At 35.3% G+C, this 72,089-nt stretch overlaps 1 protein-coding gene and 1 pseudogene across 1 annotated transcript; both read left to right on the top strand.

Moving 5' to 3' along the window:
- The first annotated feature begins 37,789 nt into the window (after window positions 1-37,789).
- LOC139875135 (uncharacterized mitochondrial protein AtMg00810-like) lies at window positions 37,790-39,075 on the top strand. Its single transcript, XM_071862499.1, has 3 exons — window positions 37,790-37,831; window positions 37,891-37,992; window positions 38,245-39,075. The coding sequence occupies exons 1-3, from the start codon at window positions 37,790-37,792 to the stop codon at window positions 39,073-39,075; spliced, it is 975 nt and encodes a 324-aa protein (XP_071718600.1).
- Window positions 39,076-50,111: 11,036 nt separating this feature from the next.
- LOC139875134 (disease resistance protein RML1A-like) lies at window positions 50,112-57,161 on the top strand (annotated as a pseudogene).
- Window positions 57,162-72,089: the final 14,928 nt, after the last annotated feature.

The following is a 72,089-nucleotide window of genomic DNA, read 5'->3' as shown; positions in this document are numbered from 1 at the left end:
ATGATATAAATTTCGAAGTACTAAAGCATCCGGTACTTTGGATGGGGTTTGTTAGGCCCAATAGATCTATCTTTAGGATTCGCGTCAATTAGGGTGTCTGTTCCCTAATTCTTAGATTACCAGACTTAATAAAAAGGGGCATATTCGATTTCGATAATTCAACCATAGAATGTAGTTTCACGTACTTATGTCTATTTTGTAAATCATTTATAAAACCTGCATGTATTCTCATCCCAAAAATATTAGATTTTAAAAGTGGGACTATAACTCACTTTCACAGATTTTTACTTCGTCGGGAAGTAAGACTTGGCCACTGGTTGATTCACGAACCTATAACAATATATACATATATATCTAAGTATGTTTAAAATATATTTACAACACTTTTAATATATTTTGATGTTTTAAGTTTATTAAGTCAGCTGTCCTCGTTAGTAACCTACAACTAGTTGTCCACAGTTAGATGTACAGAAATAAATCGATAAATATTATCTTGAATCAATCCACAACCCAGTGTATACGTATCTCAGTATTGATCACAACTCAAACTATATATATTTTGGAATCAACCTCAACCCTGTATAGCTAACTCCAACATTCACATATAGAGTGTCTATGGTTGTTCCGAAATATATATAGATGTGTCGACATGATAGGTCGAAAAATTGTATACGTGTCTATGGTATCTCAAGATTATATAATATACAATACAAGTTGATTAAGTTATGGTTGGAATAGATTTGTTACCAATTTTCACGTAGCTAAAATGAGAAAAATTATCCAATCTTGTTTTACCCATAACTTCTTCATTTTAAATCCGTTTTGAGTGAATCAAATTGCTATGGTTTCATATTGAACTCTATTTTATGAATCTAAACAGAAAAAGTATAGGTTTATAGTCAGAAAAATAAGTTACAAGTCGTTTTTGTAAAGGTAGTCATTTCAGTCGAAAGAACGACGTCTAGAAGACCATTTTAGAAAACATACTTCAACTTTGAGTTTAACCATAATTTTTGGATATAGTTTCATGTTCATAATAAAAATAATTTTCTCAGAATAACAACTTTTAAATCAAAGTTTATCATAGTTTTTAATTAACTAACCCAAAACAGCCCGCGGTGTTACTACGACGGCGTAAATCCGGTTTTACGGTGTTTTTCGTGTTTCCAGGTTTTAAATCATTAAGTTAGCATATCATATAGATATAGAACATGTGTTTAGTTGATTTTAAAAGTCAAGTTAGAAGGATTAACTTTTGTTTGCGAACAAGTTTAGAATTAACTAAACTATGTTCTAGTGATTACAAGTTTAAACCTTCGAATAAGATAGCTTTATATATATGAATCGAATGATGTTATGAGCATCATTACTACCTTAAGTTCCTTGGATAAACCTACTGGAAAAGAGAAAAATGGATCTAGCTTCAACGGATCCTTGGATGGCTCGAAGTTCTTGAAGCAGAATCATGACACGAAAACAAGTTCAAGTAAGATCATCACTTGAAATAAGATTGTTATAGTTATAGAAATTGAATCAAAGTTTGAATATGATTATTACCTTGTATTAGAATGATAACCTACTGTAAGAAACCAAGATTTCTTGAGGTTGGATGATCACCTTACAAGATTGGAAGTGAGCTAGCAAACTTGAAAGTATTCTTGATTTTATGTAACTAGAACTTGTAGAATATATGAAGAACACTTAGAACTTGAAGATAGAACTTGAGAGAGATCAATTAGATGAAGAAAATTGAAGAATGAAAGTGTTTGTAGGTGTTTTTGGTCGTTGGTGTATGGATTAGATATAAAGGATATGTAATTTTGTTTTCATGTAAATAAGTCATGAATGATTACTCATATTTTTGTAATTTTATGAGATATTTCATGCTAGTTGCCAAATGATGGTTCCCACATGTGTTAGGTGACTCACATGGGCTGCTAAGAGCTGATCATTGGAGTGTATATACCAATAGTACATACATCTAAAAGCTGTGTATTGTACGAGTACGAATACGGGTGCATACGAGTAGAATTATTGATGAAACTGAACGAGGATGTAATTGTAAGCATTTTTGTTAAGTGGAAGTATTTTGATAAGTGTATTGAAGTCTTTCAAAAGTATATAAATACATATTAAAATACTACATGTATATACATTTTAACTGAGTCGTTAAGTCATCGTTAGTCGTTACATGTAAATGTTGTTTTGAAACCTTTAGGTTAACGATCTTGTTGAATATTGTTAACCCATTGTTTATTATAACAATTGAGATGTTAAATTGTTATATTATTATGATATTATAATATATAATATATCTTAGTATGATATATATACAGTTAAATGTCGTTACAATGATAATCGTTACATATATGTCTCGTTTCGAAATCATTAAGTTAGTAGTCTTATTTTTACATATGTATTTCATTGTTAATGCACTTAATAATATATTTACTTATCATTTAACATAATTAACCAAGTGTATCAATATCTTAATATGATTCATATGTACCTAGTAAGACGTTGTTATAACGATAATCGTTATATATATCGTTTTCGAGTTTCTTAAATTAATAGTCTCATTTTTATGTATATAACTCATTGTTAAAATACCTAATGAGATACATACTTATAATAAAATCATGTTAACTATATATATAACCATATATATGTCATCGTATAGTTTTTACAAGTTTTAACGTTCGTGAATCACCTGTCAACTTGGGTGGTCAATTGTCTATATGAAACATATTTCAATTAATCAAGTCTTAACAAGTTTGATTTCTTAACATGTTGGAAACATTTAATCATGTAAATATCAATCTCAATTAATATATATAAACATGGAAAAGTTCGGGTCACTACAGTACCTACCCGTTAAATAAATTTCGTCCCGAAATTTTAAGCTGTTGAAGGTGTTGACGAATCTTTTGGAAATAGATGCGGGTATTTCTTCTTCATTTGATCTTCACGCTCCCAGGTGAACTCGGGTCCTCTACGAGCATTCCATCGAACCTTAACAATTGGTATCTTGTTTTGCTTAAGTCTTTTAACCTCACGATCCATTATTTCGACGGGTTCTTCGATGAATTGAAGTTTTTCGTTGATTTGGATTTCATCTAACGGAATAGTGAGATCTTCTTTAGCAAAACATTTCTTTAAATTCGAGACGTGGAAAGTGTTATGTACAGCCGCGAGTTGTTGAGGTAACTCAAGTCGGTAAGCTACTGGTCTGACACGATCAATAATCTTTAATGGTCCAATATACCTTGGATTTAATTTTCCTCATTTACCAAATCGAACAACGCCTTTCCAAGGTGCAACTTTAAGCATGACCATCTCTCCAATTTCAAATTCTATATCTTTTCTTTTAATGTCAGCGTAGCTCTTTTGTCGACTTTGGCCGATTTTCAACCGTTGTTGAATTTGGATGATCTTCTCGGTAGTTTCTTGTATAATCTCCGGACCCGTAATCTGTCTATCCCCCACTTCACTCCAACAAATCGGAGACCTGCACTTTCTACCATAAAGTGCTTCAAACAGCGCCATCTCAATGCTTGAATGGTAGCTGTTGTTGTAGGAAAATTCTGCTAACGGTAGATGTCGATCCCAACTGTTTCCGAAATCAATAACACATGCTCGTAGCATATCTTCAAGCGTTTGTATCGTCCTTTCGCTCTGCCCATCAGTTTGTGGATGATAGGCAGTACTCATGTCTAGACGAGTTCCTAATGCTTGCTGTAATGTCTGCCAGAATCTTGAAATATATCTGCCATTCCTATCAGAGATAACAGAGATTGGTATTCCATGTCTGGAGACGACTTCCTTCAAATACAGTCGTGCTAACTTCTCCATCTTGTCATCTTCTCTTATTGGCAGGAAGTGTGCTGATTTGGTGAGACGATCAACTATTACCCAAATAGTATCAAAACCACTTGCAGTCCTTGGCAATTTAGTGATGAAATCTATGGTAATGTTTTCCCATTTCCATTCCGGGATTTCGGGTTGTTGAAGTAGACCTGATGGTTTCTGATGCTCAGCTTTGACCTTAGAACACGTCAAACATTCTCCTACGTATTTAGCAACATCGGCTTTCATATCCGGCCACCAAAAATGTTTCTTGAGATCCTTGTACATCTTCCCCGTTCCAGGATGTATTGAGTATCTGGTTTTATGAGCTTCTCTAAGTACCATTTCTCTCATATCTCCAAATTTTGGTACCCAAATCCTTTCAGCCCTATACCGGGTTCCGTCTTCCCGAATATTAAGATGTTTCTCCGATCCTTTGGGTATTTCATCCTTTAAATTTCCCTCTTTTAAAACTCCTTGTTGCGCCTCCTTTATTTGAGTAGTAAGGTTATTATGAATCATTATATTCATAGATTTTACTCGAATGGGTTCTCTGTCCTTCCTGCTCAAGGCATCGGCTACCACATTTGCCTTCCCCGGGTGGTAACGAATCTCAAAGTCGTAATCATTCAATAATTCAATCCACCTACGCTGCCTCATATTCAGTTGTTTCTGATTAAATATGTGTTGAAGACTTTTGTGGTCGGTATATATAATACTTTTGACCCCATATAAGTAGTGCCTCCAAGTCTTTAATGCAAAAACAACCGCGCCTAATTCCAAATCATGCGTCGTATAATTTTGCTCGTGAATCTTCAATTGTCTAGACGCATAAGCAATCACCTTCGTTCGTTGCATTAATACACAACCGAGACCTTGCCTTGATGCGTCACAATAAATCACAAAATCATCATTCCCTTCAGGCAATGACAATATAGGTGCCGTAGTTAGCTTTTTCTTCAATAACTGAAACGCTTTCTCTTGTTCATCCTTCCATTCAAATTTCTTCCCTTTATGCGTTAATGCAGTCAAGGGTTTTGCTATTCTGGAAAAGTCTTGGATGAACCTTCTGTAGTAACCAGCTAGTCCTAAAAACTGGCGTATGTGTTTCGGAGTTTTCGGGGTTTCCCACTTTTCAACAGTTTCTATCTTTGCCGGCTCCACCTTAATACCTTTTTTGTTCACTATGTGACCGAGGAATTGAACTTCTTCCAACCAAAATGCACACTTTAAAAATTTAGCGTACAATTCTTCCTTCCTCAATACTTCTAACACCTTTCTCAAATGTTCACCGTGTTCTTGGTCATTCTTTGAGTAAATAAGTATGTCATCAATGAAAACAATGACAAACTTGTCAAGGTATGGTCCACACACTCGGTTCATAAGGTCCATGAACACAGCTGGTGCATTAGTTAAACCAAATGGCATGACCATAAACTCGTAATGACCGTAACGTGTTCTGAAAGCAGTCTTTGGAATATCATCTTCTTTCACCCGCATTTGATGATACCCGGAACGTAAGTCAATCTTTGAATAAACAGACGAGCCTTGTAGTTGATCAAATAAGTCGTCAATTCTCGGTAGTGGGTAGCGGTTCTTGATGGTAAGTTTGTTCAACTCTCGGTAGTCGATACACAACCTGAATGTACCATCTTTCTTCTTGACAAACAAAACAGGAGCTCCCCACGGTGATGTGCTTGGTCGAATAAAACCACGCTCTAAAAGTTCTTGTAATTGGCTTTGCAGTTCTTTCATCTCGCTGGGTGCGAGTCTGTAAGGAGCACGAGCTATTGGTGCAGCTCCTGGTACACGATCTATTTGAAATTCAACGGATCGATGTGGGGGTAATCCCGGTAATTCTTTCGGAAATACATCGGGAAATTCTTTTGCAATGGGAACATCATTGATGCTCTTTTCTTTAGTTTGTACTTTCTCAACGTGTGCTAGAACAGCATAGCAACCTTTTCTTATTAGTTTTTGTGCCTTCAAATTACTAATAAGATGTAGCTTCGTGTTGCCCTTTTCTCCGTACACCATTAAGGGTTTTCCTTTTTCTCGTATAATGCGAATTGCATTTTTGTAACAAACGATCTCTGCTTTCACTTCTTTCAACCAGTCCATACCGATTATCACATCAAAACTCCCTAACTCTACTGGTATCAAATCAATCTTAAATGTTTCGCTAACCAGTTTAATTTCTCGATTCCGACATATATTATCTGCTGAAATTAATTTACCATTTGCTAATTCGAGTAAAAATTTACTATCCAAAGGCGTCAATGGACAACTTAATTTAGCACAAAAATCTCTACTCATATAGCTTCTATCCGCACCCGAATCAAATAAAACGTAAGCAGATTTATTGTCAATAAGAAACGTACTCATAACAAGCTCCGGGTCTTCCTGTGCCTCTGCCGCATTAATATTGAAAACTCTTCCGCGGCCTTGTCCATTCGTGTTCTCCTGGTTCGGGCAATTTCTAATAATGTGGCCCGGTTTTCCACATTTATAACAAACTACATTGGCATAACTTGCTCCGACACTACTTGCTCCGCCATTACTCGTTCCGACACCATTTGTTCCTTTCGTTCTATTAACCCCTGGTCCGTAAACCTCACACTTCGCCGCACTATGACCATTTCTTTTACACTTGTTGCAAAATTTGGTGCAGAACCCCGAGTGATACTTTTCACACCTTTGGCATAACTGCTTCTGATTGTTGTTGTTGTTGCTGCGGTTATTATTGTTGTTGGGATGATTGTTGTAGTTGCTGTTGTTGTTGTTGTTGTTGTTGTTGGGCCGTTTGTTGTAGTTGCGATTGATGTTGCGATTGTTGGGATAATTGTTGCGATTATTGTTGTAATTGCTATTGTTGTTGTATTGGTGATTCTTATCACCGTTTTCCTCCCACTTTCTTTTGACTTGCTTCACATTGGCCTCTTCAGCCGTCTGTTCTTTAATTCTTTCCTCAATCTGGTTCACTAGTTTGTGAGCCATTCTACATGCCTGTTGTATGGAGGCGGGCTCGTGTGAACTTATATCTTCTTGGATTCTTTCCGGTAATCCTTTCACAAACGCGTCGATCTTCTCTTCCTCATCTTCGAACGCTCCCGGACACAATAGGCACAATTCTGTGAATCGTCTTTCGTACGTGGTAATATCAAATCCTTGGGTTCGTAACCCTCTAAGTTCTGTCTTGAGCTTATTGACCTCGGTTCTGGGACGGTACTTCTCGTTCATCAAGTGCTTGAATGCTGACCACGGTAGTGCGTACGCATCGTCTTGTCCCACTTGCTCTAGATAGGTATTCCACCATGTTAACGCAGAACCTGTGAAGGTATGCGTAGCGTACTTCACTTTGTCCTCTTCAGTACACTTACTTATGGCAAACACCGATTCGACCTTCTCGGTCCACCGTTTCAATCCGATCGGTCCTTCGGTTCCATCAAATTCCAAAGGTTTGCAGGCAGTGAATTCTTTGTAGGTGCATCCTACACGATTTCCTTTACTGCTAGATCCAAGGTTATTGTTGGTATGTAGTACAGCCTGTACTGCGGCTATGTTTGAAGCTAGAAAAGTATGGAATTCCTCTTCATTCATATTCACGGTGTGTCGAGTAGTCGGTGCCATTTCCTTCAAAATAGTCAAATGGAACAAGTTAATCATACAGAATATTAAGAGTAGTTAATAGTATTTCGTAGCATAATATGAACTCATTTATAAAAGCTTTTTCTTCATATTAGCGTTTTATAAGTTTAAATTCGGGTAGTACCTACCCGTTAAGTTCATACTTAGTAGCTAATATACAATTCAACTACTACAATTCTATATGAAAAACTGATTATAATAATATTTCGCGTTCAAACTTTTATACAATATTTTACAAACTTACAATACCGCTTATTTTACATAAAGCATGAAATATAGCACACAATAACTTTGATATAAGATAGTTGTGAAGATAATTCTAGCTAGTACACAAGTCGTTCAGCAAAGGCAATAAAGACACGTAATTCATACGTCCAGAAACAAGTCATGCATTCTGGTTTTACTAGGACTACTTCCCATCCTTGGTCTTGTGGAACATAACCGTTATGGCCGTTGATAAGACAGCGTGTTGTAACGTCGTCAAAGGGACGAGGGTTACGTAATGTCCAACAGTCCCGTAACAATCTAAAAACCTCATTTCTTACCCCAATTACCGACTCCGTCACTTGTGGGAACGTTTTGTTTAATAGTTGTAGGCCGATGTTCTTGTTCTCACTTTGGTGAGAAGCGAACATTACTAATCCGTAAGCATAACATGCTTCTTTATGTTGCATGTTAGCCGCTTTTTCTAAATCACGAAGTCCAATATTCGGATATATTGAGTCAAAATAATTTCTTAACCCATTGCGTAAAATAGCATTTGGGTTCCCCGCAATATATGCGTCAAAGTAAACACATCGTAACTTATGGATTTCCCAATGTGATATCCCCCATCTTTCGAACGAAAGCCTTTTATAAACCAAGGCATTCTTGAAACGTTCTTCGAATGTCTTACAAACTGATCTCGCCTTAAATAGTTGTGCCGAAGAATTCTGACCGACTCTAGACAAGATTTCATCAATCATGTCTCCGGGTAGGTCTCTTAAAATATTGGGTTGTCTATCCATTTTGTGTTTTTATACTGTAAAATAGACAAGAGTTAGATTCATAAAAAAAATACTTATTAATACAAGCAATTTTTACATATATCATAAAGCATAAGCACACTATATTACTTATATTACACCACACGAATACAACTATCTTATTCCGACTCGCTTGTTTCTTCTTCTTCGGTTTTGGTTCGTTTTGCCAAGTTTCTAGGGATATATGATGTTCCCCTAATACGAGCCGTCGTTTTCCACATTGGTTTAGAAAAACCTGGTGGTTTAGAGGTTCCCGGGTCATTGTTACAACTTAAGGACTTCGGGGGTTGATGATACATATAAAGTTCATCGGGGTTGGAATTAGATTTCTCTATTTTTATGCCCTTTCCCTTATTATTTTCTTTTGCCTTTTTAAATTCAGTTGGGGTAATTTCTATAACATCATCGGAATTCTCGTCGGAATCCGATTCATCGAAGAATTGGTAATCCTCCCAATATTTTGCTTCCTTGGCGGAAACACCATTGACCATAATTAACCTTGGTCGGTTGGTTGAGGATTTTCTTTTACTTAACCGTTTTATTATTTCCCCCACCGGTTCTATTTCTTCATCCGGTTCCGATTCTTCTTCCGGTTCCGATTCTTCTTCCGGTTCCAACTCTTCTTCCGGTTCCTCTTCGGGAACTTGTGAATCAGTCCACGAATCATTCCAATTTACATTTGACTCTTCATTATTATTAGGTGAGTCAATGAGACTTGTTCTAGAGGTAGACATCTATCACATAATATCAAACGCGTTAAGAGATTAATATATCACATAATATTCACATGTTAAAAATATATAGTTTCCAACAAAATTTGTTAAGCAATCATTTTTCAAGTAAACACGGTCGAAGTCCAGACTCACTAATGCATCCTAACAAACTCGATAAGACACACTAATGCAAAATTCTGGTTCTCTAAGACCAACACTCGGTGATGTTATGCGAGGTGTATATAAAATAGTTATTAATTTTAGCAGGAAATACTATTAAATACGATACAATTTTACACAAGATATTTATTTATTTATAGAATGGATATACTTAAACCTTGCTACAACACTTATAGGCAGTGTACCTAATCGTACAGTAGTGTAGTTTTTAGTAAGTCCGGTTCGTTCCACAGGGAAATCTTTAAACAAAGCTCAACGCTATATTAGTTTACTTTTATTAAAAATACAAATATATATATATAAGTAATATTATTATTATAAAGGGGGGTTTTTACCGTTTAATGACCGGTTTGTCGATTTTAAGACTTTAGTCGCAGTTAAAACCTAATGTAAAATATAAAATAAATACAAGACTTAAAGTAAAGCGTAAAGTAAATAACGATAATGAAATTGTGAATAATAAAAGTGCGATAAAATAAACTTACGATAATTAAAAAGTACGATAATTAAAAGTGCGATTAAATAACAATAAATAAAAGTGCGATAATTAGAAGTGCAATTAAATATAAAATAAAGGAAATTAAATATGAAATAAAAGAATTATGCTTATTTAAACTTCCGTAATCATGATGTTTGACGTGTTGATTTTAGTTTTATGCCCATGGGTTAATTGTCCTTTGTCCTGGATTATTTAATATGTCCGTCTGGTTTTTGTCCATAACAGTCCATCAGTCATAAATATAAAGTGCGAGTGTCCTCATCAAATTATTCTTATACCCGAAGTTAAATATTCCAACTAATTGGGGATTCGAATTGTAACAAGGTTTTAATACTTTGTTTAATGAATACACCAGGTTATCGACTGCGTGTAAACCAAGGTTTTACTACTTTGTTAACAATTACACCAATTACCCTTGAATGTAATTTCACCCCTGTTTTAATTATTCTAGGGGCTATTAATCCATTCCCGTATCCGGTTAAATGAACGATTATTCGTACATATAAATACCCCGCCCATCGTGTCCGATCGAGTGTATATGGTAATTTATAGGGACGCCCAATTGTAAATCTTTATATTAACATTAACAAACTATCATTTAGTTAAACAAATATAAAGCCCATTAATAGCCCATAGTCTAATTTCCACAAGTGTCGTTCTTTTGTCCAAACCCCAATTATGGTACAAAGCCCAATTACCCAATTTTAGTAATTAGCCCAACATCATGATTACTTCGTTTTAAATAAGCATAATAATAACTTAGCTATGAGACATTAATGTAAAAAGGTTGAACATAACTTACAATGATTAAAAATAGCGTAGCGTTACACGGACAGAATTTCGACTTACACCCTTACAATATTCGCTAACATACCCTTATTATTAGAATTATAATTAAAATTAAAATATAAATTATAAATATAAATATAAATTTTACGTATGAATGAGGAAGAAAATGATGATGATTTTGATCAGAATTCGGTTGGCTTTATAGGCAGTTTTCAATTTTGGGGCTCCGCGACTCGCGGTGAATTTTGCCTTCAAACTCCATAAGTCGCGGAGTTTGAAATTCCAGCTCATATCTTGGAGTCTTTCTCTGCCGACGGTTTTTATTTATAAATATAATATATATATATATAATTAATATAATTAATTATATATTATATTATATTTATATACCTAGTTAACTTGTAATTTTTAGTCCGTTGCGTCGAGCGTTAAGAGTTGACTCTGGTCCCGGTTCCGGATTTTCGAACGTCCTTGCGTACAATTTTATATTTTGTACTTTGCGTTTTGAATCTTGTACTCTTGTAATTTCGAGACGTTTCTTATCAATAATTGGAACCTTTTTGATTGTCTTTTGTACTTTTGAGCTTTTTGGTCGTTTGCGTCTTCAATTCGTCGAATCTGTCTTTTGTCTTCACCTTTTATTATTTAAACGAATATCACTTGTAAATAGAACAATTGCAACTAAAAGCTTGTCTTTCTTGAGGAATAATGCTATGAAATATATGTTCGTTTTTAGCATTATCAAATATTCCCACACTTGAGCGTTGCTTGTCCTCAAGCAATATTGTCTTGAAATACAAGAATCACTTCTTTATTCTTCACACTTTGTACATCAGTGATTTCTATACGGTGGTATAAACAATGGTAGTAACGATATGGTTTACAGTCCCACATGACTATAAAAATTTAGATCCATTAAGGAAATTGGATCTTTATGAAAACATTTGATCTTTTGAAATCTAGTTTTTACCCTAGATAAGTTTTCCGGAATAACCCTTTACCGGTGTTTGCAAAATATTTTTGTGGGTTTGGTGGGTTTCAGATTTGAAAATTTTAGCTCAAACTTGCGGTTTTGTGTCACCCACTTGCTAACCTTGTATTTGGAAAGCAACACATCCAGTTTACTTGTCCCGTATATTACCTTTCGGTAAACTACCGTCCGGTTGTAAAGGAAAGCGTTGAACAAGCAACTGTTAAGGCAATGTCCCGTGACATGCTTTTGATTATGGTCTATAACGTGTCGGACGCAATTACTATCCTTGGTAGGAGCCATAGTAAAGCTCACCCTTATAATTTTTCGGTATGGCACAAGGTCCTGTCTTTGACCACTATGCAACCACCGTTCTTACTGTTGACACCCGATTTAGTTCAGGTGACCTAATGAATTCCAGGTGAATTCCTAGGATTTTACGTTCAATGGTAATGAACGCATTAAAAATAGGGTTTTCAGAAAACAAATCGGTTTATAATTTTGATCAAAATATTTTCTCGTTCAAGCTCGAGTTTAGATATCATTGAATTCCATGAGTTTGAATTCTCAATCTTTAAGGTTAATCTCTAGGATTGAGTGATATCAGTCTTAAAAGCTGATTTTTAATCTTTAAGGAGATTATCCTTTCTGGGGATCTGATTCATTAGTCTTATCAAGCTAATTTGCACGGTGCCCCCCCATTGTACGAGATAAATCCTTTTCATGGTTAGGATAAATCTGACCACTTGGCGACCCTGTTTAATGCTGAGGTCCGTGGATTTCCTGCTGATTTTAGTGATGACTTTTCTAGATTTTTCGTCAACCTACAGCTGGTCTGGACGACAACTTCATGACCTAAATCAAGAAGCGCGTGTCTTTTTCGGAAGACTTTACTTCCTTTTAATGATGGAATTGATTCATCGTGTAGATCCATCTCTTCTTTTCTTTCATCGGGTAAAACAGTTTAGTTTAGTCCAAAGCAAAAGTATTTTCAGTTATTTGTTACAGATATATGTGACATATGTTTAAGATAACTTGGTAAATTTTCCCACACTTGGCTTTTATTTTCCTTTTTATCGTCCTCTATTCCATTTTAAATGAATTTTAACATTTTAGTTTGTTTCTCAATTTATGTCCTTTCCGAGGTAACAATAATTTCGGTGTTAAAACCTAGTTTTATCGTTCATAAATATGTATAACATGATTTTGAGTTCATTTAATTGAAATTTTTTTTTTAAAAAAATTTTACTAGAATTGGGTAGTTAGTATATAAGACTAGGGCTGTTCTTTATTATCAGAGAGCACTAGATTCTAATACAACTACTGCTTTACTAGTTTTTTTAATGGTAACCAAGTGTTTAAGATAAAAATTTTAAAATCCGAAAGAATTTAACCCCTTCCCACACTTAAGATCTTGCAATGCCCTCATTTGCAAGAAATCAGTAACAATTTAAATTATTGAGGGTGATTAGTGTGAAAATGATTAAATTTTACCAAAGTTTTCAAATATATTGGCGTTTGTTTGCTGAATGATAAATGGTGCACATCATTTGTTCATTCCGTCTTGTTGTTATTTCACATATATTTTGCATCTTGTCGTCAAAATTAGTTGCTTTTGCTGAACTTAATGCCAGTCTTTGAAAATGCGTTGTTTTACCCTGTTGTGTACATAAGATAAACTGCAAACATATATACATATTTTTGAAGTTTGGTATATTACCCCACATTCAAAAATTATTAAAATCTAAGAATAAAAGTTAGATAATTATAAAAATGATTACAATATTAACAAAAGTATTAAACGTATCAATAATTACAAATTACAAAAAAAAAAAAAAAAAATAATAAGTAAACTAAGGATGATATTGGTACCAATAGGGGTTCCAGGCATAACCATAAGTGCTATAGAATGCTTCGGCAGGGTCATACGTAGGATACGGTGGCTGCATCTCTATAGACCAAGGAGGGAAGATGGGTTTCGGTGTAGGAATATAGTTTCTACCTATATGTTGGCAATGAGCTATGATCTGGTTCTGATGAACTTGCCAATCTTCAAATGCTCTCTGTCTAGCATTTTCGTATTCCTGAGAAGCTATAAACCTATGCATTTCTTGCATATCATTCCCCCCTCCTACATTACCTTGCTGCTGGTTTCTCTCCACCTGTGGATGTCTACCATGGTATCGTACTGCGGCGTTATTTCGCCTCTTCAAAACTTTCGCACCATGGTATACATTTAAACCTATAGTATCGCGGGGTTCCGGCTCTTCTAGTAATAATCCCCCCCGACTTATATCCACACCGAGATATTCACCAATCAAAGTAATAAAAATACCACCTCCTATTATGCTATGTGGTCGCATCCCCCGAACCATAGCTGATAAATAATAACCCACACAATATGGTATACTTACAGCGCTTTGTGGGTCTCGAATACACATATGGTAAAACAAATCCTGTTCATTTACTTTTTCTTTGTTCTTACCCCTTTGTGTAATTGAATTAGCTAAAAACCTATGTATCACTCTTAATTCGGCTCTATCTATATCCAAATAAGAGTAATTTCCCCCTTTGAAACGGTGATGGCTTGTCATTTGACTCCACACACCGTGTGTATCAAAATTTTCATCTATCTTTCTACCGTTTAGTATCAATCCTCTACAATCGGCAGACGCTAACTCCTCAGGCGTATATATACGTAAAGCCTGAGCCATGTCCAGTAAAGACATGTGGCGCATCGAACCGCCTAACAAAAATCTAATAAAAGAACGATCGGTTAAACTAGCTACCCGATCATTCAACTCTATACTACATAACAATTCTTCACACCATACTTTATATACAGGTCTACGTATGGTGAATAAATGTACCCAGTCATTAAAAGAAGAATTACCATACCTCTGTACAAGTAATTCCCTAATTGGCCCGGCCAATTCTACAGCTTCTAAGGGCCCCCATTCTATGACCCTCGGTACCTCAACAACCTTAGAATGAAGAGTATGCAAACCCCGTTGATATTTTGGATAATCTATCCAAAGTCTGTCAAATCTCAGGTTCGGGTGCAACTCTTCCAAGTGCATATCAGAAAAGGTCATGACTGGATGAGGTATATCCTGCTTGTAGTAGTTATCCACCTCCTGTTGTTCCAAATTCTCAACAGGAGCATTGCGGGCTTGGGATGAAGATTCACCCCTTTCATTCTGCAAAACACATCAAACACAATTTTTGTGCATCCAAATATGCATTAGTGTCAGCAAAATCATCAATCAAAATAATTACAATGACATTATCAATTTATATCAAACTTAAGCTCATTTTCACATTTTTATCAAATCTACACTTTTTCATATAAGCATATACGAAAATGTTCGCCAAGTTCATAAGCATTCAACTCAAATAACATGTCAAAATAATCATTACTAGCAATCAAACAAGTCTCAAATGGCATTATCTTTCAAAAATCAAGTTCATGAATTTTAGACTTGAAAAAGTCCACTTTAATTCTCAAAATCATGTTTAGGCTCAAAGTTTGGATCATTTAACTACCTAGACATGTTACACTACTCAATTTAGCAACAATTCATGACAAAAATCGGCCATAACCTGTTTATATCAAAAAGCCCCAAATTGCTCAAGAACACAAACCCTAGATTATTCAAAATTTGAAGTTTAAGGCTTCTAATCATGTTAAACAGCATCAATCTAGGTTATACAAGCATAATACATAAACAATTTAAGTCTAATTACACTAAAAGCATCAAAATCAAATTGGGGAAAAATTTGCTCAAGAACACCAAATTTCGGATTAAATGGTGTTTAGGTGTAGAAATTTACCATTTTTCTTGAGTAATTCTTAGATAGCATCCTTCTCAACATGATTTTAGCAAAAGATTTGGTGATTAACGGTTAAAAATTGGGATTTTGGGGTGTATTTTTCGGGTTTTTGGGGTTTTTGTTCGCTGTTCTTCGCAGTGTTTTTGGGTGGGGGAGTGAATTGCTCTGTTTTTTACGTTTTATTTTTTTTTCTGGGAATTGGTCCCTCCGCGAGTCGCGGTGAAATACCCTTTAAACTCCGCGACTCGCGGAGTTTTTTTTTTTTTTTTTTTTTTTTTTTTATAATCATTAACTTTTGAAACAATTAAGTACTTAATTTTAAAATTTTGTTTCCCTTGTTATTTAGGACGAGGTCGTTTCGGATCGATGTCCTAGTCCGTCCTTCGACAAAATTTTAAAATTTGTCTTTTTGTAGCGATTGTTTTAAAAGCTAAGATTTTTGGGTTTTTTCAATGTTTTTGGCATACTCTAATTCAATAAGATTAAAAATAATGATAATAAAAGTTCTCGTCCCTCCCTCGGGTAAAGCAATTTCGGTTCAAAGACCTAGTCTTCAACTTACGACGAATTTAAAAATCATATTCTTACTTAATGAGATAAAGTAAATTTTTGTTTTTAAATTCACACAACTTAAATATAAAATTCAAAATTATTATTAAAAATTCACACCAAACTTAAAATTTGAAATGCATAAAATTAAAAATTAATATTTTAAAAATTAAAAATTTACACCAAACTTAATTTAAAAATTTATAAATTCATACTAAACTTATATTAATTTTTCAAATATTTACAATTTTAAATATATTGTTTTTACAAAGTTTACAATATTAATTTAAGATTTAAATATTAAGATTAAAAACATGGTAAAAATAAAATTAAAAATCTTTTTGTCTTTTTATCCCACTTTAATCAATCAAATATTATCAAAAATATGCGCCCCTCTTTTTGGTAAAGTAATTTCGGTTCCAAGACCTAATTTAACTCATGACGAATTTTTGAAATATTTTGGGTTGATTGTTTAAAGATATTTATACCTTAAGAATAAACGTTAAATTTCGCAGTGATGTAATAAATTTTTGAATGATATCAATAATTTCGGTCGCCAAACCTAATTTTATTCAATACCAATTTAATACTTTTTAGCGAACAAATTAGCGTTTATTATTAAAAGGTTAAAAATAAAAATAAAAACTGTACAGACATACCTGTGAAATAGATTTCTTAGTTATATGATCTATCCCATTCATAAGATAGTCGGTTTAATTGGTTTTCCATGGCTACATAGGCGTAACCTCGAGCATTCAGTGTCTTTTCTTCTAAACATATGAACGGTCCGTCTCTGCATAAAGTAACAAATTCGGTATTTGAATAGGTTTGATTATTTGAACATTTACCTCCATGTGACCATTTTCCGAATTTGTGACATCGTTCTAGGTGTCGTGCTCTTCTTTTCGCTGCGGATTTTGATTTTCCTTTACCAAATTGTAACTTATTATCTTCGCATCTGGATTCTTTTTTAACTCCGTCCATTCTTTCTCTGATTACTGATACTATTTCACTCGGGAGTATATCATTATTTCTTTTTGTGATCAAAGCGTGTAGCATTAGACCATGGTTTAGTTCACAGGCAGTCTTCATTTTGTAAAAACCTAAAAAAAATAAAAATTCAGAATGGGGGGAGAAGACTAGTTCTTTAGGGTCTGCTAGGGAAAGACCATTCGGGTTCCATTTTCGAGAACTACACGAAAACAGACAATCTAACTCTAACAGAAATACATATTATCCTTTAAAGACTTGATTCTCCCCACACTTAGTTAGCTGTGGTGTCGAAATTGTGATTAACTTCGTTGTCGACTTCCATCGGACCATGTATGTAATGTTTAACTCTGTGACCATTAACTTTAAATTCCATCCCATTTGAATTTATTAATTCTATCATTCCGTATGGGAAAACTCTTTTGACTATGAATGGTCCAGACCATCTTGATTTCAATTTTCCAGGAAATAGCTTGAATCGTGAATTGAAAAGAAGAACTCTGTCTCCTTCTTTAAATTCTTTTGAACTTCTGATTCTTTTATCATGCCATTTCTTCGTTCTTTCTTTATAGATTAACGAATTTTCGTATGCTTCATGTCTTAATTCTTCTAATTCATTTAGTTGACTTAATTGTAGACGTCCGGCTTCATGTAAATAAAGATTACATGTTTTCAAAGCCCAAAATGCTTTGTGTTCAATTTCTACTGGAAGATGACATGCTTTTCCATAAACAAGTCTAAAAGGTGTGGTTTCAATTGGAGTTTTGTAGGCTGTTCTAAAAGCCCAGAGTGCATCCTCCAATTTAATGGACCATTCCTTCGGATTTGATCCTACGGTTTTCTCTAGAATACGTTTTAAAGCTCGGTTGGTATTTTCAACTTGTCCACTTGTTTGTGGATGATATGCGGTGGAGATTTTATGAGTTACTCCATATCTTTTAAGAACTTTCTCAAGTTGATTATTACAGAAATGAGTACCCCGATCACTTATTAAAGCTTTCGGTGTTCCAAACCTTGCAAAAAGACGTTTTAAAAAGTTGACTACAACTCGTGCATCGTTAGTTGGGAGAGCTTGTGCTTCCGCCCATTTAGATACATAATCAATGGCTACGAGTATATATAGATTATTATGAGATTTTGGAAATGGACCCATAAAGTCAATACCCCAAATGTCAAATACTTCACATACTTGGATGACATTTTGTGGCATTTCATCACGTTGACTTATTTTTCCGGCCCTTTGACATGCATCACAAGATTTGCAAAGAAGGTGTGCGTCTTTGTAAATTGTAGGCCAATAGAATCCAGCTTCATAAACTTTTCTTGCTGTTAGTTGAGGCCCATAATGCCCTCCTGTTGGTCCTGTGTGACAATGGTTTAAAATTTTACTAGCTTCATCTCCAAATACACATCGGCGTATTATTCCATCGGGACAACTTTTAAACAGATGTGGATCTTCCCAGAAATAGTGTTTTATATCACTGAAGAATTTCTTTCGTCTTTGGTACGATAATCCTTTTTCAAGGAATCCACAAACTAAGTAGTTTGCATAGTCTGCAAACCATGGGATTTCTTTATAATCTATCTTCAATAGATATTCATCAGGAAAGTTGTCTTGTATGGCCGATTCATTCAGAACTTCTAATTCGGGATTTTCAAGACGAGAAAGATGATCAGCGGCGAGATTTTCTGCTCCTCTTTTATCTCGGATTTCAATATCAAACTCTTGTAAGAGTAAGATCCAACGGATTAATCTTGGTTTAGCATCTTGTTTTGAAAATAGGTATCTAAGAGCAGAATGGTCGGTATAGACCACCGTTTTTGCTAGAACGAGATATGATCGAAATTTGTCAAAAGCAAAGACAATAGCAAGGAGTTCTTTTTCAGTAGTTGTATAGTTCGTTTGTGCTCCTTGTAATGTCTTACTAGCATAATATATAGGTTGAAATCGTTTTTCAATCCTTTGTCCTAAAACGGCTCCCATTGCAAAATCACTTGCATCGCACATTAGTTCAAATGGTAGATTCCAATTTGGTGTTATCATGATCGGTGCATTAGTGAGTTTTTCTTTAAGAATATTAAAAGATTTGATACATTCATCTGAAAAGATGAATGGCGCATCCTTTTCTAGGAGTTTATTCATAGGAGTGGCAATTTTAGAAAAATCTTTTATGAAACGTCGGTAAAAACCGGCATGCCCTAGAAAACTCCTAACTCCTCTAACATTGGTGGGATGTGGAAGTTTAGCAATTACATCTACTTTAGCTCTATCCACTTCAATTCCTTCTTTTGAAATTTTATGTCCAAGAACGATGCCTTCTTTAACCATGAAATGGCATTTCTCCCAATTAAGTACTAGATTTGATTTTTCGCATCTAATTAGCATTCGTTCCAGATTAACTAGACATGATTTAAATGTATCACCGAAGACTGAAAAGTCATCCATGAAAACTTCCATGCATTCTTCTATCATGTCATGAAAAATCGCCATCATACACCTTTGAAAGGTTGCAGGGGCGTTACAAAGTCCAAATGGCATGCGTTTGTAAGCAAAAGTACCATAAGGGCACGTGAATGTGGTTTTCTCTTGATCTTCGGGTGCTATTGGAATTTGAAAATATCCGGAAAATCCATCTAGAAAACAATAGTAACTATTTCCGGCTAATCTTTCCAACATTTGATCTATGAAAGGTAAGGGAAAGTGATCTTTTCTGGTGGCGTCATTTAATTTTCTATAATCAATACATACACGCCATCCTGTTACAGTCCTAGTAGGAATAAGCTCATTTTTCTCATTTGTAATGACAGTCATGCCACCCTTCTTAGGCACGCATTGAACTGGGCTTACCCATGGACTATCAGAGATTGGATAAATTAAACCTGCATCTAGCAGTTTAATAATCTCTTTCTTAACTATATCTTGCATATTAGGATTTAGTCTTCGTTGGCGTTGCACATACGTTTTATGACCTTCTTCCATAAGGATTTTATGTGTGCAATACGAAGGACTTATTCCTTTAATATCATGAATCTTCCATGCAATGGCTGGTTTATGAGCTTTCAACACAGAAATGAGTTGTGATTTCTCATTTTAAGTAAGAGAAGACGATATTATTACAGGTAATTCAGATTCACCATGTAAATAAGCGTATTCCAAATGGTTTGGAAGTGGCTTTAACTCTAATTTCAGAGGTTCTTCTATCGATGATTTATATCGATATATGTCTTCTTCTTTTAGCATTTGAATTTCTTCTGTTGTTGGTTCATATCCATTAGCTATAAGTGTAGCTAACATTTCAGCTTCATCAACTGGTTCATTACCTTCTCCTAAAGAACATTCTCCTGTTCCTTGTAATTCTGGAAATTCTTCTAATAATTCTGCATGTGCATCTATAGTTTGAATATAATAACATGTATCATCTGCAGATTGTGGTTGTTGCATTGCTCTATCAACTGAAAAGGTAACACTCTCATCCTCTATACTTAGGGTCAGTTTCTTACCGAACACATCTATCATTGCTTTAGTCGTGTTTAAGAATGGTCTTCCTAATATGAGAGGAACTTGAGAATCTTCTTCCATGTCCAAAACAACAAAATCTACTGGAAATACTAAAGTACCAACTTTAACTAGCATGTTCTCCATTATCCCTCTAGGATATTTTATTGATCTATCGGCTAGTTGTATGCTTATTCTGGTTGGTTTCAATTCTCCAAGGTCTAGTTTAGTGTATAGTGAATACGGCATTAGATTTATACTAGCACCTAAGTCTGCCAATGCTTCTATTGAACTAAGACTACCCAGAAAACATGGAATTGTGAAACTTCCTGGATCAGATAATTTTTCTGGTATCTTACTCAACAGCACTGCTGAACAATTAGCATTCATAGTAACAGCCGAGAGTTCTTCCATTTTCTTTCTATTTGAGATTAGATCTTTCAAGAATTTAGCATATCTTGGCATTCCAGAAATCACATCAATGAAAGGAAGATTTACATTTATCTGTTTAAACATATCCAAGAATTTGGATTGCTCGGCTTCAAGTTTTTCTTTCTTCATTTTACTCGGGTAAGGAAGTGGTGGTTGGTATGGTTTAACATAAGGTTTATCCTTAACTGTGTTATCTTCATTATCCTTTTCAACTACCGGTTCTTTTTCCTTATCTTGATCAGGTTGTGGTTCTTGTGGAGTAGGAATAGTTTCATCAGAAGTTACAGGTATTTCAGGTGGTTTAAGTGTTGTACCACTTCTTGTGGTAATAGCTTTAGCTGTTTCATTCCGGGGGTTAGCATTTGTATCACTAGGTAGACTTCCCGGTTTTCTTTCACCTATTAATCTTGCTAGGTTACTTACTTCTTGTTCCAGATTTTTAATAGAAGCTTGTTGATTTCTAAATGCTTGAGCATTTTGTTCATTGGTTTGTTTTTGAGATGTGAAAAACTGCGTTTGAGTTTCAACTAGCTTCGTCATCATATCTTCTAAATTCGGCTTTTTATCATCGGTTTGTTGTGGTGGTTTGTTTTGAAAATTAGGTCTTTGCTGATTGTAAGTATTATTGGATACTTGTTGATTGCTAGGACCTTGTTGGTTGTTGTATGGAATATTTCGGTTATAATTCTGGTTTTGATTGTAAATCGGTCTTGGCGGTTGATAATTATTCTGATAATTATTTCCAGGCCTTTGGTTTATGTATGAAATATTCTCTCTTTGTTCCATTGTTAATTCAATACTGAGACAATCTTTTGTCAAATGTGGTCCTCCACACTGCTCACAACTAATTCGTATTGAGTGAATATCTTTAGTCATCTTTTCCATTCGTCTCTCCACAGCATCTATCTTTGCGGAAATGGAATCTAAGTCATGGCTAGAATCGGCTCTAGCTGCTTTAGATGATCTAATGATGTCTTTTTCTTGGTGCCACTCATGTGAGTGGGAAGCAGTGTTATCAATAATTTTGTAAGCATCAGTTTCGGTTTTCTTCATAATAGAACCACCAGCTGCTATATCTATGTCTTTCCTTGTAGTGATGTCGCATCCTTGGTAGAATATTTGCACTATTTGACAGGTGTCTAAACCATGTTGCGGACATCCTCTTAACAACTTTCCATATCTTGTCCACGCCTCATATAGAGTTTCATTTGGTTTCTGTGTGAACGTAACAATTTCTGCTTGAAGTCTTACGGCTTTAGATGCAGGAAAGAATTGTTTAAGAAATTTGTCAACTAAAACATCCCATGTATCAATCGCCCCTTCAGGTAACGATTCCAACCAATCTTTGGCTTCTCCCTTTAAAGTCCAGGGAAATAACATGAGATATATCTGTTCATCCTCCACTTCTCGGATTTTAAATAGTGTGCAGATCCTATTAAAGGTACGTAGATGTTCATTTGGATCTTCCTTCGGCGCACCACTAAATTGGCATTGATTAGTCACCATGTATAGAATTTGTCCTTTGATTTCATAATCTGGCGCATTAATGTCTGGATGAGTAATTGCGTGACCTTGGCCAGTGCGTTTAGCTCTCATTCGGTCTTCCATACTTAAAGGTTCCAGATTCTCCATAATTGAATTTGTTGAATCGGTATCACTAGATGATTCTGATTTAATAGTTCGTTCCTCAACAATCTCTGTTTGAATGATTGGTGGCTCCGGAGGAAAGTTTAATGGTTCAGGATCTACGAACCGTTCCTGAATATTTTCCGGATTCTCAATTGTGAGGTCGGGTTCAAAAAATGGATTATCGGAAATTTGAACTGAAGTACTTGGTTGACTAGATGACGATTCTAAAGAAAAATCAACGGCGGTTATATTTGCTAAATGTCTTGATCTAGTTACAGGTGGTGAACGTACAAAAGGTGATGAACGTCTTGCTCGGTGCATTCACTGAATATCCTATTAGTTTTAAAAAGGAAAGAAAAATTATAATAAGTTATCCAATTAATAGACTTTTCTGATTTTGCCCACGTTTCGAATAGCCAAAAGATGCAGCAGAGGGGCAGGATTCGTTTGGTCTCAATATAATTGAGGACTGTTTGGCTCCAATAACCCGGTCCACGTACAAATCCAACTATTACTACGAACCAGAAAATTTTGATGTCTATTAATTTAACCACTTAAAATAAATTTTCGTAATTTTAAGAAATTTAGATAAGAAGTAGAAAAAATTCTAAGTCCTAAAAACTAGAATGGCGAGAAATAAGAGAGAAAAAGAGTTCGTCGCAAAAGGTCGAAAAAGAAAAAATGGTTGAAAAATAAAAGGTGACGGAAAAATAAAAGAAACTTATAAAAACTTAAAAATACTTAACTAACCTAACCTTATTACTACAACTAACTTAAAATTATAATCGCAAATTGAAATTACTAATTGGAATGACAATTGGTACATAGTAAAAGTCGTCTAAAAATATTAAAGCTTACAGGAAAAACTAAATTCCAAATGGAAATAACTTAAAAAGAAACTAAAACTTAAAATGGCGTCGCAAAATTCTAAAGCACCTAAATCTTAGTCTAAAGAAAAAGCACTTAAGGAATTCTACGGCAAAGCCTAAAAATCTAGGAGTAAAAATAACTATAGCAAAAACTAAGTTTAAAATTAAATATGAGCTAAAAATACAAAAGTTATGCTACAACGATTAAAAAGGGACAAAATATAAAAATATACAAAAAGTTGTAAAAAGTACAATTTTTATAAAAATATTATTTTTATATTATTTATTTAATAAAACTACTAATTTTATAATTTAATTAAACTTATTTAAACTAAAATATAAATTAAATAAAACTTAAATTAAAATAAAACTTAATTATAATATTAATTAGGGTTAATAATAATAATAATAATTAATAATCCGTAATAAATGCTGAATTAGGGCTTCTGTCTGTGTGTCAGGTACCCTCCGCGAGTCGCGGTATTTAATGCTTCAAACCCCGCGAGTCGCGGGGTTTCAAATTTCAGCTGACAGGTTTCAAATTCGACGCGTTTTTTCTTTATTTTTTTTTTTTGTTTTCTGTTTTTTTCTATAAATAAAAGATATTTAATAAAACTTATATTTTTATAAATTAAAATAAAAATAAAGAAACTTATAAAACTTAAATATTTAACAAAATCTTAAAAAATACTTATATTTTTGTTTTTCTTTTTATATTTTTGAATAATTAAAACGTATTTTTACAAAAACGAATTTTTAATAGAAGTAAGCTAAAAATCTTTTTTTTTTATATTAGCGTTGCGCTTCCGGCTTTTAAGATAATCCCCGGCAGCGGCGCCAAAAATACTTGATGTTATGCGAGGTGTATATAAAATAGTTATTAATTTTAGCAGGAAATACTATTAAATACGATACAATTTTACACAAGATATTTATTTATTTATAGAATGGATATACTTAAACCTTGCTACAACACTTATAGGCAGTGTACCTAATCGTACAGTAGTGTAGTTTTTAGTAAGTCCGGTTCGTTCCACAGGGAAATCTTTAAACAAAGCTCAACGCTATATTAGTTTACTTTTATTAAAAATACAAATATATATATAAGTAATATTATTATTATAAAGGGGGGTTTTTACCGTTTAATGACCGTTTTGTCGATTTTAAGACTTTAGTCGCAGTTAAAACCTAATGTAAAATATAAAATAAATACAAGACTTAAATTAAAGCGTAAAGTAAATAACGATAATGAAATTGCGAATAATAAAAGTGCGATAAAATAAACTTACGATAATTAAAAAGTACGATAATTAAAAGTGCGATTAAATAACAATAAATAAAAGTGCGATAATTAGAAGTGCAATTAAATATAAAATAAAGGAAATTAAATATGAAATAAAAGAATTATGCTTATTTAAACTTCCGTAATCATGATGTTTGACGTGTTGATTTTAGTTTTATGCCCATGGGTTAATTTTCCTTTGTCCTGGATTATTTAATATGTCCGTCTGGTTTTTGTCCATAACAGTCCATCAGTCATAAATATAAAGTGCGAGTGTCCTCATCAAATTATTCTTATACCCGAAGTTAAATATTCCAACTAATTGGGGATTCGAATTGTAACAAGGTTTTAATACTTTGTTTAATGAATACACCAGGTTATCGACTGCGTGTAAACCAAGGTTTTACTACTTTGTTAACAATTACACCAATTACCCTTGAATGTAATTTCACCCCTGTTTTAATTATTCTAGTGGCTATTAATCCATTCCCGTGTCCGGTTAAATGAACGATTATTCGTACATATAAATACCCCGCCCATCGTGTCCGATCGAGTGTATATGGTAATTTATAGGGACGCCCAATTGTAAATCTTTATATTAACATTAACAAACTATCATTTAGTTAAACAAATATAAAGCCCATTAATAGCCCATAGTCTAATTTCCACAAGTGTCGTTCTTTTGTCCAAACCCCAAATATGGTACAAAGCCCAATTACCCAATTTTAGTAATTAGCCCAACATCATGATTACTTCGTTTTAAATAAGCATAATAATAACTTAGCTATGAGACATTAATGTAAAAAGGTTGAACATAACTTACAATGATTAAAAATAGCGTAGCGTTACACGGACATAATTTCGACTTACACCCTTACAATATTCGCTAACATACCCTTATTATTAGAATTATAATTAAAATTAAAATATAAATTATAAATATAAATATAAATTTTACGTATGAATGAGGAAGAAAAAGATGATGATTTTGATCAGAATTCGGTTGGCTTTATAGGCAGTTTTCAATTTTGGGGCTCCGCGACTCGCGGTGAATTTTGCCTTCAAACTCCGCAAGTCGCGGAGTTTGAAATTCCAGCTCATATCTTGGAGTCTTTCTCTGCCGACGGTTTTTATTTATAAATATAATATATATATATAATTAATATAATTAATTATATATTATATTATATTTATATACCTAGTTAACTTGTAATTTTTAGTCCGTTGCGTCGAGCGTTAAGAGTTGACTCTGGTCCCGGTTCCGGATTTTCGAACGTCCTTGCGTACAATTTTATATTTTGTACTTTGCGTTTTGAATCTTGTACTCTTGTAATTTCGAGACGTTTCTTATCAATAATTGGAATCTTTTTGATTGTCTTTTGTACTTTTGAGCTTTTTGGTCGTTTGCGTCTTCAATTCGTCGAATCTGTCTTTTGTCTTCACCTTTTATTATTTAAACGAATATCACTTGTAAATAGAACAATTGCAACTAAAAGCTTGTCTTTCTTGAGGAATAATGCTATGAAATATATGTTCGTTTTTAGCATTATCACTCGGATACCAACTGAAATGTCCCATTCTTATTGATTAAAAACGTTCCATATTAATTGATTTCGTTGCGAGGTTTTGACCTCTATATGAGACGTTTTTCAAAGACTGCATTCATTTTAAAACAAACCATAACCTTTATTTCATCAATAAAGGTTTAAAAAGCTTTACGTAGATTATCAAATAATGATAATCTAAAATATCTTGTTTACACACGACCATTACATAATGGTTTACAATACAAATATGTTACAACAAAATAAGTTTCTTGAATGCAGTTTTTACACAATATCATACAAGCATGGACTCCAAATCTCGTCCTTATTTAAGTATGCGACAGCGGAAGCTCTTAATAATCACCTGAGAATAAACATGCTTAAAACGTCAACAAAAATGTTGGTGAGTTATAGGTTTAACCTATATATATCAAATCATAATAATAGACCACAAGATTTCATATTTCAATACACATCCTATACATAGAGATAAAAATCATTCATATGGTGAACACCTGGTAACCGACATTAACAAGATGCATATATAAGAATATCCCCATCATTCCGGGACACCCTTCGGATATGATATAAATTTCGAAGTACTAAAGCATCCGGTACTTTGGATGGGGTTTGTTAGGCCCAATAGATCTATCTTTAGGATTCGCGTCAATTAGGGTGTCTGTTCCCTAATTCTTAGATTACCAGACTTAATAAAAAGTGGCATATTCGATTTCGATAATTCAACCATAGAATGTAGTTTCACGTACTTGTGTCTATTTTGTAAATCATTTATAAAACCTGCAAGTATTCTCATCCCAAAAATATTAGATTTTAAAAGTGGGACTATAACTCACTTTCACAGATTTTTACTTCATTGGGAAGTAAGACTTGGCCACTGGTTGATTCACGAACCTATAACAATATATACATATATATCAAAGTATGTTTAAAATATATTTACAACACTTTTAATATATTTTGATGTTTTAAGTTTATTAAGTCAGCTGTCCTCGTTAGTAACCTACAACTAGTTGTCCACAGTTAGATGTACAGAAATAAATCGATAAATATTATCTTGAATTAATCCACGACCCAGTGTATACGTATCTCAGTATTGATCACAACTCAAACTATATATATTTTGGAGTCAACCTCAACCCTGTATAGCTAACTCCAACATTCACATATAGAGTGTCTATGGTTGTTCCGAAATATATATAGATGTGTCGACATGATAGGTCGAAACATTGTATACGTGTCTATGGTATCTCAAGATTACAAAATATACAATACAAGTTGATTAAGTTATAGTTGGAATAGATTTGTTACCAATTTTCACGTAGCTAAAATGAGAAAAATTATCCAATCTTGTTTTACCCATAACTTCTTCATTTTAAATCCGTTTTGAGTGAATCAAATTGATATGGTTTCATATTGAACTCTATTTTATGAATCTAAACAGAAAAAGTATAGGTTTATAGTCGGAAAAATAAGTTACAAGTCATTTTTGTAAAGGTAGTCATTTCAGTCGAAAGAACGACGTCTAGATGACCATTTTAGAAAACATACTTCCACTTTGAGTTTAACCATAATTTTTGGATATAGTTTCATGTTCATAATAAAAATCATTTTCTCAGAATAAAAACTTTTAAATCAAAGTTTATCATAGTTTTTAATTAACTAACCCAAAACAGCCCGCGGTGTTACTACGACGGCGTAAATCCGGTTTTACGGTGTTTTTCGTGTTTCCAGGTTTTAAATCATTAAGTTAGCATATCATATAGATATAGAACATGTGTTTAGTTTATTTTAAAAGTCAAGTTAGAAGGATTAACTTTTGTTTGCGAACAAGTTTAGAATTAACTAAACTATGTTCTAGTGATTACAAGTTTAAACCTTCGAATAAGATAGCTTTATATATATGAATCGAATGATGTTATGAACATCATTACTACCTTAAGTTCCTTGGATAAACCTACTGGAAAATAGAAAAATGGATCTAGCTTCAACGGATCCTTGGATGGCTCGAAGTTCTTGAAGCAGAATCATGACACGAAAACAAGTTCAAGTAAGATCATCACTTGAAATAAGATTGTTATAGTTATAGAAATTGAATCAAAGTTTGAATATGATTATTACCTTGTATTAGAATGATAACCTACTGTAAGAAACAAAGATTTCTTGAGGTTGGATGATCACCTTACAAGATTGGAAGTGAGCTAGCAAACTTGAAAGTATTCTTGATTTTATGTAACTAGAACTTGTAGAATATATGAAGAACACTTAGAACTTGAAGATAGAACTTGAGAGAGATCAATTAGATGAAGAAAATTGAAGAATGAAAGTGTTTGTAGGTGTTTTTGGTCGTTGGTGTATGGATTAGATATAAAGGATATGTAATTTTGTTTTCATGTAAATAAGTCATGAATGATTACTCATATTTTTGTAATTTTATGAGATATTTCATGCTAGTTGCCAAATGATGGTTCCCACATGTGTTAGGTGACTCACATGGGCTGCTAAGAGCTGATCATTGGAGTGTATATACCAATAGTACATACATCTAAAAGCTGTGTATTGTACGAGTACGAATACGGGTGCATACGAGTAGAATTGTTGATGAAACTGAACGAGGATGTAATTGTAAGCATTTTTGTTAAGTGGAAGTATTTTGATAAGTGTATTGAAGTCTTTCAAAAGTGTATAAATACATATTAAAACACTACATGTATATACATTTTAACTAAGTCGTTAAGTCATCGTTAGTCGTTACATGTAAATGTTGTTTTGAAACCTTTAGGTTAACGATCTTGTTGAATATTGTTAACCCATTGTTTATTATAACAATTGAGATGTTAAATTGTTATATTATTATGATATTATAATATATAATATATCTTAGTATGATATATATACAGTTAAATGTCGTTACAATGATAATCGTTACATATATGTCTCGTTTCGAAATCATTAAGTTAGTAGTCTTATTTTTACATATGTATTTCATTGTTAATACACTTAATAATATATTTACTTATCATTTAACATAATTAACCAAGTGTATCAATATCTTAATATGATTCATATGTACCTAGTAAGACGTTGTTATAACGATAATCGTTATATATATCGTTTTCGAGTTTCTTAAATTAATAGTCTCATTTTTATGTATATAACTCATTGTTAAAATACCTAATGAGATACATAATTATAATAAAATCATGTTAACTATATATATAACCATATATATGTCATCGTATAGTTTTTACAAGTTTTAACGTTCGTGAATCACCGGTCAACTTGGGTGGTCAATTGTCTATATGAAACATATTTCAATTAATCAAGTCTTAACAAGTTTGATTTCTTAACATGTTGGAAACATTTAATCATGTAAATATCAATCTCAATTAATATATATAAACATGGAAAAGTTCGGGTCACTACAATACCGGTCACTTTGGGGGTGTATAACAGCACCACAGACCCGGATGATTTCCTGCAAATTTTTGAAGGTGCCATGAAAACCCAGCACTGGAGTGACGAGGTGGCGTGTCATCTCTTTCTGACGGTACTACAGTCGGCCGCCAGGGAGTGGTTTGCAAAGTTACCACCTAACGGTATCACTTGCTTCACGGACTTGCGAGAAAAGTTTCTCCTGCAATATCAGAATCTCCGCCGGCACACGTATACGCATCTGTATGCTCACGAAATACCGATGTACCGGGGAGAGAAGATCAAAAGTTTCATCACAAGGTACATGCTGGAATGTCAAAAAATCCCAGGACTCCCGGAAACACAACAGATTTCCGGATTCATCACGTGCCTGGACAAAGACGCACACCCGTCACTTGTCTCGGAACTCCGTTGGAACATCCCGGGTACATTTGCAGATGCCGTAACGGTAGCCAGGCAGTACCAACACTCGAGAAGGGAGAGACAAGCTGAGTATCATCGAGAATAAAGGAAGAGAGAAGAGAAAAGAAGCGACAGTAGACACCGCCATGACAGTAGCGGGCGCAATGAAAGCCACAATAAACATCACAACAGTCACGGCAAGAGTCATGATAGCCATAGGCATGACAAAGGTGCCCAGAAGCCGTACGACAAAGGGTCCCTAATTGACAACGTGAAGGCAAAGTTTACTCCGCCGGCACCGCTGGAGAAGCGTGACGGTCAAAAGTAAGACAAATATTGCGAGTTCCATGAAGACAATGGCCATGATACCGATGAATGCAAGGCACTAATACGTGAAATCATCGCCAAGATAAAAGCAGGTGAACTCAATCACTTGTTGACTGGAAGGAAATTCAAAAAGGCCGACCCCAACAAAACGTTTAGTTGGCAGAAAGATGACGGAAAAAAGCGAGAGAAAGCAAAGGATAAAGTTGTCATCAACATGATTAACGTTCAGAAGGACGATTTTTCCCCACAGAACTCCTGGAAAGATGCTGCCATCACTTTCCCGGGAATACCAACATGGTACTCGTGGGATGAACCGGTAGTCATTACCGGACTGATAGATGGATTCCCGGTGAACGAGATGTACACTGATACAGGAAGTGAAGTTGAAGTGATATACGCTCATTGCCTTTCCCGATTACCCAAACGCGTCGGGAAAAAGATGAGACAATCTAGTGCCATCATCTCTGGATTCTCTGGCCACGCTGAAGAAACAATTGGAAAGCTCAAGGCAACAGTCACGGTAGGCACTCGACCCAACCTTCGCAGCGAATAAATCGACTTCTATGTCGTCAAATCTGTGACAGCGACGAACGTAATACTGGGGAGACAATTTTTCAAAAAGATCGGCGCCATAGCATCCACTGCTCACGGTATACTCAAGCTCCCCACCCGGCAAGGCGTGGTAACGGTTCAATCCACCCGACACCCTTTTTCTGACAATGAAGCTATTCAAGACAGACAAAATGACGAGTCACAGAGAACACCCCATGTCATGGAAGAGGAACGTGTCTCGGTTCTTAGAAGATAAACCTTTTTCTCCCCGACGACACATCCAGGTAACAAAAGTTCAGACATCCTTCATAAAGCAGAAAAGGTAATTGCCGGCCGACGTCGTCAGTCAGAGTGGGAAAAATCTCTTAATGGCATGCGTGGAAAGGTTAAACCCCTTAGTTCAACACTCAAATGGTCAAGGACCGAAAGTCGTGAAAGTTCCAACCGAGACAAGATGGCGGTTGAGGAAAATGAAAGTGGATGAAATAGTAACTGAAGTTTCGATGGGTACCGTGATTGAACTTGATCACCTCAATCCACGGTTATCTTGATTTTTATCTTTTGTTTCTTGTAATAAAAGATCTGATGTATGTCTTTCCTTTTCAAGGAATTAATAAAAAGCTTTTTACCATTTGCAATAACTTTGTCATTATGTAATTCACAATGTTTACACAACTATAAACGACCAGCGGCAAAATGGATTCCGACATCCACATAAGTCCCATGCCCGTTTTGTACCCCCTAAGAGGTGACTGCCTAGCCCTCGCCGGTACAAGTTTATACTGATAAACGGCCAATGAGTAGATGGCATAAACACGCGTGACTGCACGGTGTACATGCCAAAACTAAACAAATGTATTTCTAGGTATACATATGAAGATATGAACTAGTTCAACTCAAGAAAAATATACAAAATACTTGAAATTAACATTTCACCAACAACTGTACGCGAATAATTACAAGTTTAACCCAAAAATGCACAACCGTGCAGTACAAATTTTCAGAAATTAAAATCCAAGAGCTGCTGAACGGTCGTGTCGTCATTGGCACAAAGGTCCTCAAAGCTGCCAAAATGAATTTCCTTCAAAGCATTTGCAGCAGCCTGAACCGACTCCATGGAAGATGGATTCAACTTCTGAGCAATCTCGGAATGAAAGGAGGTAACCCCACTAGCGTGATGCTTCTGCATCAACATGACAACATGAGTAAAGTGGGCCGACGCGACGCTGTTCAAATAATCCTGAAAAGGCACCTTTACAGTAGGTGAATTGATAGCTTTTTTCAGAACAGCAGGGAAAGTGCCACGCAAACGTTTGCACTCTTCTCGAGCAGCAGCACACTTTTCTTGAGCAACAGCAAGCTCACTCTCCTTCTGGCCGAGTCCCTCCTTAGCCACCCTCAGCTGAGTCTCCAAACTCTGGACAGCTTCCCGGGCAAGTGGATCCTGAGATAACTCGAGACGGGCTTCTAAAAGTTGGCGCTCCAAGTCTGCCACTCGCCTCTCCCTGTTAAACCCTTCTTGAATAAGCGTATTCAACGCCATCAATGCCCGAGTGCGAATAGCCATAGATTCTTTGCAAGAAAGGGCAGACGTCGACTGGGTAAGGGAGGAAGAAACCCCTTTTTCCAGAAAGCTTACACAACTAGGATAGTTAATATCCAATTGAGAAAAAGCACGAACAAGATCATCACCAATAGGCACCCGGAAGTGCATTTCATCAATGCTCTCCAGGTCAAACTGTTCAGCATCACTTATGTTCAAAGGCTCCGTCTCGATCACAGACGGCTCAGCAGTGACTGCAAAAATAAATAAAAAAGAAATAGTCAGAGACAAATCAAACTGTTTATTACCTAAAAGAAAAGCAATGAGAGAAGAGATGTTCGTTTTAACGAAACAAGAATTACCTTTAGCTTTCTTCCTAAGATGAGGAAGCTCGTGAATTTTCCTCTTCACCACTAAATTATCACCCGGAACCTCAGGACCGGGAAGATCCAAGCCAGCACCATCACCAACATTGTGCTCCAAATCCTGCGGCACAACATCCGGCTCCTCCCCAGGATTCACCGGGACAATCTCCACCTGGATGTCTGAAAGGTCACCAAAAAACAAAAAGGTAGCAAACTCCATCACTGTTGTATAAACATCAAACGAAAACAAGGTTAGTGTGCGATAAATTAACCTAGCAGCGTAACAGTTGGCTGGGATCAGTCTTCACCTGCCCCATTAAAACGAAGAATAGGTTTAGTGTTCGGGTCTGGCCATTGGTGGCTAACCCCGCCTAATACGAGCATATCCTCTGGATATGGACGTTGTGGATACTCAAACCCCCGAATAGCCTCTATACATGCCTTCTCGGCAGCATTTAGAGTCGGAATTTTGTTGACTCTTTTCTTTACGTCAACTGCCCATTCGCACAGCTTAACGAATCGTGGTGGCAGTCCTTCCCTATCAACAAAAAAGAAAGATTCCCGCCACTCTTTTAACGACGTGTCCATATCCCCAGTAAACTTGATTCCTGCTCTACGTTTGATAGTGAACCATCCAGTTTCGGACTTCGAAACAATAAAACAGAATCGGAACAAATGGAAGGAAGGAAGAATGTGATAGTAGTTGAAATACATCTCCCACATTACCAATTTCTGGTACGCATGAGGATGTACCTGTGCAGGCGCTATGCCATAATGATCGAAGAATTGGTACATGAACTCAGAATAGGGCAATCGAAAGTTGCCCACGCTAATGGTATAACCATAAAAGGTAACCATTCCTGGAGGAGGCTTATGGGCCCTATGAGTAGCATCAGGCACCCTCAACGAATAACGAGATAAAAAGGGGTACTTTTGTACCATCTCGTCAAGATACTCATGGCATACTAGACTCTTAATATCATTAACATTTACAGAAGATCTACCAGAAGTTTCGGGAACATCTACACTAGCAGAAGTGGAAGACTGATCCGCCATATGAACGAAAACAAAAAAAAAATAAGTAAAAGAAGAAGGAAATAGAAAAGGTACCTTTTTCGTAAGAAAACTGTTGGTTTTTGGAGAAGAAGCATTTAGGGCTCAAAGGCTGTAAAAAGTAAAAATATCGAAAAAAGGACACTATTTATAGGTTTTAAGAAAACTGATCCAACGGTCCAGATCAAAAGATGGATCGACAAAAAGTAATGATTAAAAGGGCAAAAGAAAATCTCTCGAACGCCGTTCCAAAAGTTGAAAAACGGAAAGAACACGAAAAGGGAGGCGCATTTGCAGAAATTGTCTTTTCATGCTAACAAGCATTAAATGCACATCCAATCAGGAAGCGTGGCTTTGTCTCGAAAGTTTGACAACGGTAACCATTCCGGCTACCCTCATCAAACTGGGGGGACTTGATGATACGCATAACGATCCGTCTCAAAACAGGCAATCGTCTCGGCAAAAACCATACCCTGCACTACGCGTCCCGGTTTGCCAACTCCTTTTCTCGTAATCCGTCTAGCCGATTCCCGGACACTCTACCATGTCGAACAAATGGCAAGACTAAGAACCTGGACGACATACATGTAACCGGCACCTTGCAGCCGGTCAAGATAGTCATAACTAGGCACCACAAAGCTAATCGTCATAATCGTGACCACGAAGAAACACTTCCCAAGTATTTGGCATGACCTACCCGGCTGAACTGAGAGCATCGTAATTCCTTAACCGACACCAACGTCTCATTGCACTAAACCGGCATACGGACACTCCCGGGACAAGCACGTGGTCCCAGAACAAGAGCGCGTCACCTCGGAGCTGTCACTTCATCCCGAAATGACCACTTGATCATGGAACAAGAACGCGAGCAAGTCGCGTGCCACGTCAGCCCGTGAATATAGGAAAGTTCGTTAGAATCTGTTATTCCCCACGAAAGGGACAGGTGCCACGTCACCCCTCGAGATTGGAAAAGTTTGTAACAACTATGAAAGGGACATGTGCCACGTCATCATTCCCTCCATAACATCTATAAATACACAAGTGAAATGATTCACTTACACAACACTGGATGCTTTAACGTTACTCTGCCCAAATCAATTGCGATAACGTTACTCCAATCATTAACTTAATTCCGACCAGTGCTCCGATCACCATCCGAGTTAATCCACACTAAGATATTAACTTATTCGATTCCGATCGAATAAGGTTAATTCACTTGGTTGTTTTACGCCCTTGGAATCCAGTATCCAAATCGGGGTTTGCACAATTATTGGAGTTAAAACAATCAACCTACTCTTTTTCCCAAATTAAGCACTCAAACCCGAAATCTAATCACACTTAACGATTTTGGTTTGATCATAGGCAAAGAACATTTCATACTCTCTTTTCAAAGTAATCATCTTGTTCTGCCTTACCTCACCCATACCCTCATAGGTGACATCTAGATAGTCTATTATAAGCTTAGCATTCAGCTTTCCCTTAATCAGTTTAAACAATGGGTTAGGCAATGTTATAGCTAACATGGTTCTGATCTTAGGGTCAAGTCCAACACGACTTTTGTCCTCAGCAACCCATTCAGATGGGGGAAGAACAACCTCTCTACCAGGAAGGAACATCAGGAGCGTCAACAGTAGCTGGAACACTTGCAATAGTCTCAGTTGGGACATATGGACCATCTGTGGCAATGCCAGGCATGAGTGGGTCAATAGACTCAAGATGAAGCATGAACCTTGTCTTCCAAGTTTCATACTCCCCTTCATTAAATTTGGGTGGTCTATTGGTTAAGTCATTTTCAAGGTAAGCTGTATTTGAGTATGCAGCCATGTGAGAATTCAGATCCAAGATATTAAATTATCAAGAATGAAGCTCTGATACCAGTTGTGGTCCCTTGATAAACAACATGAGTATTGTAGAGGAGGTGAATACAATTTCTTTTAATTAACTTAACAGTTAAACACGATTTAGTATTCAAGCAAGTAAATTAAGTAGAGTCACAGGTAATTTTTCAGCAGTTTATTCTTTATTGATTAAATCATAAAGAATTACAACTATCCTTGGTGGAATGATAGTTGGTTGATACAGATTTACCTAAATTATAGCTATGAGGATAACTTAAAGCTATTACATGTTTTGGACTCTAAATAATAAAACCCACACCACTAGTTTTTACAATAGTAGATACATCAATTTATAGTAGTCATATTATCCGTGTAATTATTCCATTGTCCACTGGTACATAGGATGTCTGTACTTGTGGGGACAATTGTGTCAGAGAGCGTGCTCCCTTCTTTCCTCTTTGGTAGCCATTTGCAGGAACATCCCTATTCGGTTTGGCACCACTATTTGTTTAAACAAATAGAATGTTGTGTTCCCTAGGCGTTGACAAAGGATAACCCATGTCTGCACATGCGTTAAACTTCTGCATTCCCACGTGGTCTTGTAAGGTCACTTGTCAGCCGCCGATGCGTATCCTTTTCTGTTCAACTTTGTCTTTGACTTCTGTTGAATAGTACGATTGATGTAGACCACTCAGGAAACCACTATGCTTGTAATGGAGCATAGCTGTCTTGTGTTGTATGCTGCTTACCAGGTATACTGGTTCTTCTCATGCTGAGTTCCTTGATATTCTTGAATTGCTGGGTACACATCATGTGCCTATTCGAAGAATACTCTCTACCTTGTGCTGGTAGACTAGGCAGCATACTAAACACTTGACATAGCAATATTTGTTGTCTATACATAAACAAACTTGTGTTGGCTGCAAATAATATTTTAATGCCAATAAATTCTGTTTTGTCATAATTAAATCCTCAATTACTTTGGGGACTCAACAATTATACATTCTGAAGTTTGATGTTTGGACTTCTCCTATTACTAGCATGAGTGATTTTAAATATTATGTCATCTTTCTTGATCATTATACACATTATTTGTGGGTTTATCCATTGCGACACAAATCTGAAGTTTTTGACAAGTTTTTACATTTCACATAAAATGTTCAAAATCAATTTAAATGTACTATAAAATCTTTTCAGTGTGATAATGGTGGTGAGTACGATAACAACACATTTCATGACTTCTTTGCCAAAAATGGTATCCTTTTTTCGTTTTTTATGCCCACACACATCTCAACAAAACGGAAAATCTGAACGAATGTTGCGCACTATTAACAACACTATCCGTACACTTTTATTTCATGCTTGTCTTCCTCCTACATATTAGGCGAAGGCTCTCCATATGTCCACCCATCTACTCAACATCCTACCATCTTCGACCATTCAAAATGACACCCATCATTATCGCCTTTCCCCTACCTAACCACTCCCCATAAACTCGCCTAACGATCTACGCCATGTATATTCCTCGATTATCCATCAGACCATCGTGGTTTCTGTTGTCTTAACATATCCAATCATAAAATCATCATCTCTCGTCAGGTCGTATTTAACGAAACTGTTTTCCCTTTTAGCTCGGTTACTCCAACTAACTCTCCATCATATGACTTTTTAGAAGATCCTTCCCCTTCATTACGTCCAGCATTTCAGCCTGTCTCTCCAGTTCTGTCCTCGGATGCGGCCTCCTCATCACAGAGTGACACACCTCCACTTACCTCCACTACAAATTCCCCTACCACACCTCCAGCCACCTCACCATCTCCGACACTTCTACCACCCATGATCACTCGTGGCAAACACGGGATAACTAAACCCATAACCCGACTTAACTTACATACTACTACCTCACCATCAGTGGCCAGTCTTACTTACAGGCTCTTAAGGACCCTCACTGGCACAAAGCCATGGATGAGGAATATCATGCTCTTATTTCTAATGGCACTTGGGTACTTCTTTCATGCCCTCCGGGGCTAATGTGGTCTGATGTATGTGGTTATTTAAGCAGAAGTTTAATGCTGATGGTTCCATGGCTCGTTACAAAGCCAGGTTAGTTGCTAATGGAAAGAGCCAGCAGATTGGCATTGATTGTGATGAGACTTTCAGTCCGGTTGTCAAACCGGCCACCATTTGTACTGTGTTAAGTTTGGCTGTCTCCCGACACTGGCCCATTCATTAGCTTGATGTGAAGAATGCTTTTCTTCATGGTGACTTACTAGAGACTGTTTACATGCATCAACCACCTGGATATCAAGATACTAGATTTCCTGACTATGTTTACCACTTGCAGCACTATTTATATGGCCTGAAACAGGCACCACACGCTAGGTACTAGCGGTTTGTTGATTTTGTTCTAACACAGGGTTTTCAGCGGAGTCGATGTGACTCGTCTTTATTTGTATATCATCACGGGTCCTCTACATCATACCTTCTTTTATATGTTGATGACATTATTCTTACTGCATCGTCCACTTCGCTGCTACAGACCATCATTGGTCAGCTTAGTAGAGAGTTTTCTATGACTGATTTAGGGGACCTTAACTATTTTCTTGGCATTTCAGCCACTTGCAGCTCTACAGGCATGTTTCTTTCTCAGAAGAATTATTCTATATACATCTTAAAACATGTAGATATGGTACATGGCAAACCTTGTCGCACGCCTACCGACACATTGTCCAAATTAGACGACACCGGTCCACCTGTTGCTGATCCCACCTTGTATAGGAGTTTTGCAGGTGCTCTTCAGTATCTCACGTTCACTCGACCTGACATATCCTATGTTGTTCAACAGATTTGTCTTTTCATGCATGACCTACGGGAGCCACATTTTCTTGCTCTAAAATGCATTTTGCGCTACCTTCGTGGCACACTTGATCATGGGTTACAGATACATGTCACATCCACAGATGGCCTTGTTGCATATTCTGATGCTGATTGGGATGGGTGCCCCACAACACATCGCTCCACATCTGGCTATTGTGTTTTCCTTTGTGACAATCTATTATCATGGTCCTCGAAGCATCATGAGGTTATCTCGAGATCTAGTGCCGAGGCTGAATATCAGGGTGTAGCTAATGTTGTTGCTGAAACATGCTGTAATGTCCCAATCGGCCGAACAAATAACAAACATATAATTTGGAAACAAAATCAACACCAAAGCCAAAAGGCTATTCTTATTTCAAGTGAAAGATAATGATAAAAAGAAAACTGAGTTCCAGGGGAACAAAAAGCCCTGCTTAAATAAGAGGAAATAACATATTACATAGACTTATCAAATTCCAGTATTACTTCTTTTATTAAATAGACTTATCAAATTCCAGTATTACTTCTTTAGCTTCTGCCCTTCTTTTTCTTTTTGGATCCATCTTCAATTCCCACCAAATAATCAAATAAAGCTGTGGGCTGGTTTGCGAGTTGGGCTGGATCTACATCATCCTCCCCTTCTTCAGAAAGACTCGACCTCGAGTCTACATCATCAACACTATCACCCTGGTACGGTGACAAGTCAGCAACATTAAAAGTTCCCGATACGTTGTAGTGACCAGGTAGTTAGATCTAGTACGCATTGTCATTGATACGATCCAAAACTCGAAAGGGACCATAATCTCTAGGCTTGAGTTTACCAAATCTTCCGGCAGGGAAACGCTCCTTCCTCAAATGTATCCAAACTAAATCTCCCACTTCATATACAACCCGTTTCCTGTGTTTGTTGGCTTGTGCTTGGTACACATTATTTTGCTGAATAATACAATCCTGAACTTGTTGATGCAAGGATTTAATTTTGTCAGCTTGAGCATATCCCTCACTTTGATCAGAATTAGAAACAGGTCTTGGTAATAAGTCAAGTGGAGTCAAAGGGTTGCTACCATACATGACTTCAAAGGGGCTTTTACCTGTTGTCCGGTTAACCGAGCTATTAAAAGCGAATTCTGCTTGAGCCAAAGTTAAGTCCCACTGTTTAGGGTGTTCCCCCACCAAACTTCGCATCCGATTTCCCAAGCTCCTGTTGACAACTTCGGTTTGACCATCCATTTGTGGATGGTGTGAACTACTAAAGTGTAGCTTGGAACCCATACGCGTCCATAAAGTCCTCCAAAAATGACTGATAAATTTCACATCACGGTAGGATGTTAATGTTTTCGGAATTCCATGCAACTTAACTATCTCTGTGAAATACAAATGGGCGACCTGACTAGCATCAAATGTCTTTGCACATAACTGAATCTTTATGTTGTTGGGTCCGAGGTAACCCAAGCATAAAATCTAAACTAACATCCTCCCATGGAGCATGTGGTACAGGTAAAGGCATATATAACCCAGCATTACTCCCATGCGTTTTCGCGATATGACAAACTCGACATCTAACGACCACTCGATGAACATCATGCACCATACGTGGCCAGTAAAAACGGTTTGTAATTAAATACAAAGTCTTTCTCATTCCAAAATGGCCAGCAAGGCCCCCACCATGGCTTTCCACAATGATAGCATCATGTAAGGAACTATGTGGAATACATAAACGCATATCTCGAAAAAGAAACCCATCATAGATATAAAAAAGAGAGAAAGTTCCATGCGAGCATTTGGACCATATATCTTTAAAATATGGATCGTCCCTGTACAAAGACTTCCATGTATCAAACCCTCGCACATGGTGTTGCATTGTTGACAATAATGCATGTCTTCGACTAAGGGCATCAGCTACTTGGTTTTGCGCCCCTGCTTTATGCTTAATCACAAACGAATAGGCTTGCAATATTTCTACCCACTTCGCATGTCGAGGACTTAGTTTATGTTGGCCTTGAATGTACTTTAAAGACTCATGATCCAAGTACAATATGAATTCAGCGGGTAACAAGTAATGTCGCCAAGTCTCTAGCGTGCAGACAATGGCATAAAACTCGCGATCATATGTGGAGTATTTACGCCTCACTTCGTTTAGCTTCTCACTAAAATAAGCCATCGGTCGCTTATTTTGGCTCAAGACACCACCGATTCCAACACCCGATGCATCACACTCAACCTAGAAAATGTAAGAAAAATTAGGTAATGCTAGGACAGGGGCTTGAGTTACCTTAGCCTTTAAGTCATTAAATGCATTGGTGGCGTCAATAGACCACGAGAACTTCCCAGCCTTCATACATTCGGTAACGAGAGTAATAATCGTGCTAAAGTTTTTTATAAATCTCCGATAAAAAGAGGCAAGCCCGTGGAAGCTCCGAATGTCATGGAGATTCGTTGGTATCGGCCAATCAAGAATGGCGTTAATCTTGGCCGGGTCCATCCTGATACCACCTCCCGAAATGATGTACCCTAAAAAGGTAATTTCTGATGCAAGAAAGTGACACTTCTTAGCATTAGCATATAGCCTCTGATCATGCAAAACGGTGAATACCTGGCGTAAGTGTGTGAGATGTTCATCCACGGTGAGACTGAATACCAAAATGTCATCAAAATATACCACTACAAACTTCCTGATAAAATCTTTAAACACTTGATTCATCAGGCGCATGAACGTGCTCGGCACGTTCGAAAGCCCGAATGGCATCACCATCCACTCGTATAATCCATCACGTGTTTTAAAAGCGGTTTTCCACTCATCTCCTAGTCGCATGCGAATCTGGTGGTAACCACTTCTCAAGTCAATTTTAGAAAAAACTTTTGCGCCATAGAACTGATCCAATAAGTCATCAAAACGTGGAATAGGAAAACGATATTTTATGATGATTTTGTTAACTGAACGACTATCAATACACATGCGGAAGGTGCCTCCATGTTTCGGCACTAACAATGCAGGGACCGCACATGGGCTCTTGCTCTCTCGTATGAGACCCTTTTCTAACAACTCTGTTACTTGTCGTTGCAACTCCTCAAACTCGGTGGGATTCATTCGATAAGTGGGTTTATTATGAATGGTAGATCCCGGTATAAAGTCTATACAGTGCTGGATATCACGCATCAACGGTAGCCCAGGAGGGATCTCATTTGGAAAAACATTTGAGAATTCTTCCATAAGGGGTACTACTTCATCAGGTATGTCATTCACTACAGAATTCTCTTCTGTAATAACTAGCACTAATACTATAGAGGTAGTTTTTCTCGCTGCCATAATATCAGATCTATTTAGGAAAAGGTTGGGTTTTTTTGTTGACTTTTGTCGGGTGTCAAGTGGTGCTAACGTGAACCTCGTCCTTGTAAAAAGAATACGTGTTGCGGTATCCATCATGCTTGGTCTTCCTGTCAAACTGCCACGGACATCCCAACAGAATGTGGCAAGCATCCATCGGGATAACCTCGCACCACACCTCATCACTATATTTTCTCCCAATCAAAAACTGTACTAAACACCTTTATTAACGGTTACATGGTTTCCTTTTTTCAGCCAAGTCAATTTGTACGGTTCTGGGTGGTCTCCAGCCTTCGATCCCAGTTTCTCAACCATCTCAGTTGAAACCACGTTCTCGCAGCTCCCCCATCAATAATCATACTACAGACTTTCCCTTTAGCCGTTACCTGTGTGCGAAAAATATTATTCCTTAACCAAGAGTAATCATCGGTATTGTGAACAACAGATGTACTGACAGCCCGTCGAGTCACTAGTAACTCTCCTTTATCTGGGTAGACTACTTCACTTTCTTCGCACTGAGGAGTTGTTGTGTTCTCATAATCCTCTTCTGTATCATAAACTGGAGCAGATGAATCATCCCAAAGGGTAACAATGCGCTGATTTGGGCACTCACGAGCATAGTGACACAATCCTTGACACTTAAAACACCTGGGAGCTCGAATGTTACCTCCTTGTGTTGACACTTTTACGGATTGTTCCCCTTTCCTTTATCAATCACGATAGGGTTTGGTTTCGGGTTGATATTGCCACGTCCAAATGTCATCTTTGATTTACCCTTACTTTGTTGTTTTTCCACCTTGAGTGCCAACCTACAAACATCTTCATACGTCAAATAAGGCCGTAGACTTACCACATCAGCAATTTCTGGTTTGAGAGTTCCTAAAAACCGAGCTATGATTTGTTCCTCCTCCTCGATAACATCACATCGCATGCGCAATTTATCAAATTCATGTATTAACTCTTCAACACTCAACGAACGCTGTTGTAAATTGTGGTAGTCAAGAAAAGATTCTTGCATATGGTTTGCGGGCAAGAACTTTCGCCTCAACAATTTCTTCATCTTGTCCCATGTCTCCACTTTAGATTTTCGAGCCAGATTTCGCTGTTTTTTTTGTATGATCCCACCACAAGGATGCATGTTTCCGGAGCTTAATGGCTACCAACTTAACCTTCAAATGTTCTGGAATATCTTTGATGTCGAAAACTCTTTCTACCGTACTCAACCAGTCTAGAAAGTCGTTTGGATGAACTGTCCCCGAAAATTCTGGGATCTCCACTTTCATGCCAATATTGCGCAAAGGATCTTCTTGGTACCCTCTGCGAAAACCCCTCGGAATGTTAGCAAACGGATTCGCTTCCTCGGACGGTTGGTATGTTTGATCAGACTCACTCTCTTCATACTCATGTTGAAGTTCCAACTCAACAATTCGTCTTTGTAATCGGTCAATCTCCACGTCACGTGGATCAACATCATTGCCTCGATTGGCGTTTCTATGAGTTGCTGCCCTACGGGGTCTTCCACACTGATTACGATCGGCCATTACCTAGCGCTCTGATTTCCAAATAATGTCCCAATCGGCCAAACAAATAACAAACATATTATTTGGAAACAAAATCAACACCAAAGCCAAAAGGCTATTCTTATTTCAAGTGAAAGATAATGATAAAAAGAAAACTGAGCTCCAGGGGAACAAAAAGCCCTGCTTAAATAAGAGGAAATAACATATTACATAGACTTATCAAATTCCAGTATTACTTCTTATATTAAATAGACTTATCAAATTCCAGTATTACTTCTTTAGCTTCTGCCCTTCTTTTTCTTTCTGGATCCATCTTCAATTCCCACCAAATAATCAAATAAAGTTGTGGGCTGGTTTGCGAGTTGGGCCGGATCTACATCATGCTGGCTACGCAATCTACTTAGGGAGCTTCACTCGTCACCGCTTAAGGCTACCATTGTCTATTGTGATAACATCAGCTCCTTCGTATACATGTCATCTAATCCGGTACAACATCAGTGAACGAAGTACATTTAGATTGATATTCACTTTGTTCGTGATCAGGTTGCTCTGTGTCATATACGGGTTTTACATGTTCCATCTGCATCTCAATATGCTGATATCTTCACCAAAGGGCTTCCGACATCTCTTTACCGACTTTCGATCCAGTTTGAACGTCCGAATTTCTCCTCCCGATAAAACTGCGGGGGATGTTAGCATATGTGTATTTATGTATTATATTTTGTAGTATATTATAGGCCCAGTCCACATTGTATACTATGTAATCTGCTCAGCCCATCATTGTACTATATATATGTGATAATACAATGGAATATATCATGGGAAAATATATCATCCAATATACACTTATATTTAATAAGGTCTCACGATAATTTTATCTTTAGCGTTTTAGGCTTTAATAGCTTCTGAGTTCGATTTTGTTAGGAAGAGAGGATCGCCTGGACGTTGGGAGATACAAATTTGAGAGAAAAACAACTCTATTACTCACAAGAATAGATTTACAGAGTATTACAAAACTCTTACAAAAAAACTCTCAAACTCACACACACTCTCTAGGTTGTGATTACACTTATCTGAGTGATTTAGGATGATTTACAACTGAGGTGTACCTCTATTTATAGTAAAAATTCTATGGCGGTGGAATGGTGTGAACGGAGAAGGTTGGCGGCCATCATCATCATCAACTTTGCTACCTCCATATGAGTTGTCAAGGTTGCCTACTTTGAATATCTAGAAGGTGGGCTTCTAGATTGTAGGCTGGAAATCTTCAATTCTCCCCCTCCAGCCGAATCCACAAACATTCCAGTTATGTCTCTGCATAACTCCAACTTCTCTCAAGTCACCACCTTTGTTAACATATCCGCAGGATTCTCCTTTGTATGGATCTTCACTAGTCTCAACAGTTGTCGATCAATTACCTCGCGTATCCAATGATAGCGAATATCAATATGTTTTGTACGAGAATGGTACATGGAGTTCTTGCTCAAATCTATAGCACTTTGACTGTCACAATATACCTTGTACTCCTTTTACTTGATTCCAAATTCTTGAAGATAACGCTTTAACCACAACATTTCTTTTCCAGCTTCTGCAGCAGCAATATACTCTGCTTCAGTTGTGGATAATGCAACACACCTCTGTAGTCTTGACTGCCATGAAACAGCTCCCCCTGCAAAAGTGTAAATGAATCCTGAAGTAGATTTCCTACTATCAGGATCTCCGGCCATATCCGCATCTGTATAGCCTTCCAAGATTGGATCAGCTCCCCCGTAACAAAGACATAGATTCTTTGTACCTTTAAGATATCTGAGAATCCATTTTACCGCCTCCCAATGCTCTTTCCCGGGGTTCGAGAGAAAACGACTCACCGTTCCCACTGCATGAGCAATATCGGGCCTTGTACACACCATCGCATACATCAAACTTCCAACTGCTGAAGAATATGGTACTGAAGACATCTCCCCGATCTCTTCCTTGGATGAGGGACAAGAACTCTTGCTTAACTTGAAATGATTAGCTAATGGAATGCTAACAGGTTTGGTATTGTTCATATTGAAACGTGAAAGCACTCGTTCAATATACTTCTCCTGAGATAGCCATAACCTTTTATTCTTCCTATCTCGGGTTATCTTCATTCCCAAAATCTGTTGAGCCTGTCCTAAGTCTTTCATGTCAAAAGACTTAGAGAGTTCCTTCTTCAGCTGGTTGATCTTCGTTACATCTTTCCCTACGATCAAAATATCGTCTACATAAAGTAGAAGAGCAACGAAATCTCCTTCAGAAAACTTCTGAATGTAGACACACTCATCTGCTGCAGTTTTCTTGTACCCGTGACTCACCATGCACGAGTCAAACTTCTTGTACCACTGCCTAGGTGCCTGCTTCAAACCGTACAAACTTTTCTTCAGCTTGCATACGAGGTTATCTCCCGAAACCTCAAAACCTTCTGGCTGCTCCATGTAAATTTCTTCATGTAAATCTCCATGAAGAAAAGCTGTCTTTACATCCATCTGTTCAAGCTCCAAGTTCATACTTGCGACCAATCCAAGTATGACTCTAATTGAAGTCATCTTGACTACTGATGAAAATATCTCGTCAAAATCAATCCCTTTCTTCTGTTGGAATCCTTTGACTACAAGTCGTGCTTTGTATTTCACCACTTTTCCACTACCATCCATTTTCAGCTTGAACACCCATTTATTTTTCAGTGCCTTCTTCCCGCGTGGAAGTTCTACAATCTCATAAGTTTGATTTTTCTGCAGAGAATCCATCTCATCCTGCATTGCGAGCAACCATTTTTATTTATCCTTATGAGTTACTGCTTCATGAAAACTCTCCGGTTCTCCATCTTCAGTAAGTAGAAGGTACTCGAATTCTGGATATCTACTCGATGGAATCCGAACTCGTTCAGATCTACGAACTTCTGGAACATTCTGAGGAGATCCACCATCATCTTGACCTTGTGATGGTGCTGGAACGTCTGGCAGATGGGGTTGTGGCTCCCCCTGCTCAGCACCGTCATTTTCCTCATTATCTTCTACTCCTGGCATTTCTTCTTGCACTGAAAATTCATTTCTCATGAATGATTCCGCTGTTGCCTCTGGCACATGAGCAGCAACATTTGTCTTCTGAGATATTGTGGGCTTTTCAATATCTTCTATTGTCTGGCTTTCATGGAACACTACGTCCCTACTTCTGATCACCTTTTTCTCCTTTGAATCTCATAATCTGTATCCAAATTCTTCATCTCCATAGCCTATGAATATGCATGGAGTGGTCCTTGCATCCAGCTTCTGCCTGAGCTCCTTGGATACATGTGCGTACGCCAAACATCCAAATACTCTTAAGTGAGAGTATGATGGATCCTTTCCAGACCAAAGTTTCTCCGGAACTTCAAAATTCAGTGGTACTGATGGAGATCGGTTGATCAAATAACAAGCGGCTCTGACTGCTTCTCCCCAGAATGGCTTTGGCAGCTTAGCCATACTGAGCATGCTCCGAACACGTTCCATGATTGTTCGGTTCATTCTTTCTGCTATACCATTATGTTGAGGGGTACGTGGGACCGCATTCTCATGTCGGATGCCATATGATCTGTAATAGGCATCGAACTGCCTGGAAGAGTATTCACCGCCGTTGTCGGATCGAAGACACTTTAACTTCTTTCCTGTCTCACGTTCTACCATGACATGGAACTGTTTGAAGTAATCGAACACCTGGTCCTTCGTCCGCAAGAAATATACCCACACCTTTCGAGAAGCATCATCGATAAACATTAGAAAGTATCGGTTGCCGCCAATTGATTCAACCTCTAAGGGACCGCAAACATCAGAGTGTACCAGACATAGTAACTCTGATCTTCTCGTTGAAGAGGAATTAAACGAGACTCTATGTTGCTTACCAAACAGACAACGATTGCAAGGATCTAGTGCAGCATCCTTGTCTACATTGATAAGCTCCTTCTTTATTAGGGTAGACAACCCTTTCTCACTCATGTGACCGAGTCTCTGGTGCCATAAATTTTGTGAAGCCTCCTTTTCTGCAACATTAATGCTGTCTGTGCAGATCTTCACATGAGTCTTGTACAGTGTGCCACAAATGTGTCCTCGAGCGACTATCATAGTGCCTATTGACAATTTCCATGTGCCTCTACTGAAATGACTATCATAGCCCTGTTTATCGAGAGCTACTCCGGAAAGTAGATTCAGCCTAAGATCTGGCACATGGAGGACATCCTTCAGAGTGATTGTGCTCCCGGAACTTGTCTTTATCTTGACATCACCAATTCCGACAATCTCAGCGGAACTGGAATTTCCCATCTTCACAGCTCCAAAGTCTCCAGCTTTGTATGTTGTGAAGTATTCCTTGTATGGAGTCACGTGGTAGGAAGCTGCAGTATCTACCACCCATTCTGTGTCTTCTCGTGAGACGTGAAGGCATGTCTCATCATGGGTTGAACAATAAGCTACATCACCAGGGATAGTCACTAATGTTTCTCCACCCTTATTCTTCGGTTGTGAACTACTTTGACCTTGTTCCTCTTTCAATCTATAGCAGTTCTTCTTCATATGTCCCTCTAATCCACAATGATGGCATTTATATGTTGGTTTTCTGCCATCAGCTGACCTGCCCCTGCTCTTGCTTCTGCCTCTACATTTATTTTTGCTACTCATTCACTGTCTCCCCAGATTCTCTGTGACAAAGGCATGGGTCTGATCTGTGCCCATGTCCTTTCTCCTTGCCTCTTCACTGAATAGGGCATCCTTGACCATTGACATGGTAAGTTTGCCATTCGGGGCTGAGTTGCTGAGTGTTACTACCAGCGTTTCCCAACTATCGGGAAGGGAACTAAGTAGCAGTAGCGCCTGAACTTCATCGCCAAGCGGCATCTCTACAGAAGATAACTGGTTGACCAAGCTCTGGAACTCACTGGTATGCTCGGCAACTGAAGTTCCACTTTTGAGCTTCATGTTGACTAAACGCCTCATCAGCAGGGCTTTATTCCGAGCAGTCTTGGCCTGATACATGTCCTCCAACTTTTTCCAGAGGACATATGCGTCTGTCTCTTGTGCAACATGGTGGAAGACACTATGATCAATCCATTGACGGATCTGACCAATAGTTTTTCGGTTTGATTTCTTCCACTCTTTCTCTTTGGCAGAATCAGGGTTTATACCCTTCAATTCAATAGGATCGAACAAATCCTTACAGCTGAGGAGATCTTCCATCCGAGGTTTCCACAGCGTGTAGTTTGTGGCTGTGAGCATAATCATAGCTCCGGAAGATGATGTTGACTCTTCTGTGGACATTATCACCTTAGAAATAATTTTTCAACACAAACGGGGTTGAATTGTAGAAAACAGAGATCACCGTTACGTCCGGAACGGTTGAAAATGGTGGAATAGACACTTCGCGGCTTAAATTCCACTTACGGGGCAAAATTATAATTTTTATAAACTTCAGGGACCAAGAATGAAATTCTGAAAATTTCAGGGACCAAATTGTAAAATTTCAGAATTGCTACAGTACCGCTACAGTACTTCAACAGTGACTGCTACAGTGACTGCTACAGTGCCGCCAGCTGCTACAGTGAATTGCTACAGTGATCGTCTTCTCCGGCAAAAATTCCGGCACCGGTCGTCTTCTCCGGCGAGATTCCGGCGAGTTGACCAAATTTTGACCGCGTTTTCTGGGCTCGTTATAACTCCGTTTCAGTCGCCGTTTTTTGCGTTGGACTCGGTTCGACAAGACGAATCCAATGGTACACTCAAAATTGAATTTTGAGAAAACTTCAGAAGACCCAAAAACTCAACTAACGTCTCTAACCAAGCTCTTGATACCACTTGTTAGGAAGAGAGGATCGCCTGGACGTTGGGAGATACAAATTTGAGAGAAAAACAACTCTATTACTCACAAGAATAGATTTACAGAGTATTACAAAACTCTTACCAAAAAACTCTCAAAGTCACACACACTCTCTAGGTTGTGATTACACTTCTCTGAGTGATTTACGATGATTTACAACTGAGGTTTGCACCTCTATTTATAGTAAAAATTCTATGGCGGTGGAATGGTGTGAACGGAGAAGGTTGGCGGCCGTCATCATCATCAACTTTGCTACCTCCATATGAGTTGTCAAGGTTGCCTACTTTGAATATCTAGAAGGTGGGCTTCTAGATTGTAGGCTGGAAATCTTCAGATTTGACCCAGGTCAAAGTCCAACTAATATATATAGTAGAAGTTGGTTGTTAATATTAGACAAATTTTTCTGTTATTGTTGTCTCTACTATTGACTGTATGTTATTCCCATAATCATGTCATATAATTAAGATCACTGATTGCTACTCTTAATTTTTTACATTATCATTTATATTTTAAAATTGTGTGGGGTTGATATTTGCAATTAGTTTTATCAACTTTTGTTACTAGTGTAATTTAGTTTGTTTAGGAAGATCAATATGAACGGTTGTGGATTGAGATGATATGAAAGAAGACTATTGAAAATTCACTTACTCTCTCAGATCTTTTATTCATCAAATTTTCTTGTGACTTCATTTCATACTTCATTTTGTATCAATCATCATGGTTAAGATCACTGAAATTTCACAACTATCTTCACCGAGTTATGTTTACGATGTCTTTCTAAGTTTTCGAGGTGCTGATACTCGTTATAGTTTCACTGATCACCTCCACAAGGCTTTGGTTGATGCTACCATCGACACTTTTTTAGATGATGCTGAGATTCAAACCGGAAGAGAATTGAAACCAGAATTGGAGAATGCAATCAAAGCATCGAGAGCCTCGATTATCGTGTTGTCCGCAAATTACGCTTCTTCAAGATGGTGCCTTGATGAACTTGTATTGATCCTGGAGCAACGTAGGAACTTTAACCAAATTGTTATCCCTATCTTCTATCATGTCGAGCCCACCGATGTCAGGAAGCAACAAAATAACTTTGCAGATGCGATGGCAACTTATAAACAGAGGATGGAGACAGAATCAGATGCAGAGAAGAAAAGTCAATGGGCTAAAAAGATAGATGAATGGAAAAAAGCACTTACTGAAGTTGCTGATTTAAAAGGGAAGGATGCACATGGATGGTAAATATAAAACTTTCATCCTATATATTAACTGGTTGTACTATACATTTTTTATGCATCTTTTTGGTAGATATTTTAATTTTGACCCTTAATTTTTTCACCTTTCTTTCCAGAAACCAGTTTATGCTCATTTTTTCTAATTGAAAGTAAACTAATTAGTTCATAACGAGTAAAAAAAACCGTGCTTCGTTGCAGGGTGATTTTAAGTAGTTAATCGAAGGGGCTAGTTTTGATCAGGTAATTGAACGAAAAAAATGGAATGAAAATGGTAGGAAGAAATCTTGTAAATAAAAGAACAAAAAAAAAAAAAAATTTCAAAAAAAAAAAAAAAAAAAAAAAAGGCAAATTACTATGGGTAAGTGAAATGTATTACTTCATTAATTACCATGGACAAGTGAAGTTACTCTTCGACCTTTGTGAATACTAACTTCTCATGGTAATTAGTGTATACAGATAATAATATTCAAACTCTATGGAAGTTTTCACTATGCTGCATAATTATGTTGAATAAGACAAACACTCATATAAGACCACAATTCCGCAAATCGGCCTCATGCCTGAAAGATAATAAAGATCAATTATATCTAAAAACATCTAGCCTACAATACTATTTTGTAATCAGGCTTAATAATTAGTTGGTCAACCCTATAAATTTACTAATGATCATCATGGTGTTTAAGCTATCTTTGAGGGTAACTGTTTTTTGTTTTTGATTTCATAAAAAAACTTATAAAAAGATCAGCAGTAGCATAGCAGATTAGATCTAATAATATTTCCATTTGTCCTTTTAAAACTCTGTCCGCAAAACTACTTTTACAAAACATACACTTAATAAACACTGAATTGAATGTTGTTTTAGAGAAAAATAATAATAATAATTTTTAATATACTCAAAAACTTACCAGGTTGGAGACGAAACTTATTGAAGAAATTGTTAAAGAGATCAGCAAGAGATTGGATCTACATAAACGGAGTAATATTCCACACATGATTGGGAGGAAGTTTTACATTGATTCCATTGAAGTTTTCTTGAAAGATGCTTCCCCACATAACACCCAAGTTCTCACACTATGGGGAATTCCTGGGATTGGAAAAACTTACGTAGCTTATTACATCTTTAAATTGCACTATTTTGAATTCGAAAGAAGCTGTTTTCTTGAAGATATCGAAAGGAGGTGTACATCATCAAATGGCTTGCTTGACTTACAAAAACAGCTCCTTAAAGAATTTCAAGATGGAAGTTGGATGGACGTACAAGATACTAATGTGGGCACCTATAAGATTGAAAAAATACTTCATAGGAAAAGAACTCTTATTGTTCTTGATGGTATTAGTAAAATTGAACAGTTGGATGCGTTAATCGGTACAAAAAGCGTTCACCCTGGAAGCAGATTAATAATAACATCCAAAGATGGATCAGTAACACAAAAATATAGGCTGCTTGTAACAACAGAAGTTCCACCCGAGCATACCAGACACTTGCTTGAAGGGTTAGACTTGGAAGCGTCAATACAACTTTTAAGTTGGCATTCCTTCGGACACTATGAACCCGAAGAAGACGAAAAGGAAGACCTGAAGAAGGTTGCAGAGTATTGCAATGGGCATCCATTGGCTCTTAAAGTTTTGGGTAGTTCTGTACGTTATGAAGACGCTACATGGGATGAAATCTTAGAATCTCTAAGTAACAAAAACAATCATGATGTTCAAAAGAAGCTGAAAATAAGTTTAGACTCATTGCCACATGAAAAGGACAAGGAACTCTTCAAGTTCATTGCCTGTTTTTTTGTTGGAGAAGATAAAGAGGTTAGTGAAGAAATCTTAAAAGCATGCGGTATATGCAGATCTTTTGGGATCAAGAATCTCACCAACAGATGCCTTCTCGCAGTAAATTCATATACTAATCAGTTAGAGATGCATCAGCTTCTTCAAGATTTGGGGAGATATGTAGTCCATCTAGAATCACCTGAAAAGCCGTGGAAAAGAAGTCTGTTATGGCATCATGAGGATTCCGTAACAGTGTTGAGACAGAAAAAGGTAATAATCAATTTTGTTACGAGTACATTCAATATCCATAAAAGTAATTTAATATCTCACTATTCCTTCGATTTGTAGGGAACAAGAAAAAATCAAGGTGTTGTCCTTGACATGAAAGTATTTGAGGATGATACTTCACGTAGCTCAAGTAGCGTCGATGACTACAACAACTTTAGATCATTTCCATTAGTCACTTGGGTTTTAAGTTTATGTTCCCCTTGTGATAATCAACATGTTGTCTTTGAGACAATTTCATTTAGTGAGATGTGTAACTTAAAACTACTACAACTCAACTATGTACAAATCAGTGGATCGTACAAGAATTTTCCTAAAGGATTGAGATGGTTGTGCATGCGCGGATTTCCTTTCAGTTTTATACCTTCAGAGTTACAAATGGAGAATATTGTTTCTCTTGATATGTGTAACAGCAATCTACAACAACTATGGAAGAAGCCCCAGGTACCAACTAGATTGAACTTCTCTTTTTGTAGTTATCACATCCATATATTATTTAATTTCAATTTCAATTCAATAGGTGCTCAAGTCACTAAAGTTTCTTAATCTCAGTGGTTGTTCTAAGCTTCTTACGGTGGGTAGCTTCTCTACATTCCCTCTACTAGTGAGGTTGACACTCACAGGGTGTATAAATCTGGTCGAGGTTAGTGAATTAATTGGGAATGGTGATAGACTTGTATTCCTAAATATGAGTGAATGTCATCAGCTAAAAATACTTCCACAGAGCATAGGAAATCATAAAAACCTTAGAGAACTATTGTTAAATGGTTGTATAAATTTGGTTGAGGTTAGTGAATCGATTGGGAATTGTGATAGACTTGAAGTCCTAAATTTGAGTGAATGTCATCAGCTGAAAAAGCTTCCGCGGAGCATAGGAAATCTAAAAAACCTTAGAGAACTATCGATAAGCGGTTGTATAAATCTGGTTCAGTTTCCTGATGAGATTGAGAATATGGAGTCACTAGAGATGCTTGAGATTAACAGAATTAACATAGAACCCCAAGTGTCTTCCTCTGCCATTGTGGAAGCTATACCGAAAAGTGTGAATCCCTTTACGATTTGTTTTCCCAAATCATTAGTTAGTTTATCACTTAAAAATAATAATTTGTCTAATGAATCATTTCGGATGGATTTTATTGGTTTATCGGCATTGAAGACGTTGTATTTAGATTCCAATCCAATTGATTCCATTCCCGGTTGTGTGAGAAACTTACGTAGTCTGCAGACACTCAGTTTAAAAAAATGCAAAATGCTAAAGAAAATCTTGTGTGTTCCAAACACAATAGATATATTGCATATCAATGGCTGTGAAACACTGGAGAAAGTAACTTTCGATCCAGAAATGCCAGATGACCCTTGCGTTCTTTATGAAAAGTTACATTCTTTGACTGAGATTCAAGGCTTGTTCAAAACGCAAGCTATATCAGAAATTAACGAAGTGATACTTGATAGTTTGGGGTGGATTAATTTAGAATATGTGAATGATTGTCATTTGTTTATATCAAATTGTAGCCAAGATTACTCCGTCTCAGAAAATTAACAACCAGCACAGGTGAACATCTATTCATCTATCTTCTCTTTTCTTTCCTACGTTAAGTAAATTCAAGTGATTGAGGCTAATTAACAAGAGGTGGATGTTACAGATGCTCTATGAACATGGAATATTCAGCACTTATCTTAAAGGCTCAGAGGTTCCAAAGTGGTTCACTCATCGAAGCAACGGTTCATCATCAGTTACCTTGCAATCAAATCGAAAGAATTGCCGGATTCGTGGGCTAAATGTGTGCGTCGCGTGTTCTTATACAGGCTTTGGTCTAGCAAGAATTGCAATTAGGAATTTGACAAAGAACTACTCCTGGATATACCAACCCCGGGCTTATATTTTCACAGATAATAAAGTTGAAGTATGGTTAACCCATTGGATTTTCGAGGACAATGAGTTTCAAGACGGCGACGAAGTTATTGTTCACTTCAACGCAAAAACCGATTACTTCAGTTTTTTTCATTCGAATCATTTTGGTAATGGAGAAGAATATGCAGATGTAAAGGAGTATGGGATTAGCATTGTGTATGGTGAGGAAAACAAGAAAGAAGAAGAAGATCCTTTGGCTTATTACAAGTCATGGAATTATATCATCACTCGAAATCTCTCTGCTTCAAAACGTGGATATTTAAATGAGTACATTATGAGGCCCGTATGGCCAAATATTGTTTGTGGTATGCTCTTTCCGCATGCATCTTATTGGTCAAATGTAATCTCTATGTAATCAAGCCATCAAAAATGACCAACATTCAATATATTTTACCTTACTGGCAAAAATAATGCACTAGATTTATAATCTCTGATTTCATATCAGATTAAAACTAGAAATTACTGACTAAAATTTCAAACTTTCTAACAATGTCCTTTTACAGTTTTCTTCCTTGAAGATGGCGAAGTCCAGGGGTACTTGAAGCTGGTATTGTTCTTTCCGATGTTAACCCCAAGAATTCCTGGACAATTTTCCCTGCATGTTGACTTTATCACCGGAAGAAGTTGACTTACTTGATGTTTCATCAAGCATACTTTTCTCATGTTTGGCACTGTCCATAACAAAAAAAAAAAAAAAAAAAAAAAAACATGACTAGTTATAAATAAGAAACAGATGCAATGTGGCTCAAAAGTCCAAATTACAGAGCACATTTTGCAGTTAAATGCACATTTGTGTTATGACTAAAGTCCCAAATTGAGTTGTTTTTTAAGATTCTAATAATTTTTTATAAAGTCTTTGTGCACATCGTAAATATAGATTGTTTCACATTATAATTATAAATATGATTATGATACATATTAATAATAACAATAGTCACGCAATATTTACTTTCAAAGTAATACATTAAACTAACTTGCATCTCAATACCACTACATGATGGTTAACCATAATAAGTTAATACAAACAAATCAATATAACACAAGTATACATCACACAATTATTACTTTTTGATACAAATTCAGTTATTTAAACTTTACAATGCCAAACTACAAGACCAAAAATTTATAACTGACAAAACTATAACCAGTAAACAGCAAAATCATCTTGGTTTCAGTTGTTTGGCGGTGTCTATTTCCGAAGAAAACCCTAAAAGTGACAGGTAGGTAACTCATCTTCTCAATAACACACAACAATTATCTTCGGCACTGTATGTGGTTTCACTGAACGAATGAATGTCATTACTTGTTTCGCAATACTTTTTTTTCACGAGATACACGAGTGTATGATGATATAATTTTAACTGTTATTTATGAAAAGTAATTCATTCATTACTTCAATTAGTTCACTTCCGTATTATTTAACGTTATTTGGTTTTATGTTGTACAATTGCAATAGACATATGAATTTTAGGTTTCAATCCAAAACCCCTTTTCTCCATTATTCTCGGGTGATTCGTTTCCTCCTCAATCCGCCGCCGTTTTTTGTTTTTTCCTGTGATTCTCTGGCGGGATCAAACGCCAATTACCATGGTTGGGAACACACGAGACACCCTACTCAAGGATGGGTGGTACGTCAAGGAACGACGCAACAACAAAACTTCTTATCGGAAAATCGATCTTGATTTCGAGAAAAACCGATTAAAGAGTACCAGTCTTTTTTCGTTACTAATTTTCCTGATCATGCAGATGTTCCTACGTTGTGGAAGGTATTTGATACGTTTGATTATAATTAGTTGATGTTTTTATTGTCAAGAAATGAGCAAAAACGGAGAAACGATTTACGTTCATACGTTATATGTGTGTTAAACATGCACTAGAGATGAAAAGTCGTTTGTCAGATGTGTGGATGGGCAATTATCACCTATTTGTTGAGGCTTCTAAATTTGATAAGATGAGCAGTCCAAAACAAACCACTGTTAAACCTTCACCACCTAAGGTTCATGTGCCGAAAGTGGTGGAGACAGTGGCTGACAATTTACAGGGTGTTTCTTATGCTTCTAAACTTTCGGCATCTAATACATCATCGAAGATCGTTTTAGATGATGCAGATTTAGTCACCGTTAACAAGGAAGATCATGTTCTTATGGCCAAGGTTAAAGATATTAGTACCTTGTATACTGTGTATCGTGTTTGTTATCTGAAGGATTCACAGACTTCACGATCCAATACGTGGGTGGGTATTGGGTTTGGTTGAAGTTCTCTTCTGAATCAAGCTTGTTAGCTTTTAAAAGTAATGCTAACATTATGTCTATGTTCTCCTGAATTAAAGATGCATTTGATAATTTTATTGTGGACGAAACGATTGTGTGGGTCGAGATGTCGGGCTTACCTACATGTGCATGGGGTTCTAATGCTTTCAAGAAAGTGGCGTCAATTTTTGGGAAATTTCTGTTCTTTGAATCTAATAGAAGAATGCCACTGGCTTCGGGCCGTATATGCATAGCCACTCACGATATGAAACCTATCTTCGAATCTAATAGTAGAATGCCACTGGCTTCAGTGTCGATTTAAATGAAGATTCGAGCTCTAAAGTGGTTGATAAGAAGGATGGGGGGCTACCTAAAATGGACAGTTATGTTGCAGGTGCTAGTAGAGTTACAAAAAGTATCCATGCTGATAACGATGGAACTCATTGTCACAAAACCAATTCAAGTGTTCTTTACCCCCCAGGTTACACCGATGTTTTTAATGGCAGGAACGAGAAGGCGATTTCGGGAGGCTCTTGCCACACTCCTTTTACTATTATTAATCATGACATTGCTTCATTTGGGTCTCTTGGTCAAGACTTAAGTGAAGACATTTTTGGTATTGGGGAGTTACTCGGGTATAACATCATGGGTTGTCACAAAACTTTGACACGGGATGGTGGTTACATCGTTTTAAATGAAGATTATATCAATTAATAGTTGCGGGTCTAAAGATTTTTCCAAGAGAAATTGGTTACGGGATTTATGTATATCTTTGAATGTACAGTTTTTTGGGATCCAGGAGACTAAGATGTCTCATTTAAAACTGTATCGTCTAAGGTCTATTTGGGGCAATTCAAACTTTGACTAAGCTATTCGTTTATCACAAAGTTTTTCGGGTGGTAACGTCTCTATATGGGATCCAAATGCGTTTTCCAAGATTAATATGTGGTGTGATTATAATTTTGTGATTGTTAGAGGTTTGTGGATCATAGAAGGCTTGGAGACTTTTATGGTCAATGTGTATGCTCCACAATCATTCAATGATAAGGCATTGATTTGGTCAAAACTATCGTGTTTTATGATTGCTCATCCAGGTAGATATATTGTTCGGGATTGGAACGTTGTTAGACGATCGGACCAACGACATGGCACTGATTTTTGTCATCAAGATTCTAGTTCTTTCAACGACTTTATCGACTCGAATGACCTTTATGAATTTCCCCTCGGTGGTCTTCATTTTACATGGCGCAATAAACCCGGTAATAAACTTAGTAAACTTGAGTGTTTCTTTGTTACGAATAATGTGATTGATGGGTGTTGTTGATTTAAAGGGTACGGTGCTCCCGCGTGGCTATTCTGACCATTCGCCTATCTTACTTTGTTAAGAAAAAATAGACTTCGGACCTACTAATTTTAAGATTTTTGAATCTTGGTTCGTACGCCCAGGTTTTGATACTTTTGTTAAAGAGGCTTGGGAATCTATTTCCAAGGAACAGAATGTAAATGTGGTTCTCAAACTTCGGCATTTGAACAGGAAATTGAAAGATTGGATACATTCGTCTAGATCAAGTGAAGCAATTCGTTTAAAAGAGATTGACCAAAAAACTAATGACTTTGATATGGTGATAGGTGCGCGCAATGCTGATCCGAGTGTTGTTGTTGCTCGTAATCTATTATTCACAGAAAGAGACGATCCTGAAAAATTGATTATTCTTGACTGTTGTCAAAAATCTAGAATCAAATGGGATGTTGAAGGTGACGAGAATTCAAAATTTTTTCATAGTTCCTTAAATAATAAATGACGTATTCAACATATTCAAGATTTGATGATTGATGAGAATTGGGTTGAGAATCCAGACGATATCAAACATTGTTTTGTATAATCACTTTAAGTCTAAATGTGAGGAATTTAAATCAGGAGGTGAATTTGGCAACATTAACCCACATTGCATTTTATCTAATGATGAAACTAGATTCCTTGAAAGAGAGGTTGCTGATGCGGAGATTAAGAGAGCGGTTTGGGATTGTGGTAGTTCTAAGGCGCCTTGCCGGACGGTATCTCGTTTCGATTCATAAAAAACTTTTGGGATATTCTCCAGCATGACATTTGCAGAGACATAACGGGTTTCTTCTCGAGTGCCTCTATGCCACATGGTGCCAACTCATCATTTTTCTCACTTATCCATAAGGTGCAAAACCCTGTTCTTATTACAGATTTTAGGCCTATTTCGTTGTGAGGTTTTTTCTACAAGATTGTTACTAAGATAATTACGCATCGTCTACTTCTTGTTATCGATAAAATTATTAGCCCAGTTCAGTAGGCTTTTATATCTGGCCGATAGATCTTGGATGGTCCTCTGATGTTAAGCGAGATAATATCATGGTACAAGAAATGTAATAAAAAACTGCTTCTTTTTAAGTTGGACTTTGAGAAAGCATATTATTCGGTTCATTGGGATTATTTATTGTTTATGTTGTCGTCGTTGCGATTCGATAACACTTGGTGTGGATAGATTCTATGTTGTTTAAAATCAGCTAGAACTTCTGTCATTGTAGCCCGACTAGTGAATTTTCCATTAAGAGAGGCTTACGACATGGTGACCCGTTAAGTCCTTTTTTGTTCTTAATTGTCATGGAAGGTCTCCACTTGGCTTTTCAGAGTGCTATGGAGTCAAGAATTATCCATGGTGTTAAAGCCGAATCGGATCAGATTCATGTATCTCACTTTTTATATGTAGACAACGTTATCATTTTATCATCAGAATGGGGTTGGCAAGAGTTGAATTATATCATGTTAATTCTTGAGGTGTTTTATCTTGTTTCAGGGTTACGAATTAATATGAAGAAATACCATATTTTCGGTATCGGGGTCAGCTATTCTTCTGAAGTTGATTCATTCGCGGCTGCAACAGGTACTCGGGTGGGCACGTTTCCTACTAAGTACTTAGGTGTTCCTATTAGGGCTAACATGAATCGTGTGTCTAGTTGGGATTTTTTAGTCGAGACGTTTCAATCTGAATTATCGTCATGGAAGGCTAATCTACTCTCATCAGGTGGTAGATTGACTTTAGTGAAATCGGTCATGGGGAGTCTTGATATTTATGTTATGTCGTTATTCAAGTACCCAGTAACAATTTTGAAACTACTTGAATCTATTCGATCAAGATTTTCTTAGGGCAGTAGTGGCTCGATTAGAAAGATGGCTTGGGTTAAATGGGACTCCTTACTCTCTTCTTTTGACCACAGTGGACTTAACATAGGCCTCAAAGCTTTTAATCTCGTGTTAATTTTAAAATGGAGATGGCGATATCTAGTTAACCCAAGCGATTTTTGGGTGTCTATCATAAAATCAATACATGACAATAGTTTTGAGAAAGTATCATGCACTAGTCCCACTATTTGGTCCAATATTTTAGCCACTGCTTGTAAAGTTATCACGGATGGGTTACCTCCATTAAATGAGTTTCACATGAAGATTGGCAACGGAAGGAACGTTCGTTTTTGGCATGATTTGTAGTGTGGTAACGAAGTTCTGTCGACTCATTTCAATCGTTTATATCACTTGGACATCAATAAGAATGATTCGGTTAGTGATAAATGAAGTGACCCGTCCTAATCTATAAGGACGAATACGATAACATATGATTACATTGCGAGGTATTGACCTCTATATGATACATTTTACAAACATTGCATTCGTTTTTTTTAAGACAAACTTTCATTTCATCGAAAGTTGACGGCATGCATACCATTTCATAATATATCCAGCTATAATTGACTTAGTAATAATCTTGATGAACTCAACGACTCGAATGCAACGTCTTTTGAAATATGTCATGAATGACTCCAAGTAATATTTCTAAAATTAGCAAATGCACAGCGGAAGATTTCTTTCATACCTGAGAATAAACATGTTTTCAAGTGTCAACCAAAAGGTTGGTGAGTTCATTAGTTTATCATAATCGATCATTTCCATAATTTTAATAGACCACAAGATTTTCATTTTTCATTTCTCATAAATATACATCTCATATCAGGCATTTCGCAAACTGCATAGAGATAAAAATCATTCGTATGGTGAACGCTTGATAACCGAACTAACAGGATGCATATAGAATATCCCCATCATTTCGGGACTCTCATCGGATATGATATCGAAGTACTAAAGCATTCGTAACCCGAATGGGACTTGTCAAGGTCCATACATCTATCTTTAGGATTCGCGTCAATTGGTGGCAATTATAATAAACACCAATTCTTAGGCTACCAAGCTAAAAAGGGGCATATCCAAATTCGATAATCCAATCATAGAATGTAATTTTCGATTACTTGTGTCTATTTCATAAAACATTTATAAAAGCAGCGCATGTATTCTCAGTCCCAAAAATATATATTGCAAAAGCATTTAAAAAGGGAGCAAATGAAACTCACAATACTGTATTTTGTAGTAAGAATACATATGACGACATTGAATAACTAAACAATGCAGGGTTGGCCTCGGATTCACGAACCTATATCATTTGTATATATATTAATACATATACTTGTAATCGAATAATTCTATATATTATTATTAATGATGTATTTGTTATATTTAGTAATTTATAAGTTTCATTATTTATTTATATATTTTCATTTTTATATATAGAAATTTTAATATAGTTAAGTTATGTAATTTAAATATATTTGTGTATATGTAATCTTTATTTTTATACTTATAACCTTAACAATATCTTCAAAACCTTTATTTTCATAATCATAATAATTTTAATAATATTGATAATATTACTAATAATAATAATAATGATAGTAAAGATGTTATTTTTAATGATACTATTAGTTTTAACAAAAAAAAATGATAGGTTTAAAAATAATATTGTTTTTTTAGTAATAATGGTATTACTAATAATACTAATACTGATAATAATAATAATTATAATAATTTTACTACTAATGATATTAGTGATAATGGTAATACTAATAATAATAATGATATTATTAAAAATGGTTCTTATGTTAATAATAATAATAATAATAGTAATACTAATAATTACAAAATGATATTAATACTAATATTAGTGAAAATAATTATAACTTGTATTATTTTTATAATAACAATAATAATAGTCCTAATCATAATCATAATAATAATAGTAGTACTAAAATGATTAATTAACAATGATAATAACATTAATAATACTTATAATAATAATAATAATAATAATAATAATAATAATAATAATAATAATAATAATAATAATAATAATAATAATAATAATAATAATAATAATAATAATAATAATAATAATTGTTATAACACTTATTATGATACTAATAATAATTATTATAACACTTATAATAACAATAATAATAATAACAACAATAACAAAAATCATAATAATAATAATAATAATAATAATAATAATAATAATAATAATAATAATAATAATAATAATAATAATAATAATAATAATAATATTAATAATAATAATAATAATAATAATAACAATAATAATAATAATAATAATAAATAAAAATGAGAAAACTACCTCCCAATGAAAAAGTTCCAAAAAATATAACTGCCCACGCCCGGGTTCGAACCCAAGACCTCTCGTTCACCCGCAACATCCCCTTAACCACTCGTCTGATTCTATTTATCTGTTTTAAACTCAACCTAAATATATATAACCCGATTCATATTCTGTTTCCTTATCTTCTCCTTCTTCTTCTCCACTTAACTCGACCAGAGGTGAAATCAACTAATTAACTAATTTATTTTGGTTCTTCAATTCAATCAGAATTTATCAGTATTGGTGCAAGGAATTAATTAAAACAGAAAAAAACTTTTGAGCAGCAGAAGACCTCGAACAAACATATAAGAACTCCAAATGCGTTTTAAAAATCTAGACACTTTTAGGTTAAACTTACAACATGAAATAGGTTGCAAAATTCTTTTAGAAACTACCTGTACCCTTAATTGAATCTAAAACCTCAACTGGAAATCGAATTTCGCGATGAACACACACTTTGACTTTTTGAAACTGAATCTTTGACTTCAAAATTCGAATCCGATATTAAGAATTGGAGGCTAGGATTTTGCAGATAGTTTAAGTAAGAGACTCCTATCAAAACTGCATTAACACATTTTAAAAATTTATATCAAAATCGATCAAATTGAAAAATGGAAAGGAAACAGGGTAGTCGACTGGGTTTTATTCAGTTTTTGTTTTAATCTGCCAATTTGAAAGTGATTAGATATAATTGAGGTTATGAATTGATAATGTGGGTCGACTGATGTCATTTACACTGAATGTGATTAAGTCCTATAGCATACAATGGTTGACAGAATTCAAATCAGGTACAAAAAATAAAATAAAAAAAATTAAAAGGGAAGTTGATTGATAATATAATGGTACGATCGAGAATGATGTTTATCAATTTGAGGGACAGAAAACAAAATCGTTTATAGGGTGATAACGATGTGAAACTGAATCTGATGATCTTTTATGTATATGTACGTATATTTATATTGTTAATTATTAATATATTAATAATACTAATTTATGTATACTTATATATATCAGTAATCTATTTTTGTAAATATCTGTTTATATATATATATATATATATCTGAATATACATTTATATATATCAGTATCTATATAGTATCTATATATCGTATGTATATGTAATGTATCACTTAATATTAATAATAATACTTAATAATAATAATTGATAATTGTATTTATAATAAAAATTAAAATTCTAATAATAATCATAATAATATTAATGTAAAAAAAATGATATTATTAATATTATTAATGATAATAATGAATTGTATCATTTTCTAATAATTGAAATGATAATGGTAAGAATAATTTATAATAATAATAATTATTATTAATAATAATAATATTCAATAATAATACTAATACTTATCAAATGACAAAAATTATAATTACTGATTTTGATATTAACAATGATAACTATATTATTAATACTAATAGTAACATAACAATTCTTATGTATCAAATTTCATAAAATAACTTTTAAGTATAAATATAATTAATAATAACAATAATAATAATAATAATAATAATAATAATAATAATAATAATATAATAATAATCAAAATTAAACTTGTAATTTCATCTAATATATTTATATTACAATTTATATTATATATTATACGAATATATCTATTGAATAGTTAATATTTATATATTTTATAAATGTTACAATATAATAGTTATTAATAGAAATAGATTCATAATAATATAATATATATATATATATATATATATATATATATATATATATATATAATAATAATAATAACTTAATTACTTTATTTGTTATTTTACATTTTTAGTTCTAATTGATAAGTGTATACCTTATTAATTCAAGATATTATATATATATATATATATATATATATATATATATATATATATATATATATATATACACACTTATATATATATATATATATATATATATATATATATATATATATTTACATAATTATTTACACACATTTGTTCGTGAATCGTCGGGTAAGGTCCAATGGATAGTTAGATGTATGAAATTATATAAAACGTCGATTTACTTAACTTGTCGATATTTATCCTCTAAGTTTTCTACATTTCATAATTTTACCTTTTCAATAAATAATATGAAAGTTAAACAGTTATCTTATCAAAAGTCACGATGAAATTATTGTAAAGTATACATTGAAAATTAAGCTGAAATCTCCACTAACTTATGTCTAGTTATCGTTAATTGACACATTTGTTCTTTTATGTAAATCACTTTACCATTTTCCGAATATTGTTAAAAAGAACAGATTTCTCAAATCTTAGTGAACCTCATAACAGAGACCCGTAAACATATTACAATGTATCTGATAATTCAATCATCTGATATATTTTTTTTAATTCTGTTGATAAATGTATTGAAACAAATAAATTCATGTTAAGTATTATATATCTAATACTTTGTTAACGTTTTCAATTAATATAACTATATATTAGATATACATATCTATATATACATAAATGTTCGTGAATCACTGGGAATATTCGAAGGGTTAATTGAACACATAAACATGGTTCAAAATTTTTGAGACTCAACATAACAGACTTTGCTTATCGTGTTGAAATCATATAAAGATTAAGTTTAAATTTGGTCGAAAATTTCCGGGTCGTCACAGTACCTACCCGTTAAAGAAATTTCGTCCTCGAAATTTGATCGAGGTCATCATGGGTAACAATAAGAATGTTTTCATGACAAATATGACTTGATAAATAGAATTTTTATCATCATTGAGTAATATGAATAAAAGCATTTAATTTTTATGAAGAGTACTAGTGAAGTTATCACATAAGGGTTAAATAAGGAAGGGTAGATTCGCCATATCTTTTGACGTAGGTATGATTGATTTCCAGAGTTCAAGGGATTTGAAGAAAATCTTCGTAATAAGATTTGATTCTTCGGTAATTAAGGAAATTAGGATCCGCTTTAAATGCGATCATCTGCTTTGATTGTTCTGTCAGATATCTTACTATAAATTCACCCCCTTCGTTTCCTTACAAATCACACTTCTATCCTTTCTCCTTCAACTCATACTTTTAAAGCATTCATCAATGTGCTTCATCCAGTTCTGCTTCTTGATATATTCCTAACCTTCATATCTGTCATTCTTCTTTTTCATCTACCACCGGAATAATCTATTTACTTCTACTATACTCTTGGTTTTATAGTGTTTTTAGTTCTCTCGTATCTTTATATTGCTATATGCATCGATATATATGGTTTGTAATTTCTGGGTTGTTGTTGGGCTTTATATCTTCCATTATATTTCAAAGTCCCTGTTTTTGTCTTCTATAATCATTGTCATCCACAGTTAATGTTTTCTCTGATTTGCTACGATTTATACCCCAACTTCTCTTTCAGAGTTTCATTCTTTCGTTTCTTCTTCTTGCGATTAAACACCGCTTGTAATGGTCCAGAATTCGCAGATATGAGTTTCGGAATGAACATACTTAATGTCCTAAGAAGGAAATGGTAATGGCACGATCTTGAATTGTTAAATTACCAGAATACCCTGGAAAAGACCAAATCATCAAGAAATATTTTCTTGATATTTTAGAGGTTAAATAGAATACAAGAGTCGTGTAACATGGCACATGATGATGTTATGATCTATGAATCATCACATTCCATTTAGAGACTCAGCATGAATTACTGTAATATAATCACGTTGATCAAGTGTCATTATATTATATTAACTCATGCTTCAATTCCCAACATTACTTCAAAAACATTCATATTTTAAATTTGAATTTTTCAGAATTTAGACACTAACACAGTTTCTTTTATGTTGTAACGCAGATATTGCGAAGAGATAAATGATTTCAGATAAGAATAGTTACGAAAATATCTTCAGAAATATCGAGGATATTTATAATGAAAGATATGATGATATCTTAGAATTTCTATTATCGATGAATGATGAAGAAGATTTGTCTGTAAAGGTTTAGAATAAGGATTAATGTCTTTGCTACCGATTTCAGCAGACACTGAATCATTTGGATCCTTTGAAGGTAGATTTCGTCCTTGAGATTTGTCCACAGCCTCCTTCATGGTCTGCTCAATCCGTTTTCCAATTCCAAACCTTCTCTTTTTCTCAGCTTTACCACCATACTATTCTTTATCATCAAACTTTTGACTGTTAAGGTTGTTTACAGTTTTTGCTGCTTCATCAGCATTTTTTCTAATTTCGGAGAACTAGTTCATAGTTTGGGATGTTTTTCAGAAACTTCACATTCGAAGTATTTAAGTCTAAGAAATAGACGTTATATGTATACATATAATTGTTGAAGTGAAAACTGCTGCGAGATTCGAAATTGATGATTGATGATTTCCGGTAGTTGGTATGGCAATTATTGTTACAGGATGTAGGTGAGTACATGATGAGGTTTCATGAATAATCCAGATATTTTTCAGAGAAAGACTAAGCCGAAGTTGCTGGTACATCTGCTGATAATATAGTGGAATATAAAAGGTTCTCCGGTAACGATGGCGAAAAAAACAATGTATATATCGAGGTTGTAATAAGACTAGTTCTACTGAAGAGTCGAAGTTGACTTGCTGGAGCTGTTACGAAACTGGCTACTTTGAAGAGGAATTGCAAGGTTATTTTCGGTAAAAACAATGCTAAGGGATCTTGCACAGTTTTGAAGTCAAAGTATCGCTTCGAAAGATGTAAGGATCTAAGAGTGATTTTTTTTTTTTGATTATATCTCTACTTGGATTCTGATATGTTAAAATTAGAATATGTAATTAGATTCGAATGAGTATAGTTGTTTTGATTTCTATAAAAGAATGTATACTGTCGTGAAAGTAAGGAGTATAGTTGATGATTTGCTGAATCAGAATCTATGAATATAACATATTAATTGTGAATTTTATATATCTCTCGGGTATTACCTACCCGTTAAAAAAAATTTCACAAGTAATGTTTTGTATTAGAGAATTTTATTACAATATTTATGAAAATATATGTATATTTTCTTCAGATGTAATACAGATTAAATGAGTTAATATCATATTAAGCTCATTTGATTTTTCGGCTTGAATTAGAATGAATAATCTCTAAAACACTAGAGATTACATAATCTTCGCGGAGTATTTCACTAATATAATCAATACTTCAATTTTTTTTATTGATATTCCTTGGTGAAGGATGTTGATGCTCGTAGAATTCTTGCGAACTTCGCAAGGTACGATTGATGTTTCTAGAAAGTTTTGAGTATATCGAAAGTGTAAAATCAAACATGTGATTGAATAATACACTTGGTTTGTTATGGAATGGAATTCATTGAGTTGAAACACAGATTGTAGTTAACGATGGTTAGGTTGTTAACGAAAGATGTACATCATAGCATATTAGTAATATGAATTTAAACGAGTAGTATCTACCATTTTTCAGTTCATACTTAATAGCTTAGTGCGAAAAGATTTATGATGGTTTTAAAATTTATATATATAAGATATACATATAAATTCTTTAGAGGAATTGAGTTAATACTTCATAATTCATTGATACAATATATTCGTTGTTGATTTGTAATGATGTCCACGGGGATTCTTGAACTGGTGAAGCTTGTGATGTTAGAGGTGCTACTGATTCTGACGATGTTGACAGCACTGACTGTGCTGGTGAGGCTAAGGGTACTGTTGATGCTGTTGATAAAACAAGTCTAGCTTGTACCTTACGCACCATTCTTGTCAGGGTTTCTACTCTTCCTTCTATCATTTTGGTTCACTCATCTGATTTATGGTTAGGGCTAGAATAGATAATCTCTAAGATTATAGATTATATAATCGCCATAGGATATCTCTCCGATGAAGTTATGAATCCATACTTCATCAATTGTTGTTGTTGATACTCCCTGGTATCTATGGTGCGTATGATGTTGATATTTGAGGTACAGATTGTGATGTTGAGGCGTGTGATAGGAATGTTGTTGTTGGTGGTAATGGTACTGTTGGTGTTGATGTTGGTGGTACCGTTGATGCCGGTGATGCTGCTGGTGCTTATGGTATTGAGGCTTGCGATGTGGGTGTTACTGGCGGTACTGGTGTTGCTGATGGTGCTTGTAATCTTTGCACCATACGTTCCAAAACCACTACTCGAGCGCGAAGCTCGTTGACTTCTTCTATCATACCGGGATGATTGGTGGTTCGGATGATCGGATAAATAAGGTTTAGAATATGGGATAGTATATAATCGTGACGAGATACTCTAGCAATGAGTGAGAAAATGGTGTCTTGAACAGGTTCGCCGGTAAGTGCTTCATGTTCATCGCCAAGAGGGCAATGTGGTGGATGGAAGGGATCACCTTCTTCCTGTCTCCAATGATTGAGTAGACTACGAACCCATCCCAAATTCATCCAGAATAGATGATGGCTAATTGGTTGATCCATTCCGGTCACACTGCTTTCGGAGCTTGAGTGGAATTCCATATCAGAATCCGAGGGACTTGAACTAGTGGCGAGTTCCATTTCATACAATTGAATAAAGGATTTTTCGATATGAAATGATTTTCGGCTATCGGATGGTATTCTAATAAAATAGAGTATCCATATATATAGAACAAAAGATCTCGTAGATTACGAAGGAATTTATGGAATATGTCAGGCAGAGTTTACAGTAACAGATACGCGGAGATATGAATTAGCAGATACGCTAAGATATGAATTTTGTCTATACACTATTCATGCAATCAATGCAGTAAGATGTGTCTAGACGAAGAATGATAAGCAGGTAATTTTCGACAAAAATGATAAGCAAAACTTTTGACATGAAGACCAGGTTCAAGTCCAGACCCATTAATGTAACCTAACAAGTACTAGGTCGAAGTCCAGACTCACTAATGCATTCTAACAACTACCTGTTAGACACACTAATGCAGGCCTGGTTCGCTAAGACCACCGCTCTGATACCACATGAAGCGACCCGTCCTAATCCATAAGGATGAATACGATAACATATGATTACATTGCGAGGTATTGACCTCTATATGATACATTTTACAAATATTGCATTCGTTTTTTTTAAAGACAAACTTTCATTTCATCGAAAGTTGACGGCATGCATAATATTTCATAATATATCCAGCTATAATTGACTTAGTAATAATCTTGATGAACTCAATGACTCAAATGCAACGTCTTTTGAAATATGTCATGAATGACTCCAAGTAATATCTCTAAAATGAGCAAATGCACATCGAAAGATTTCTTTCATACCTGAGAATAAACATGCTTTCAAGTGTCAACCAAAAGGTTGGTGAGTTCATTAGTTTATCATAATTGATCATTTCCATAATTTTAATAGACCACAAGATTTTCATTTTTCATTTCTCATAAATATACATCTCATATCAGGCATTTCGCAAACTGCATAGAGATAAAAATCATTCGTATAGTGAACGCTTGATAACCGAACTAACAGGATGCATATAGAATATCCCCATCATTCCAGGACTCTCATCGGATATGATATCGAAGTACTTAAGCATTCATAACCCGAATGGGACTTGTCAAGGTCTATAGATCTATGTTTAGGATTCGCGTCAATTGGTGGCAATTATAATAAACACCAATTGTTAGGCTACCAAGCTAAAAAGGGGCATATCCAAATTCGATTATCCAACCATAGAATGTAATTTTCGATTACTTGTGTCTATTTCATAAAACATTTATAAAAGCAGCGCATGTATTCTCAGTCCCAAAAATATATATTGCAAAAGCATTTAAAAAGGGAGCAAATGAAACTCACAATACTGTATTTTGTAGTAAAAATACATATGACGACATTGAACAACTGAACAATGCAGGGTTGGCCTTGGATTCACGAACCTATATCATTTGTATATATATTAATACATATACTTGTAATCGAATAATTCTATATATTATTATTAATGATGTATTTGTTATATTTAATAATTTATAAGTTTCATTATTTATTTATATATTTTCATTTTTATGTATAGAAATTTTAATATAGTTAAGTTATGTAATTTAAATATATTTATGTATATGTAATCTTTATTTTTATACTTATAACCTTAACAATATCTCTAAAACCTTTATTTTCATAATCATAGTAATTTTAATGATATTGATAATATTACTAATAATAATAATAATGATAGTAAAGATGTTACTTTTAATGATACTATTAGTTTTAAAAAAAAACGACAGGTTTAAAAATAATATTTTTTTAGTAATAATGGTATTACTAATAATACTAATACTGATAATAATAATAATGATAATAATTTTACTACTAATGATATTAGTGATAATGGTAATACTAATAATAATAATGATATTGTTAAAAATGGTTCTTATGTTAATAATAATAATAGTAATACTAATAATTACAAAAATGATATTAATACTAATATTAGTGAAAATAATTATAACTTGTATTCTTTTTATAATAACAATAATAATAGTCCTAATCATAATCATAATAATAATAGTAGTACTAAAATGATTAATTAATAATGATAATAACATTAATAATACTTATAGTAATAATAATAATAATTGTTATAACACTTATTATGATACTAATAATAATTATTATAACACTTATAATAATAATAATAATAATAATAATAATAACAACAACAACAACAATAACAAAAATCATAATAATAATAATAATAATAATAATAATAATAATAATAATAATAATAATAATAATAATAATAATAATAATAATAATAATAATAATAATAATAATAAATAAAAATGAGAAAACTACCTCCCAATGAAAAAGTTCCAAAAAATATAGCTGCCCACGCCCGGGTTCGAACCCAAGACCTCTCATTCACCCACAACATCCCCTTAACCACTCGTCTGATTCTATTTATTTGTCTTAAACTCAACCTAAATATATATAACCCGATTCATATTCTGTTTCCTTATCTTCTCCTTCTTCTTCGCCACTTAACTCGACCAGAGGTGAAATCAACTAATTAACTAATTTATTTTGGTTCTTTAATTGAATCAGAATTTATCAGTATTGGTGCAAGGAATTAATTAAAACAGAAAAAAAAACTTTTGAGCAGCAGCAGACCTCGAACAAACATATAAGAACTCCAAATGCGTTTTAAAAATATAGACACTTTTAGGTTAAACTTACAACATGAAATAGGTTACAAAATTCTTTTAGAAACTACCTGTACCCTTAATTGAATCTAAAACCTCAACTGGAAATCGAATTTCGCGATGAACACACACTTTGACTTTTTAAAACTGAATCTTTGACTCCAAAATTCGAATCCGATATTAAGAATTGGAGGCTAGGATTTTGCAGATAGTTTAAGTAAGAGACTCCTATCAAAACTGCATTAACACATTTTAAAATTTTATATCAAAATCGATCAAATTGAAAAATGGAAAGGAAACAGGGCAGTCGACTGGGTTTTATTCAGTTTTTGTTTTAATCTACCAATTTGAAAGCGATTAGAGATAATTGAGGTTATGAATTGATAATGTGGGTCGACTGATGTCATTTACACTGAATGTGATTAAGTCCTATAGCATATAATGGTTGACAGAATTCAAATCAGGTACAAAAAATAAAATAAAAAAAATTAAAAGGGAAGTTGATTGATAATATAATGGTACGATCGAGAATGATGTTTATCAATTTGAGGGACAG

Source organism: Rutidosis leptorrhynchoides, chromosome 11 (genome assembly GCF_046630445.1).
Source record: "Rutidosis leptorrhynchoides isolate AG116_Rl617_1_P2 chromosome 11, CSIRO_AGI_Rlap_v1, whole genome shotgun sequence".
Classification (NCBI taxonomy): Eukaryota; Viridiplantae; Streptophyta; class Magnoliopsida; order Asterales; family Asteraceae; genus Rutidosis; species Rutidosis leptorrhynchoides.
The sequence above is the reverse complement of the archived record's forward strand: the minus strand, read 5'-3'. Positions and strand labels throughout refer to the sequence as shown.

Coding starts and splice junctions, on each gene's coding strand:
- LOC139875135 (XM_071862499.1), top strand. CDS start 37,790: ATGGATGAGGAATATCATGCTCTTATTTCTAATGGCACTTGG. Junction 37,832..37,890: donor TTATTTCTAATGGCACTTGG/GTACTTCTTTCA, acceptor TTATTTAAGCAG/AAGTTTAATGCTGATGGTTC. Junction 37,993..38,244: donor GTGATGAGACTTTCAGTCCG/GTTGTCAAACCG, acceptor GTTCTAACACAG/GGTTTTCAGCGGAGTCGATG.